This window comes from Ischnura elegans, chromosome 9, assembly GCF_921293095.1.
Source record: "Ischnura elegans chromosome 9, ioIscEleg1.1, whole genome shotgun sequence".
NCBI classification, from domain to species: Eukaryota; Metazoa; Arthropoda; class Insecta; order Odonata; family Coenagrionidae; genus Ischnura; species Ischnura elegans.
Window position 1 is genome coordinate 77,794,828 of NC_060254.1, and position 72,089 is coordinate 77,866,916.

The 72,089-nt window shown below is 38.7% G+C and overlaps 1 protein-coding gene across 1 annotated transcript; it reads left to right on the top strand.

The window, feature by feature from the left end:
* Positions 1-800: 800 nt before the first annotated feature.
* LOC124164967 lies at positions 801-28,660 on the top strand. The gene is made up of 2 exons (XM_046542205.1): positions 801-2,050; positions 28,603-28,660. The coding sequence occupies exons 1-2, from the start codon at positions 801-803 to the stop codon at positions 28,658-28,660; spliced, it is 1,308 nt and encodes a 435-aa protein (XP_046398161.1).
* The last annotated feature ends 43,429 nt before the right edge of the window (positions 28,661-72,089 follow it).

The window sequence follows — 72,089 nt, forward strand, 5'->3', positions numbered from 1 at the left end:
TAGTTGCTAGAGTGTTGGCTTCCCACCCGGCGGGCTCGGGTTCAAATCCCGGCAGTGGCAGAGAATTTTCAGAGACTGCCCGATCCCTGCTTGAATATTGTGTGGAGGACATTTCAAGCGCAACACTCCGTCCGTCGGATGGGACGTTAAGACGTTAAGCCTTTGCGCCTTTCGTTAAGAGCACACTAACGCCGACGCCGGTATCTCTCCACCCTTCCTTCCACACCCTTCCCTCATGGCGCAAATGACCTCAGCTAGCGCCAAATGGGATAGCGCCAAATTAATCTGCCGTTCCAACAACTTCTGGGACAGGCTCGCTAAGGAGGCCATTGAAATTAGGCTTAATAAAAATAATTTCAATAGGGACACTGGATACAAAATTAGCAATGCGTGGAATCCCATTTTAAAGAAAATTAAAAATCATAGAACCCCACCGTTTCATAAAAATTCAGATTTTTCCGGCCGATCAGGGGTAACTTAATTGTTGCAATTTGTTTATAGTTACTTATAAACATTCTTTAATCAGTAAAAATTTATTATTCACCCTGAGGACGATGAACGAGGCGTTCATTGAAACGTTGGTGCCTATAAATCAAATCAACCGGTGGAAATCCCGAGAGGACTTCACTCAATTAATACGCCGGGAAAGAATCTCATCATATTTTACATTCCTCTACGGGGAGGAAATACACCGCAACATACGCCTGTTGGAGAAACTGCGAAAGGAAAAGGGATGACTTCTTAGTTCTCTTGCTTTCCTTTTGAGATGTCGCGATGAAGAAACTATACCTAAATTCGCCATGGTTCGTGCGTCCACTAAGTCACCAGCAGTCAGCCGCATTCTAAGAAGAACCAGCTTGGCTTTGGTCCGTGAACGAATCCACGATAAGCGAAGACTTTTGGACTGCAACGCAAAGAAACTTATGGCACTACATCTTCGAATTGCATCGGTTCTCTCTCCTCTGGACTGGGAATTTATTGACCGAGTCACTACTGCCATGGGAGAAATTTTATTGGAAAAGGAGAAAATAAGACAGAAGAGTAAGTACGATCGCCTTCCAAAGTCTAAGCCTGTCGCTCCTCCATTGGACCCAAAACGTGTTGTTATTAATTTGACAAGTGAAAGTTTTAACGAGGCAACTTTTACGGCATTGTCCAAGGGACTTAACTTTGCTCCAGCACCCAAGACCATCCCATATTTAGATTATGTAGGTGGAATAGAAAATGCTGTTCGTAAACTTCCGGATGATTTGGCCGAAGAAGTGAGGGTCGAAGTTTCCTATGTTTTAAGTCGGGCAGTCCCACCAAAACCTAATATATCCAGAGAGGAACGATCTGCCATCAGAGCCCTTCGTGGGAACGAGGAGGTTACTATCTTGCCAGCAGACAAGGGGAACGCCACCGTAATCTTAAAAACCGAAGATTATCGTAATAAAATACGTGATATTCTAGAAGACCAGGCTTACCGGAAACTGCATAGAGACCCCACAGAAGCGGTAACAAGAAAGACGATTTCCCTCATCAAGAAGTCCAGTTTAGCACCTGAAGAAGCAAAGAATCTACAACCTGATGCTCCGGCTCCCCCTAGGCTTTATGGACTGCCCAAAATCCATAAAAAAGGAGTGCCGTTAAGACCGATAGTGAGTTCTATCGCTTCGCCCACCTATAATTTGGCTAAATATTTAACATGGCTCCTTTCTCCGTATGTTGGGCTTGGTGAACACCATGTCAAAAACTCGGCCGAGTTTGTGAATATCCTGGATGATATTAAAGTGAAAGATACGGACATTTTGGTCAGCTTGGATGTTGTGTCCCTTTTTACTCGAGTGCCACTCGTTGACACCATTGAGTTGCTGCAGAATATTTTTGATGAGAACACGGTGAAACTATTCCATCACGTACTGACGTCAACTTATTTCAAATATGACCAAGAATTTTTCGAGCAGACGGACGGAGTTCCTATGGGATCCCCTCTATCTCCAGCCATTGCAAATTTTTATATGGAACATTTTGAAGAAAAGGCGCTCTCCACAGCTCCGCTACGCCCAAGGTATTTTTTCCGATATGTGGATGATACCTTCCTAATTTGGCCTCATGTGTCTGAGGCTTTAATGAAGTTTTTAGAACATATGAATAACCAACATAAAAACATTCAGTTTACTATGGAAAAAGAAATAAACGGCAAGATTCCTTTCCTCGATATCTTGATCCACCGGAAGAGTAATGGTTGCCTGGGACATAGCGTGTATCGCAAGCCGACGCACACGGATCTGTATCTGAATGCTCGCAGCCATCACCACCCTTCTCACAGAGCGGCGGTACTTTCTACCTTAGTACATCGTGCCAAAGCCATCGCGGACACGGAAAGTCTTCCAGATGAGATGAGATATTTGAAGAGAACATTCCGGCAAAATGGATACAGTGACCGACAGATCACTTTGGCCATGAAAAGAACTTTTAACGAAAATTTGTCGGGTGGGAAAGAAGAGTCTAAGCCTGTAGCCAGGGCCGTTCTGCCATATATGTCGACAGTATCTACTAAGATCTCGAACATTCTCAAAAGATACAATATAGAGACAATACATAAACCTATTAGTAAACTGAGGGACCAATTAGTGAAGGCAAAAGACCCTGTTGGCCTAATGACACCTGGCGTCTACCAGATTTCCTGTGAATGTGGCCAAGTCTACGTGGGGGAGACTGGTAGAACGATAGCCACCAGGATTAAGGAGCATCGGAGGCATTTCAGACTTGGACAGCCTGATAAGTCTGCTGTGGCTGAACATAGCATGAATAGGGATCACCAAATTAAATGGGATAGCGCCAAATTAATCTGCCGTTCCAACAACTTCTGGGACAGGCTCGCTAAGGAGGCCATTGAAATTAGGCTTAATAAAAATAATTTCAATAGGGACACTGGATACAAAATTAGCAATGCGTGGAATCCCATTTTAAAGAAAATTAAAAATCATAGAACCCCACCGTTTCATAAAAATTCAGATTTTTCCGGCCGATCAGGGGTAACTTAATTGTTGCAATTTGTTTATAGTTACTTATAAACATTCTTTAATCAGTAAAAATTTATTATTCACCCTGAGGACGATGAACGAGGCGTTCATTGAAACGTTGGTGCCTATAAATCAAATCAACCGGTGGAAATCCCGAGAGGACTTCACTCGACCTCAGCTGTCGGTCGCCTCCTCCAAATACCATGCCAAACCAAGAAGAAGACCGTTTCGCCGTTCTCATAGTTTTTCGCGTATTCTTCGTCACTCTTTCGACCGTAGAAACTATACGCTTACGTTTAAGCAATGTTTAACGACTTATTGTTGCAGTCCAGTAAACAATGAGTAAAAATTTAAATTAAAAAGAAGAACTTTGTGCTTCCACATGAATATTTATTCACAAATTTACTACCATGGTTTTAACGTTTGACGTCATCATCAGGTTTTACATCACCGGATTTACCGTTTTAGTATTTTTACACCCTATACACCGTTCTCAGAGTTTATTATTTATACTTTATACTCTTTTTAACGTACTAATTTTAATTATTTTATCATCCCAACATTTTATGATTCTTTATTGATATTTTACACAAATTTGTTCAGTTATCAGTTTTTTATTTCTTCAAACCTCACATATTTCTTTTATTCATTTTTATCATGCCTTTTAAACCTTGTTTGAGTTAACTTCTAATGGCTTAAATTCAATCTATATTTTATTGCTACCATGTATCATACTTCCGGAGAACAATGAGTAAAACGATATATGACACGACTCTATGTAGCATCGGCAGAATTTCATACAAATGCTTAAATATCAGCGTTCTACCTTTTTGCGCCGATAGTTGACAGTAAATTTCCCCCATTCCAATTGTAAAATTCGTGATAAAATCCTTGATTTGTCTGGTCATTGTGAATAACTAAATTTTCACAATATATATTTGGCGATACAGACTATTATGGTGAGAAATTATTTATTCTGAACGTGGGTATTTTATTTGCGAATCACCCCTGTTTGGCTCCGCTATTCGACCTTCACCTTGACCTGAGAGACCCCCTTTTGAAACATTGCCGGAAGGCGTTCCTAGTTTCGCAGTAAATTATCGTTGGGATGGAGAGAACTTATCCCTGAAAATTCAACGACGCATTATATGGAAAGTCTTCTGCTTCAAAGGGATCTCCATTTTGCAATAGCATCGGCTCAACCGGCGTGCCTTTTCAACAGATATCCGGTTAGGCGGGAGGGAAAATCAAGGAGTTGGAATTGTGACCTCCGATGCGAACTACAGCAGCAGTGAACGCAATAATTCTCAGACGTCTCAGTCTTTGTCCGCTGAGCATCCGGCGCTGGTGTAGGTGTATGAGCCAAAGGGTATAAGGCGAATATTCGCGAATAGAGGGACCGGAAGCCTGTATTGCGAAAAGTTTTGTGGTCTTAATGACCGCGGTAAGGCAGGCGAGGATGGCACAAAGGAATTAAACCATACCCATCCACAGACCTTTCACTGCGACTTCTGAAGTCCTCCGCTTAAAGAGGTCCCCCTGTTTTCCCTTCGCGGTCGTATTTATTCCTTTGGCTGGGGAGGGCATTCTTAAAGGGAACAGAACCATTCTCAATGTACATGATAAACGTAAACACTTCTCGAGTTAGGTCCTCAGTCTCTATCTTTCCGACGTTTTGACGAGTGACTTATTCATCGTCATCAGAGCCGTTGAGGGCCGGGAGGCCGGATTGTGAAAAGTTTTGTGGTCTTAATAACCGTGTCGAGGCAGGCGAGGATGGAAATAGACGTGAAAGAAACAGAAAGTTATTTAATAATAACTACTGTCTGAAATTGTCCAGTTGTGCAATGTGAAGTAGGTTTAGACCTTCTAATGCCAATCTTTTCCTCGGCCTGTTCGAAGAAAACTCCCTGATAAATTACCCCCTAAAACGTCTTTTTTGGGTCAGATACATAAACGATATTTTTGTCTCCGGTCTATTGACATCAACTCCCTTAACATCTTTGTATCTTCAAACAACTCATATGCCTCTGTTTCTTTCACTTCTATTTCTAAAACTAACATCTCTTTCTTGGATGTGGACATACACCTTTCTAGCAATAACAAAGTCAAGACCTCGGTTCACTTCAAAGCCACAAACAAGCAGCAATGCCTCCACTGCAATATCTGCCATCTACCACACACCAAACGTTCCATTCCTTTTTCTCTCTCCATCCTTGGACGTAGGATTTGCTATAACCCTGAAGATCTGCAGAGGGTCCTCTCAAAACTGCACACCTCTCTTCTTCGCTGAGGGTACACCGAAAAATTTTTAAGCAGTAAAATTAGACAAAAACCATGCATCCCAAATAAACCTCGCGCTGATAAAAAATGTTCCCCCTCTCTTCTCACTGTCTACTTTCCCGGGTCTCATGCTCTACAGGATATCCTGAAGGATTTGTACAAAATTCTCTCCAGCCACAAATCCACTTCTAATATTACCCCTACTATGTAAAATTTTAGGTTTTCCCAGCGTATAGATTGATGAAAAATTTCTCGGGATTCCCACCGGGTGTGGTATTGGGTTAATTCTCCCAACGTTTCAATGGCTGAGTCTGCCATCGTCTTCAGGGGTTTATACTTCATGGTACTTTTAAAAAAAATACCTTTAAGAGTAAACCCCTGGAGACAATGGCAGACTCAGCCATTGATACGTTGGGATAATTAACCAAATACCACAGCCGGTGGGAATCCCGAGAAATTTTTCGTTATCCCTACTACTCCACGAATCACTAACAAAAGACCCTTTTTTCCCAAATTTAAATGCCTCCCGATATTTCCCTCCACCACCTGTACCTTCACTGCAACTTTACTTCCTTCATTGCAACTTCTGCCCAGCTTTCCATGCAGGCCAATCCACCACCCCCTCAATCTCAGAATAAATAATCACCGCGCCCCCTGTTGTCCGTCATCCCCCCACGCATCCGTCCCCGTACTCACTCATTCTTTGTTCCACGACTATCTCTTTTACGACTGTTTCAAAGATTCTGTTATATCATCCCTCCCCCCCATCGACTCCGCTCTCAACCTCCAAACCCTCAAATTTGAGTGCATTTTGCGATTACATGCATGTAACCCACCTGATCTGAATTTCGCCTGCTAACCCCCTACCCCCTGATGGCCCCTCTCCTCGTCCAAAATAGCACACGACATCGGCGGGAAGCAATTGCAGCGACTGTTCTTCAAATTTTTGTATGAAAAATCTTTGAAACGGCATTTATATGATGAATTGTGCTATACAATACGAGAAAAGACGATAATACTATTGCATCATTTCACTTTCGTCGATCCGTTAGTAAAAGTGCAATGTAATTATTGTGGTTATAATTATGATAATAATAAAAAATACGGCAGTCTTCCTTGTGATAAAATTGTTATGATCAATGTAAACTTCATATTGTTTTCTACACGGAAAAAAAGTTTAGCTAGAAAAATCGAATTCTGATGAAATTTATCAAACTTTTGGGTTCATATGGCACATTAAAAAATTCAGTAATTATTACCAAACCAGTTTGATAAATTCTATCAAACTGATTTGGTAATTGTTACCGAAATGGCTACAGCATTTCGATAAAAACTATCAAAATCGAAAGAGTAATAAAATCGACGTAGCGTGCACATGTGAAAGATTTTCAACCCAGAAAACACTATTATGATTGAAAATAATAAAATTAGGAGTTTGGCGTAAGTTTCTGCAAAAAAAATACAAAAAAAAAGTGGAAAAATTACAAGCCTGCATGAAGCATTGAACGTGGACCCTCCGCGTGGTAACAACGGACTCCAACAACTAGTCTAAATCGGTTGTCATAATAATTGCTAACTTAAACGCTATAATAATATATTATTATTGTTACTATTTAACCTTTGTTTTGAAATGTGAATAAGGTGTGACTACAGTTTCGCTTTGTATGCTTATGAGGAATACTTGATGCACACAATTGCATTACGTAGTTACTCCATATGAATATCTAGTGCAGATGCGCAAGAAAACTTTATTTGCAGGCTTATTACATCGATGTAGAGATAGCTTTAACGTGTTGGGTGATATCCTTAGCATGGATTGGGTCTAGTATCACGGCTTTTATCACATGTTATTAAACATGATCGCGAATGATTATACCTCAGGAATACCTCTAATTAAAGTTTTAATGTGTCGAAATACACAAACATCTCCTTACAGCTTTAATATCTATGATAATATGCGATTCAATCAATGTCTTTGATTCACCAGCTAACGGGTAGTATTGCAATTTAAAGCAGGAAAAAACAGAAAAATGAACGTAAACAAAATTAAAACGTTATCGCCATCACAAATAATGAAAACAAAATCATTTCTACCAACTTATCTTTTATGTAAGGCCTGTTTAAGGATCTTTCAACTGCAAATGTGCATTGGTATAAACATAAGAGGAACGATAGACCGTTCGATAGATTACGAAACACTTGGTAAATTCTATCAAACAAAATTTGCATAGCAATGTAGAGTTTGATAATTTTTACCAAACAAGCAATCACCTTCGTAAAATTAATCATAACTTCGATAAAAGTTATCAAACTCAGAATCGTATTGAATTAATTCGGTTATTTTTACGAAACTCTTCCGTACAATTGACCAAATTATGCAATACCAAAATGTTTGATGAAATATATCAAGAGCTCACGCTAGCGTTTGGTAAAATAAATCAAGTGCTTAATAATTTGCATCAAAGTTTAAGTATATTTAACAAAAATACTCCCTATCACGCCAGTTCGATAGTTTTAATCAAATCTTTTTTTTTCGTGTACTTTTATAGAAAGAATTGAAAACTTTATATTGTTTTTTTTTATTTTCCTTGACCCTGCCTCCCTTATAACCTACCAGTTTTCTCTTGAAGCAGCTGCTTCGAATGCTCCAGTAAATATTTTTCCGTTGGAGTGTTTGTTCCTCTTATTTTTTTCTGTTTTTAGTGATAGTGACACGCTAGTGAACTACTATTTTGTATACTACTCGCATCATTTCTGACTTTATTGTTCATATATACACTAGCTGACCCGGCAAACGTTGTTTAGCCATAAACATTATCTCTAGTGAATGTTTTGGAAGTCAAATAATAAATAACTGACTATTTGTTAGTGTGGGGATGTGGTATGCGATTCAAAGAGGAATGGAACGCTGTGAACGAAGAGGACATATAAAAATGACAAAATACCAAACAGTCATTTTCCTTAATTCATCGTAATTTCATTATCTTAATCAAGACACTTAAAATTGCGTTTCTTTAGGAAATTATGGCATTAAAAAAACGATATATTATCAGTCTCTTAGTGCAATGAAGTGTACGATATTTTTAGTGAGTCTATCTTTATCCAACACAAACAAACTGGATGGTTTATCCACGCAAGAGTGTGCCACGTACAATTGTCCGAGTGAAAAACACGGTGTGCCCAAATCTGAGCCACAAAAGAGACATCCTTTGGCCTTGAGACTTATTGAATGTCATTGTGAATGCAAATCTGATCGGTAATTAAACACCTTTGAATTCAATTGGCACATCTGCCGTGATAATAGGGATTCGTGGTAGTAATCTACATCTACATAATACCCCGCAAGGCGCCTAAAAGGCGTGTGGCAGGGGGTGTTAGCATACCAGTCGTTTACAGCTAATAAAAAAATGAAGTGCTCTAACGAAGTTGGGACTAGCGTTTATTAAAGTCCTTTATGGTTCGGGGGAAAAATGAATTCCCATATCCATCTGTTCGGCAAAACATCTCTCTTAATTTATCGCTTCTATCGGACCTGGAAATATAGTGTGGCTCTAATATTATGTTCTCTGTGTAGCTCTTAAAGATATCCATTCTCAATTGTTCGAGCAATCTAAGCCTAGCGCGCAGCCTCAGAGACTCCAGCGGCTCCCAGCCTAATTCGCTTAACATCTGGGTAACACTGTCTGTACGTCCAAATAGTAATACATGTTCTCCTTAAAACTTTCCGTTCAAAATGTTCCACGACGTTTTTCATAATTTTTTTAATAATTGAACCCACCATGGCGTGCCATTGCACAAACGAATCAAATTACGAACCATATTTAACTGTAGATGCAACCTTGTTGTAAACGGTGCGATGGCATGCCTTGCAAATACAATAAATTAAAAAAAAATGGTAGATAATTTACAGCTTTGCTGGTATAGCAAACTCTATCGATAGAAGAGATGTCGAACTACATAAACAATACTGACGGTCATCAAGGGGACAGTAAGCCAATAATGCTAAAATCACAGTATTTTTATGCATTTTTTTTTCAAATTTCCCCTTAAATCACTTGGAAAGCGAAAATTGATTGCAAGAATAAGAATGTGCATTTCTTTTTCTTTTCATACACACATAAATATCGTCATAATCGCAAGTAGAAAGTTTCCTCGGGGGAAATGGGCTAATGCATTTTTTATCTAGCGCATAACATTGTATTTGTTGCATGACAATGGTCGTCCTAAAGCTACCATTCATCGCAGAGGGAATATTATTCTTTTAGTCATGAGTTTGCGCTGGCTGAGCAGAGAATTTAATTGAATTTCTATCGACCTGGCAGCTTAGCATCCTGTCTCCATTTAAGGGTACAGTTGGCGCTTTTATGCATCGATGGTATGCAATATATTTCTCTCATCCATACTCCTTTGTGCCACCTAATCTCTTCGAGGCAGCCTTCCCTTCCTCGCATTAAGTAGCCAAGTCCGTGGATTGAAAAATGACTCCCTCTGAAGGGAATCCAACGGAGTGGAAATCTGATAGCATCCTAGGGGTGAATGCCAAGTTTGCCTTCGGGGTGGAATTTTCTCTTTTGTTAAAGAAAGAGCTATTGGTCATTTGGATCAGTTGCAAAGGTTTCACTCAGTTTATATTTTGGTTTCGCATTGAAATTTTCCATATTTATTCAGTGGATGCCGAACCATGCTAAGATTGATTTGGGCGTAAAGAGGTGAAAATATGCAATTTATCACTAATGGTAAAATTATGATTTGGAGGTGCGAAAATAGACAGCCGAGGTGATAACTCAATCATGTACCACACTCTGATGTATGGAACATTGTCATTCATAGAGGCAGAGAAACGATTTAGGGATTACTTTAGTGGTATTAATCTGAAATCTGATGGCAAGAGAATAATTGGTCACATGGCTGAGTTCTTACAGATCGCATGGTGTAAGATGGGCTCAAGCTGAAATGTTGTGATAATAGGGGATTGTTAACTTTATTTAATTTTTGAAGTGTATTGGTGCCAATCAATTACAATTTGATTAAATAAATTTCTTGCTTGGTCATTTATTTATCTCAATTCTTATTTATTTCAATAACCACCGAAATCACAATTTGGCCTTTACATCAGGAGTTTAAACAATTAACAACAGATAATCGCACACATCCATACTCTGGAAGGGGAAGAGAAAAGGAGAAAAAAAGGGGAAACATACCCCCAAACATTACAGAGGTTGACGATTAGTGGCCGTAATAATCATGATACGTTTCTAAAGTCATTCATATTAATTTTATTCCAGCAAGCTCTTTGATTTCAGTTCTCGCTGAACATTGCAAGTATTCCCACGTATTTCGTTCACTATTTTACGAGTGATAGTTTAGTGTATGGATGAGGTGTTGAGAAAATTATCTGCAAAGAAATTTAATGTTGGAAAATGTATGGTGAAATGAGTAATAGTGTCCGACATGTAAACCAAATTTTTCATAACAGGCATTGTCCAACCGGTATCGTAATCTGTATGAGAGAGAAAATATTGGTATCGAATTGAAAGCAAAAATAACATCGAGCCTGAGCAGGATAGTATTTAAATTTTATTTTAGCGGGTGACGCAACTTCATTTTGCCTTCATGAAAAATTCAGCCGTCGCAAGTGCTGATAATTTTATATCGTTGCATTCAGTTTCACGCCGCTTTTTCATCACGAATTTTCCGCCTCATTCACTCGAGTGCGATTGTGAGCCACTTTTCCCGATAAATGGTGATAAATACGCTCTACATTTTCACTTATCTGCGATTCCTGTTATTTGAAGGGGTCGCGTTAGAACCACAGTTGGAAAGTGAAACGAAACGAAAATGTTTCGTTTCTACCCGCAAGGAAACGAAAATACGAGGCCTAGGTTTTGTTTCGTTCCCGCACGAAATTATAATCACCAAGAAGTTAAGTTTCGACCCGGGACGAAACTCTACTCCCAGGAACGAAACGAAATTGATGGAAACTCCGCTGCTCATTGCTAAGTTTCGATCCCTGAATTTGAGTGGAGGGGGATAAGAGGGAATAGTTTCGACCCATTATGTTTGACGTAGGTACGTAAGAGAGGTTAAAAATTGAGCTTAAAAATCGAATGGCCAGTTTGTGTTCACCATTCTCCTGTTTGTGGCAAAAATATGAGTGCCCCATGCATCTAATGGCTGTAGGACCCCTTGTGAAAAAATTGTATAAACCTGTTTCAAATTTTTATACATTCTTATACATTACCATGGCAATGTATAAGATTGTATAAAAAATTGAAACAGGTTTATACAATTTTTTCATAGGGGACGAACCTCCATTTCATTCAACCGTACTTCATACTGGGTATTTGGGTCGAAACTAAAAGTTCAAAGGTGAAGCACGTGGTCCCTCCGGTGAGAAACGTAATCTACGTTTCGTTTCGTCCCAGAGTTTTAGTTTAGTTTCGACCCGAAGTAGTTTTGACTCCGATTTCGTTTCCACCCTGAGTTTAGCTCGCCGAGTTAAAATCCATTTTGTTTCGTTTCTACATTTCGCTCCCGGGAACGAAACTAATGAAATTTTGCGAAAAATCCACAGAGGAAAAATCATTCGCCTTGACCGGGATTCGAACCCGGATCCCTCGATTTCCGGCCGAGTGCTTTAGCCAGTTAAGCTACCGAGGCGTCATTATCCCCTGTGGAAATTTGTGGACTATACCGGACAAGGTGGTATGGACTGCTGAGCATATGATGCGACTAGCAGTCCAGGTCGTTCGCATGGCGCCACAGCCGGAGAGCAAAGCCCGAACTTTGAACGCTAGAGGTGTTCGCTCTGGACTTATGAAATGAAATTTTACTGGTTTTGACTTTCGTTTAGTTTCTATTGCCATCCCTGGTTAGAACTAGAAGCGCAGTCTTTTTACCACACCTGAAAGCGCCGGCAGTGGTCATTTTGATCGGTTCGTGTTTTCTCTGGGGAAGGCATTCGAAACTAAACGAAAGTCAAAACTAGTAAAATTTCAACAGCTTCGTTCCCGGGAGCGTAATGCAGAAACGAAACGAAAAAGCTTTAAACCCTGGGAGCTAAAATGAGGGTCGAAACGAAATCGGATTCAAAACTACTTCGGGTTGAAACTAGACTTAGAGTCTGGGACGAAACGGAATACAGATAATATTTCGCACCGGAGGGACCACGTGCTTCACTTTCGAACAGTTTAGTTTCAATCCATAAATCGAGTAAGAAGTATGGTTGAATGAAGTAGAGGTTCGGCCTACCGCCATTAGATGCATGAGGCACCCATTTTTTTAGTCTCTCCATTATTTCCTGTTTGGGGCCATTTTAGTCTCTAAATTTTCCCATCTCTAAATTGTCAATTAACTTCAGCCTTCCCCTCTGATCCCTTCCACCGTTCCCTCCAAGGCTACCTTCAGAATGACATAACCTCTCATCACATGCCCCATCCTTTGATTTATTTTAGCCATCAATGTTCTTTCCTCATCTATCCGATTCAACACTGGCTCATTCCTTACTCGATTCGTCCACCGTATTCCCTCCATCTTTCTCCAAACCCACATCTCGAACCTGATCCTGTCCCTGTCTTTCCTATCGACCAAGTCTGATGCACAGGTAAACGCACTCCAAGCATAACACTTCACCAATATCTTCCTCAATTGTAAGTCCAGTTCCTTAAAAAAACAACACTCTCTTCCCCTTAAGAACTCCTTACGTCATTCCTATCCTTCGTTTGATTTTTCCTATACTTTTCCAGTCCTTTGTCTAAGTTCCAAAGTAGCTCTAGGTTCCCACATTCTCACATTTTTAGTACAAATTGATTTTATTTTGGGATAAATTTTTAGGTGCTTAATTATGCTAGCAAATATGCTGGAAAATACCTGAAATTAATATCATAATGGTATTTGAAAATAACCTTTCTCATATTTACCACACACTTGAAATAAGTTTTTTATGTTGCAGGAATTCATTAAAATACCTAATTTCATTACAGAGGAATGTTGAGTTGATAATTAGTGGCCGTAATAATAATGATTCCTTTTCAAAAGTCATCCAAATTATTCAAAAGCCATTTTTATTCTGGGAGCTCTCGCATTGGTTCTTCGTTAAAATGACACAGCTGTTTCCAAATTCAAAGATGCCAGATGTTCCCGGCAGTCATCTTGGATCCTCTACCACAGCTATTAGAATCGAGTCGCGCAACCTCTGCCTAACTTAATTTTTAACCAAAACACATTCAGTTACCCAATATGCCGCCTCCTTCAAGGTTCCACAGTAGGTGCATTGATACAATCTAATATTTGAAGCCCGTAGTTTACCCGTTTGGCGAACATATTGCTCCTATATTTTGATGAAATGTTTTGACAATTGTTTGATCGGTAATATGATGTAAATATATTAATACCCATGCCCATTTGATTTTAGATTCCATTCTAATACAATGCACTTTCAACACATTGTAATCGTTTTTTTGTGTTAAGGTATAAAAAATACTCAATTTTGCATGATGTTTATGGAGGCAGCTAACTGTAATTTCAATAAAAAGTAAAATTCTGAAAAATTGTGTTCATCGTTGCTATAATAATGTGATAAAAGGACGTGAGAGCTATTTTATGATTATAAATACGTATGTATGTAAATAAAGAGTTAGGTGGACTAATGTTGTCTGTAAAATAAAAAAAATCCTAGCAGATGCTTGTTAATTTAAATATTACCATAACTTTCCAGTTTTTGGCTTAAAAAATTAGCCATTATTCAAGGAATTTATGAATTGAAAATGATTTGATTGATTGTCATCTCTAATTCATGAAAATGTCTATATCGGTTTTTACTCCTTAGATTTGTCATTTTTTTCCCAGTTTTTTTTTTATCAACTTTGAGGTGCGACCTTACTACTGATCATTTGAAATGCGATTCCGTTGCTAGTTTGTCAGAAAGTTCTATCCCAGTACCACCGTTTGGATGAAAGAGTTCCTTAAAACGGCGCAATTTCAAATAAATGATCCCTTTGTTCCAAAATTCAGTGTAGAACTGAAAATGATGAACTCTAAGTTAATATAAATTTGCTCTAAAAGCACTTAAATAAATTATATGGATTACTCACCTAAAGAAGTTATTTAACTAGTGACTATTCTCATTCCATATGAATTACTTGCGCTTTGATTTCCTTTAACTTGCTAAGATAACATCAATAGCATTTCAAGAACATTACTCACCTAAAGAAGTTATTTAACTAGTGACTATTCTCATTCCATATGAATTACTTGCGCTTTGATTTCTTTTAACTTGCTAAGACATCATCAATAGCATTTCAAGAACACGCATTTAAATGTGGCATTTTTACTATCCCCCCACTCCATGAAATGTGGCACCATAAAGGCAGTTTGGACGCGTGTAATAAACATTTTTTTCTACATGCCACATTAAAACAAGTGATTTTACCACGATTTTATTTTGAAGCCTGTTTGCTTGTCCGACCGGAAAAAAACATTTTCTGCGCAAATTTAACACACTTCACGATTGGCTATCAACTTGATATTATCAGCACAGATCAGAACCAAATGACTTCAATGTATTCTTACACCAATCGCCTTTCGCACGAAACACAATGCATTCTTGTACTCAAGGGGACTAAATGAAAGAGGCACCAGTCCATCCCATTGAAGCCTGATTCATTGCTGTGACTTTTGGCGCATTTCAATCGGTTTGTTAAAAATGTTCGCAGCGAGGCAACGAGGCTACAGTGATTAATTTTTCTCGACATTTTGTTTTTTTTGCAAAAAAAAGTGACCAAAAGCAGGGGAAAGTTAGGAAGAGTTTGATGTATCAAATTATCATCGGCATGCATTTCTGTGAAAAGTCATAATTTTAATTCAGATCACTTCTCCCGTCAGTGACACGAGTGGAGACTCTTGTAAACTCATTATATTCGCGCTGGGTAACATAACATTTAAAGGCCTGCCTAAGAACCTCCTATTGTACTCTTTGTGTTTGTACTATTCCTAGATATTTAGAGGTATGGTGAATCCCAAATTTTGGCAATTAACATTTGAAAAAATGGCTCTGCTACAGCGTTACCTTTAAGGATTTAATTCATCACTTTTGTTATAGTTTTTGGTGGCTTCTTAGGTAGGTATAAAAAATTGAGAAAATGATATGAAAAGTATTGAAAAATAAATCTAAAGAACCACATTGTTACGAAAGAGAAGAGAATATTCTAGTAAATAAAAAAAACTTTACATCAGAACTCACGTTTTTATTCGAGCTAAAACGGAGAAAATCAATTTCAACCATTTAAATCAAATTCCTTGGATGAATTATTTGTGCTCTGGGTGATCATTTGAGCTGTTTTTCGATAACATAATGCAAAAATAAAAGTTCGCATGTCCAAACTCCGCTCTGCTTAAGTTACCAAACTCTCCTTCAGCTTGCTGTGAATATTCTCCATCCAACGTTTCAGTTATAAAGCGTTTAGCTCCAACCATTATTGTGCATTATTCCCTCCATGAAATAAAGCGGTCGTCTCTTTGAAGGGGAGAATGGGTGGGAAAAATGAAATTCTACGACGGATATAGCAGCGGGGTTGGGGGCAAAGGTGAGGCGAAGGCCGAGATAAGGCAGTTTTTGATGCGCTCATTCCGTCCCCTCAGAGCGAGATTAGCACTTGGAAAATGAAAATTTCACGTGAAGGCAGGCGTACGGCAAGGATATCCCCTTCCCCACCCACGCTCCAAATTTGGTGTAACCCCCCCCCCCCCCGCTCCATCCCTCCTCTGGGTCCACCCGAATTTTTTCATTATCCTCCCGCTGTTCCCCTCCGCCCCTCCATCTCTTCTCATCCGCTTTCATCTTGCCGTTTCCTCGCCTTCGAATATCATGCCATCCATCCCAGCAGTCTCAAAGCGTACGCATCGCACGTCTGTTTTGCCCCGGGGTTTGGCCGTGCAAGATTATAGCTCGCCTACACGCCTACCTCCGGGAAGGCAAGAGACGGATCATTGCATCCAGCTTCGATGCATGGTTGATGCTATTATTAAAGTATTCTATAAATTTTGGTAGGTTTCCATAGATCATTTATAGAGTGCGCTGGCAGTCTGCCCTTCATAACCCCAACATGTTCTCAATGGACAATGTCGAAGAACAATAAACCATATTTTTATTTTTTAAACCATTATTCCTTCATGGGCGCCCGTCAACAATTCTTTATATGGCCTACTCCATTTCGTTCGAATTGCAATTCAATAAAAGGATTTGGTTAATGAAAGGGACGTATGAGGTAATTAATATTGAAGTATTTGGCCGCTTAAGGTATACTTGAAGTGTTTTGCGGATATCTCAGTCAGTCCAGATTTGAATCCATCTTCACTTCGCAACAAGGTGTACTCCCTTTAATTTCATCATCAAAACACCCTATTCTCCTCCTCCATCTCCCTCATATAACTAACTCAGTACCCTCTAACACTGTTTTCAACATCCCCTCCCCGCTCAGTATTCGCTCCAACGATACCTTCTGTCTCCTGCATATCTCATTTATAGACTGCTTCTCCTCATCCACCATCTCTAGCACTTCGTCGTTTCTTCTCCTCTTCTTCTACTTAAGCTTCTCCATTCTTCATGGGTGATGTAATGAAGCTCAATTTGATTTTTTACACAGTGACATTCCAGCTATACTTGAATTATATGACGGAATACTGTACGAGTTCAATAAAATTTTATTTTTACCTTGTTGCGCATTTGTAAAAATGCTGTAGGGCTTTGAAAAAATACAACCATTATAATGTTAGGTATCTTATCCTTTATATTTCATTTGCCTTCCATATTGAACGAATATATTGGCGCTTGAATTCATTAAGCGGGTAAATAGGAACATATTTGTGTCACGTGTATTCGAGTATTGTGTCCATAAGTGGTTTAAAAAGCGAGAAAAATAAATATAGTTTCAATGGATGAAATAGATGGAGAGAATGCTCTTTGGCCCTCAACAATATTTAAGGTCGTCTAGGTATCCAGGTTGATATAAACGTCGAGATATCGTTTTGAATTTATGATTTACGAAATGGAGAGAAATATAAAATTAATGACACATGAACTTGTGAAAAGCAGCCAATTTTTCGTATTTTAGCCCATGTTCTAGGATTCTACATCCTCTATTTTTGATTATGAGCGTTTGAACTGAAAAAACTTAAACGAAATAAAAACAGCATTTTTGGAAAATAAACGGACAGAAACTTATTAATTTGACTAGGTATCCGATTTAATATGCCTCGAATAATGAAGTTTTCGGATTTCACTGACGAAGTATGTCTCTCAATGTTTTGTCACCTTGTTATATCGAAGTAAAGTTTAAGACAACAAAACGAATTTGTTATAATAAAAAGATGAATACGGTTAAGGAACTTAAATTGGAGAAAGAACCGCCTACATCGTTAACAATGTTATAATATGAGTAGTTCATATTCTGAATAAACATTTGAAATTTTCCATGATAATTAAGTTATTTTGACCCAGGTTTCAATGTTACTACATCATCGTCAAGGTAGAGAATGGTTTTACAGTCATGAAAAATTGCAAGTTTTGAGGGGGTTGCTTAGGACCTAGGAGTTGCAGCAGGCGTATTTAAACCTGAAACGGCCGTACGAAGATGAATTGACGCGGAGGAAAACCCGGAAGCCAAGCTGTGCTAAAATTACAAGTATTTATATAAATATAGAAAAATTCCACTCCATCCACCCTGGGATCCTCGGATTTTATTTCACTCGCTTTTTTGTTGGATTTGGTTTCGGTAATATTAGCCCTTTCCAACCCAGAGCTGATTCTGGAAGATATCAAATTTCAAGATTTTTCATTCAATGATAACTATTCCGGCAGCTAAATATTTCGTCATTAAAATTTGCACTACAAAAATAATAGGTAGTTTAGATAACTCCTAATTAGAGCTTTTTAAGTTCAAACATTTTTGATGTTGCTTAGAAGCAACATTGGGTAATAAAGGGTTAACGATTGAGGGCGTTACCCATCATTCTGATGTGTTTTCCTTCCTTTTGCCCAACCTTCAATCATCTCTCGTCCGTTTTCACGTTCCACCATCAAAGAATATTCTGCCCATCCCTATAGAGCCTCTATCAGCAGCTCCTCCGTCTTCCCACTGGGTTCTACATCACTTTTTTTTAACTTTTTATGATGTTTCATGGAGTTAAGGTCAAATTGAAACCAAGTTATAGCCAACGTTTCTATTTATGTAAAATCATCCTCAGGGCTATGAAAGTGAAAACATGAACAATATAAAATACAAAGATGACAACGATATACAATAGTTTTACATAAAAATGTTACGATCGCGTTTTTTTACGGTATTATAATTTAAAGTATACACATATATATATAAGAACAGAATATAATACACAAAACATTTTGACTTACCTCTTAACTTTGTACATATTTATTGATGTTATGTGACTAAGGTATTGCAACACCTAATTACCGTTAATTTTGATTGAGCGATCGTAACATTTTTATGTAAAACTATTGTATATCGTTGTCATCTTTGTATTTTATATTGTTCATGTTTTCATTTCGTAGCCCTGAGGATGATTTTACATAAATCGAAACGTTGGCTCTAGCTTGGTTTCAATTTGACCTAAACTCCATGAAACATCATAAAAAGTTAATTGAACAAGGTCAAGAATAGAAGAGGAAAAGTAGTTCTACATCACGGCATTTTGGCTCGCCAACTCACCCGCATGGCAACAGAACTACGAGATGCATTCTGATATGCTTGAAGGTGGATTTTTGCAATTACTACCCTGTGTTACAGATATTTGATCAATTGGAACCGCGTACATCGTTAACAATGTTATAATATGAGTAGTCCATATTTTGAATAAAAATTTGTAATTTTCCACGATAATTAAGTTATTTTGACCCAGGTTCGAATTTTAATACATAATCGTCAAGGTAGAAAATGGTTTTACAGTCATGGGAAATTGCAAGTTTTGAGGGGGCTGCTTAAGAACTCGGCGTTACAGCAGGCGTATTTAAACCTGGCCTGGAACCGCCAGCGACTAGGAGGTTAGGCTTTCATTGTTTGATCAATGGACAATCTTTCTGAGATATACATAATGAGAACATAATATGAGTAGGTACTCTACTAACAACGTAATATGAGAACCCCACCGAAACGAATAATCAAAGCCGGGTAAAAGCTTATGAGTACAACCTTGATGAAAGGAAATGCAGTCAAACCTTGATGAGCAAGAACTGCATCAGTGAGAAGCCTCTGTAAGTGAGATTCATTACCTTGGGTCCCGTCATTTTTACCTTTGAAAGCCTCTATAAGTGAGAATCAAGGAACACCTCTAAGTGAAAGATTTTTTGGCCCACTTTAGGCGCGAAAATGAGTGCACGCTACCAGACTCAATAAGGAATGACGGTTGAAATTTATAAAATCGTTTTAGGCTTGATTTTGTGGAATATTGCTATATACATGATAGAAACACAAATGGTAATTTCCACACTATTTAATTTAACACTTAACGACCGACAATGGTTTTTAATAATAATATACTAATGAATAATTTTATTACTCTACACACAAATTACATGACAATAGCAAAATTGAGTAATTTTAGGTAGCCTGATTGAGGCTACCATCAAAAATAATAACGCATTATGCTTTATATATAGTGTAGCTCATTTTGTGGTACCTTGATAATCTATACAAACAAAGCTTAAGTTTTTTAATTAAGCTTAAGTTAAGTTAAGTTTAAATTCTTAAGCTAAGTTAAGCTTAAGCATTTCAACACTTTGTACCTGTATACCTTGAAAATGACACAAAGTGTTGAAACCATGGTCGGTCGTTAAATAATTCATGGTTAAATAATGTGGAAATTACCATTTGTGTTTTCATCATGGTTGAAATTTAGATTTGTATTTATTTTAGTTGACGTTGAGTTATGGGGAGCACGTAATTCACTAAATTAACTCGAATATTAATTCCTAATTCACACTTCGACGGACGTTATGAGGGAAAGGTAGACCGTGATATTTTTTCGAAGAACTGAACGAGTTGAAATTCTATTCAAATGGTGTTTTTTTTACGTGACACTATCACGTGGACTGCCTTTCGTTTTCCTCCCATCCTTCGATCTATCTGGCATGGTTGGCCTTACCGGTAGTAATTTAGAATTAAATCCGCCAGTGCTGCTCTAGGGGTCATAGAAACTCGCAAGCCTTTCCACCACGTCAATGTTGTAAGCCCAACGGAAAGGATAACGATATAAATGGTATTTCAGAAGTAATCTTCAATACTTCAGGAGGTGGCATGAGAGACAATTTTAAGCACTTTTATCTTATAAACATGGGGTTACAACTCCTTTGTCACAGAGCTATGACCACGAAAATGTTTTTGGATTCACTTTGCAGTTGCCATGAAAACGGTTTTTCTTGGGCATCCAGCCTTTTGGACATTTTATTTGAGACTTTTGATTTTTAAGGACATTGAATGATTAAGGTTGGATGAAAAATGTGCGATTATAGTTGTCCGAAGTAATTAACCTTTGAGCTTAATTAAACGAGATATTTTAGCGTGTTTCATCAAATACGATTGTTATTTTTTTTCCTTATCTTGACCTCGTTTAATTCACGTTAAAACATTTCTTTGAGTGTAGGTTAACGTATGTTATACAAAAAAGTATATTTATACAATATATATATCAATAAATATGTACAAAAGTTAAGCCGTGATGATGGTTTAAAATAAACAGAATCGTTGGCTATAACTTTTTTGTATAACATACGTTGACCTACACTCAAAGAAATGTTTTAACACAAATACGATTGCGCAATCTCACCCATTTTGAGGTTGTAAATCTGGGAAGTGCATCCAAAAAAAATGTTTGCGTTGCAGTAGCAAAAGATTTGCGACCCTATGTTTGTGGATGATAGGGGGAAGGGTAGGAAATAAATATCTACTTCCTCGCGCACACAATGAGCTTGAAATAATCGAGCGAAAGCGTGGACTATCGCCATGAGCAACTGAGCTTGCACGCACTCATACTTTGCCACACTAGTCAGTCGGGCCGTTCAATGTCTCCCTTCCTGCATTGGTGTTCGGGCGCATTCATTATTCCGACTAACTTCGTGAATCATTCAGCTGGGAGGCTTGAGGGGGGGGCGGGATGCGGAGGATGGGGGGCAGCAGTTTAAGCAACCGGAGGCTGTTCTGGCCCGGACCTCTGCGTTACGCATTTCGATTTCACATGCATAGCTAAGAGTATCACCACGGAATCGATGCTGGGGCAGTTTAATTCATCCAAAGGGTTGCTAATTAGGGTGTTCAGTTCAGATGATAAATGCTCGGAGAAGTCAAAGACTTATTCTTCTATATTGCGTTTATTTATTAAACACTGTGCTCAACTAGCAGTGGATCCACTCCGAAATATGAGAGGCGCCACTACATAACAGTAAGAAGATATCGCCAAAGTGGAAAGGAGACTTGCAGTGGTTTTTGTCGCTTCCGTCAAATAAATGGTGAAAAAAAAATGAGAGGGTAAAGGAGGCAGTGGACAAGAAACCCTAGGGCGGGCTCGCAGGTTACACTTCTGGGGGCAGGGTCTGGAAGCGTTAGCTTATCACCTCTGCGCCTCAGAAGGGGGAGGACTGGAAGGAAAAAGGAAGGAGGCGCCGCCGCGATAGGACCCCGACGACGCGTCCTGGGAGGGGATAGGGAAGGAAGGGAAGGGACGAGGAATCCCGCACCGTCACAAAGGCGGGCGGGTCCTACCATCAGCGAAACTAGGCAAAGCCATTAATGTGCCAGCGATTTTAGAGGATTTTCCTTCCTGAATGAGGAAGAAAAATCCATCGATCAAATCGCTGGATAGGTAAGAGAGGCAGTAATGCTTATCAACCCACACCAGGCTAAAGACTGTCTCGTTAAATTTACTTACTTTATTTATTTACTATCAAATTCCTTGTAAACAGCACATGATGGCCTTTTACAACGAGGATTTCCAACATTAAGAAATTACAACACAAACATCCATGCCCTGGATAGGGATCACCTACCCAGGCGGGATTCGAACCCACGACCTTCGGTTTGGCAGGCGAGAATTTTACCCCACCGCCACCGAGACCGGCGATGTGAGTTATTACTAAAGTATTTTACCGATCTTGGTAGATTTCCATGGAGTATTTAAAATGCATTCTCGCTGTCTCCCCTCCCTTCGTAGATTTCCCTCATCAATTCAGTATAAGGTCTACTCCCATCATTCTGTCTAAAAATCCTATTCTCTTCCTTCCTCTCCCTAGTTTACCCAACTTTCTGTCCTCTAATACTGTTCAAATTAAGGCTGGAAGGCGATACTTGGTGGAACTTGGTGACAGAAAACATAATAAAGATACAATTTTGTATGTTCCACAGAAGTTTTAATAACCGACCCAGGTTTCGACAGTACACTATGTCATTATCAAGCTTTGGTAATGACATAGTGAACTGTTGAAACCTGGGTCGGTTATTAAAACTTCTGTGGAACATACAAAATTGTATCTTTATCATGTTTCTCTAATGCTGTTTTCAACATCTCCTCCTCACTCAGCACCCGCAATATTGTGCAGTGACGAAAAAATGAGCTACTTAAAAAATACTTTAAACTTAAATACTTGAAAACTTCTTCTAATCATAACACTACAGTGCACCTTGATAACTTTGCACACGGCTTTACAGTGTACACCCTATAATTACTATATTTCTACCTGCTACCTGTATGTGCTCGTAGACACTTTGAAAAGAGGCTGCCTCTGCTTCCGGTCAGAGTGAAATTATCTTTTTATGCCTGCATTTTGAAACAGTTGACAGGATGTCTAGTGTCTGTAGGGCCGAAAGAAGTGGCGAGTTACTGTTGGCGCGGCCGAAAACCTTCTGAGGTTTGAGTGGCCTAATAACTAAGGTCAGGTATCCATGGGAGACGTAAAACATCTGATTAAGGACATGACATAGGTGCGCGCGACGATGTTCAGCGCACCGTCTATGGTGTCAGGACGAGAATGATGAAGGGGAATGGCCGAGGCTGGACTGTATGGGCACCCTTAATTTAGAAGCAGGGGGAAGAGGAAGGGAAATAAGATATATAGACGAAAAAAGAAGCGGGAGAAGACGACTTTAGACGTGATGGCCAGAGATAGTCTAGGCGCCCTGGAGAAAATTCGGAGCTGGTAGAATATGTGGAGGGAGAATTTAATAAGAAGCTAGGAGACGCCTAAAGGCAGTGATAGAATCAACGGCTGCCAAGTTGTGGAACGTGTAGACGAAAGAGAAATGAAGGCGCTTGCTGGATCAGATGACTGAGAGTAGAATAAGTGCGGGGCTGAAGGCAAGTGAAGAAAAGTGAGCAGCGTCGCCCGGTTTTCCTGAACCCGTGTCGCACCATGAGCCTGTCGGCCATTCACTCCATGCGTTTCTCTTATTGAAGAGAACGAGAGGACAGGCCATTCCTTATATTTTTATCCTCTAACAGATGATTATTTGAATGTGATTATACTTTGCTAAAATTTATTCCATTTGAAACTAGTCATAACTTTCTTTGTTCACTCTCAGATTCGGTTCTTAAACCTGAATATTGGTTTGGATAGGTATTAGTAGTTCTGAGTCAAGTATACGCCTCAGGCGTGAATTTTGCACATTCAGCGTGGGTCAATTACTGTATTCTGGTCATCTCGCATAGCTGCAATTTATTTTGTGGATGTTTCGGAAAATTTCGCCCGGTTCATGAAGCTGGGACTTTTAGGTCCTAATAGACGAGGCTGTCTACCCTCTCAACTACGAAGCTGCTAAGTCTGATTATTAAGCATGTAAATTTGGTCTTTTTCGGCGATATTTTGTATACTGAAAATTTTGAATTGATAACTTAAATTTTTTCCACAGAATTTTTTATTAAAACATGACCCGTTATTTCCTCGGTAAACCTCATACTTCTCATATTTATCCTGAATAATTGACAGTTTTAAAGAATATATGCATACTGGAAGATAAAGCACAGTCTTTACGAATAGCGCTTATTACTTTTTCATTCTCATCTATGGTGATTTCCACTGTTAAAGATTATTGTTCTCACTTTATGCTCTGGTTTCACCTTTAATAAATTACCTTGTTCGATCAAAGAGTTAAAGAGTATAAATTAATTTTTTTTAAAGGCCAAAGATTGGTTGCTATCCCATGACTATATAAAAGTTCTTTTTTGATGTGTTTGTTAATACTTACATATTATTATATATTATTTTATATATTATTTTTATATATTGTGAAAGGAGAAAAAAGAAATTTATTTTGTTTTGTCCATATATTATGCTTTGTTCTCGTTTATTTTAAGTTATGGTCACATATATGTTTCATAAGGATAATGTTTCAAAAAATTATATATACTTTCTTTTGTTTTCTGGCCTGCCTTGAATTAGATTTTTAAGATGGTAGATTCCATGCTGGTTTTTTATTTTTACGATTGAAGCAACCTAAACCTCCATTAATTTTGTGTTGTTAATAAAAGTGTAAATTCAAGGTTGGATTAATAAATTCATTCATTCACCTTAGCCCTAACAGTGCAAACACTCAAATTTATTTATTTTATTTAAGGATGTGCTCACTTGCAGCATTTCTGCCACTTTATAGTGACGCAGTAACAAACACGCATTTTTTGAGAGAGATAACCTTTTTTTCACCCACAACACTAAAATTAATAAACAGTTGACTGCTGAATCACCGTATGTCTCTCATCGGTTAAGCATTTCTAGAGATATATCACCAGAAGATGAGGTTAACCGTATAAACAATAAGTTATGTGGAGAAACAAAGCTCAAAACAAAAAAAATCGAATTTTTCATCGCGATCACTCTGAGTCATAACTGATGTATGTCACCCATCCTGGGCAAGGCACCTCGTGCAACACGGTGGCTCTATATCACTTCGCTGAGTCTGGAGTGTATCGGGGCATCGCGGTATCGGAAAGGTCTGTCCAGAAATCCATTTTCCCGCGAGGGTGAAAGGAGCGATTGTGCTCGCGGAGTGTTTTGTGGGGAACATAGAAACGCTATTCCGGCCACTGCTGTTGCCTCCGCCGCCGGAGGAGATAATTCGAGCGGAGGGCACGAGAATTTTGAATGAGGGTGCAAAAATGGGGGTGTTGTTGCGGAAAGAGAAGGCTCCGTGGAGGGCGGCTGCCGATTGTGCCGGCTCGGAGGGCGGAGGTGTCGCTAGTCAGGAGATGAAGTGTTCGCCTCATTGTTGCCATCGGCCATTGTTGTCGCTTGGTCCATCAAGGGGGGACCTGTGTACGGGCCTAACTATGATTTTCGGGCTATCATAATTTTGTCCGTTTGTCAGTAAAGGTGATCTCTCTCATCACTTTCGGCTGAGATAATTTCAAACTGCGGTAAGGATTTGATTCAAGGTAACTGGAGCGTTAAACTAGAGCTTTTAAACTAAACTAAAATAAAAAGTACAGTTTTCGGTGTAAATTTATGGAAATTGTTAATAGTAACTTAGTGGAAACCCTTAATCTTATCCCACACTCTTTTAATCTACCGAGCTAGGTTTCAGAACATTGTGCTATTTTGATGGTGCATTGCTTAGGTGACAGCCTATTTTTGCATTTCACCCACTGAAATGTATTAATAGGCTGTCGTCCGAAAATCATATAATTTGAAAATTACATGATGTCCGGAAACCTAAGTATGTCGAAAATAAAATTGTTTAAAGATACGACTTAATTATTTATTATGTTAAATATAGGCTAAAATTATGTCTTACAACCCATCCCTACCGAAAATAATTAACAAATGCCCTAATTTATGCCGGACCCTTACAGTTGCCAGCGTCACTTGATATTGTAGTAATAAATAAATATATACCGCTTATTCTTTTAATAGACTCAATCGACAGGCTTTTTTTGGTTGTGCCCTTTGGTCGCTAAGGAGCCATCCCATAATTATATAACCAGTTTTTAAACAGTTTTTCATTTGTTTTGTCTATAATTAAGCAAACAGCAAGATAAAAGAGCACAGTCTGACATCAGTGGGCTAAACTAGCATGTGTTTCTTTATAGGCATTCGTTTAACGTATAAATGGGGAAAACCATCTGAACAGGAAAATTTTACGTTATTCATCATCTTCAGGAAGTCAAGGTGATTATTAAAAATTCCTGCGGGAAATGTATTTAGTAGCTATTTGTTTTACACTTATTATTTTTTCATCCGTTTTGTAAATTAGCTCTTCCAAAATATAATTATCATGATTGAAATTGTACTACGAACAACCCCACCTATAGTTTCAGACTACGCTTCTGTCGTAATCAATTAACTACTTTACCGAAATAGTCATGTAATTTACCTAATTACGAAGATCCTTATGGTGTTTTAAAATAGCGACTTTGTCTTTTAGCAAAAAATTGTTCAATTTTTAAACTAAGTGGTTTTTCTATTCATCATTCATGGGATAGACAACACATGTTAATATTTTTAGCATTTACTATCGCTAGAGTATAGGGAACATATTTTTTCTCTGGTGGTGCAAAGGAAAATTTACCGCTGACTGAAGCTTCTACATTATTAAATGAGAAGAGAGGATTTATGAGGCGATAAAATTAATAATATGATCACCTAAGTGTGATCAAATGCAATTTTTGCCTCATATTATTTTAGAAAAGAGCGTGCGTCGCGCGTAAAAATTATAAGCCTAATACAGACTTTTTATTTGAATGGATAACCTTTATTTGTACGCATGCGACTAATTTGGCCCTTATATTTTTTCATAGCCTCTCTCGACATCTACGAAAGTCATTTTCGCTTCTGAAAAGGTTGAAAGCTGTGATTCGGTTTAAAAATGAATATAAAATTGATTCTTTAGAGTTTCCATTCAATGACCATACAATGATCATATATGTTATTTTCTCGGGCAGGAAATTATTTGTGCACTGAATTGATTTATTTCGTTGGTAATGCATTGTATTCCTGCTGGTTGTTTAATAATCAGATTCAAGAATTTAATTTTGTATTCATATCCTTTGATGTTTTTTTTCAAAGAGGTTCTTCAATCGAGAAAGCACATATGAAATTAGCCTTTTCCTGCATATTCATTTGGTAATGAAGAGTCAATGAGACTACTGTGTGTTTTCCCTGTTTATTATATTTTCCCACCGCAATTAATCAAAGAATCTCATTACCATGTATTAGCGGAGTTATTAATTTTATTTGAGGGCATTCTGCTATGAAGGAGAAATTCATTAGATTGTTATCGCTTTTGCCCCACAATGAATGTAATAGTAGGTACTTGAGAACCAACAGAATTTTGTTTATTACTTTTATAAACGAGAATTACATTTTTGTGGTCAGCATTAAAATTTTTGCTGCCTCATATGAAGTAGGTAATTTTTTCCGAAAATACTATAATTTTTATAATTATCTGAATTTAAAAAAAATCCTTAATCTTTATGGTTTCCCTATGGTTTTGTTTAACATTAATCATCAGTTACCTGAAAAATATAATAACCGATTGATAAACTGTACTAACAGTTTTGGAGTACAAAGTTTTAGTACAAACGATTAGAGCTGGTGACGATATCTTTCAATTTATTTTCAATAACTATGTACATTTATTATAAGTTTTCTAATTGCATTTGATTTCGTGGTTTATGATCCAGAATGGTAGTAGGTAATGACTTATTGTGTGATCATAATGAAACTTTTTGTGATGAATCTGAGAAAGTTCCAAAGTGTGCGCACATTAGCATTTGCTCCTAGTAATTTTTCAAACCAATTTGAACTGGAATTTATTGCATTTTTCTTCGCTATTAACACGTTAAATTTCAAAGTGATTTGAGACTTTTGTACGTTACATGTACCCATTTGTGTATATGCTTTTCTCGGCGAGGTAAATAACATAAAAATATCCCAGGTTGGGCAGAAACACAGGAAACAAAAAGATTAAAAAAACACTCACTGAGCTAAATTTTCGGTGGTATACATCCACCTTCCTCAGAGTTAGGTAGGAGACTCCCAACCTGGGATATTTTTATGTAATTTGTGTATATACATTTATGATTGTTTGAGTAAATGTATATACACAAGTTTCAAGTATAAAGTACTAGGCTGTGAGTCCTAGATATGTCATGGTCATTTGAGTATGTATGAAATTGTTCCTTATGTGAAATGATGTGAATTTCACCTCCGTTTACGTGGCAGGATTGAAATATTACAAATACCACTTTGCGCGGCTTCAGCGCAGTTTTGATTCTCTCACCCTGTTGCAGCTTCTTTGAAATCCTTTCTCCCTCGCAGTGACATCGTGAACCGCATTGCTGTGGACCCCAAGCGCCTCTACCACCTAGTACCATGAGCCTCGGTACAATTTTTACGATAATTATGAAACCGGTAAAGCATAGTGATCTGAAGAGGCGGAGAGCCAAAGGTCCTTGGTTCAACTCACGTTCTTGGGGAATTCATTGGAGTCATTAATTTGGAACGGATTTACTCAAACAATCATAAATGCATATACACAAATGACATAAAAATATTCCAGGTTGGGAGTCTCCTACCTAGCTCTGAGGAAGGTGGATGTGTGTCGGAAAGATGATGTAACAACAGTCAATGAGAAAATGTTCTTCGGGTGCATTAAATTGCGCTACTTTTTAGAACTTGTGCCTCTATCATTTTCCCTTCCGTTGAAGACCTGTGAGATCTAGATATGTCATCGTCATTTGGGTATGAATGAGATGAATTTCAGCTGGAGGGTACAAGTTGGGTCCTGAGTCGCTTGGGAGCAATTTTACCGCGGTCATTCATCCTTCAGCTGTGGACAACGAGATGTGGAAAAATTGTTCCACCTTGTCACGCTCCCCACCGCGAGCCTTGATGCATCGATGGCTTTGATCCTGAATGGAAAGTCGATTTATTTCCGGCTGTCTCCATGGCAATTGGCTTTTTCAATTCGCCTCCCTAAGCTTTGCCCTCCTTCTAAGCATCTCACTGAGGTGACACCATATAAAAGTGACTACAGACATATAACAGATACCTAGAACTTACTGACTAACGTATTTGGGATTTATTATCTATATTCTCTCATGATTACGCTTACCAGTATTCATGTTAAAATATTTCTTGGAGTGTAGGTCAACGTATGTTATGCAAAAAAGTTATAGCTAACGTTTCTGTTTATTTGAACCCTCATATGGATTTGCTGCGCCTTAGCGGCGCTCGTGGTTTTAAAAGTGGTGCAAATATTTTCCATTCTAATGGATCATTTTGAAATTTAGTCTATTTTTTCTGCTTTCTTCGTCTACGTACAAAATTTTGTTTGCATAGTGTCGATAGTTTATATTTTATTGGCCTCTAATGAAAAAAGTTACGTCGTTGGATTTACGGCGCCGCTGCGGCGCTCAGTATTTCCTCGTCGCTACGTCGGAGACAGCACTCTCAATGTTAATGTAAGAGTAATTATGTTTCGTATGAAATGCTATAATCTGTTTATAATCACAATATTTAATTTTCTCAACTTTATAAACAAAATGTAATTGTTAAACAAAAGGAAAATATTACTATACTAATTTTGCTTTCTATTTTCGCTAAGAATCATAATGTTTTCCTCGATATAATGTTCATTCACAAAACTTCATCTTTTTACAAGAATTATTCATACAAACTCATGGCTAAAGTTGTTTTTTCCTGGGCCTCCGACTTAGTTTTCCTAGGGCCGATTCCGAGGGTGATAATGGTTAGGGTCATAGCAAAGGTTATAAATATAATCATCATCATCATTGGTCAACAATCCTAAGATTATGTTGAAGCAGCTCTCCACTCCATTATCCCATCAGCTAATCTTTCCACATCTACTTAATTATACTCTTTCATATCCTTCTTTACTTGTCCATGTGTTTTTCTCTCAATCGAAGCGTCACGTTGGCAAAAATCCATCACTTCATTGATTAGAGTAGTTTCATACACATGTACGAAATGAAAAGACCTTGGACATGGGCACATATCCATGATTTGATATGAAAAATTTGAACTTCAATGAATGTAGTATGATTCAAATAACTTTTTCAGCAGGAGGATAAACGTTTCATCCAAAATTAAAAATGTTTAACGACCCTGTTTTTGAGTTTACATCGTTATTATCATTGTATGCATGTATTTTGTGATGTTTCGAATCTGTGGTAAACTAATTTTGAAGATCTTCATTTTTTAGCTACAGTTATTTTGGTATTCTAAAAGTATCTTACCTTATAAAAATATATATAAAAATAACTTCGGGATATAATATTCTGTAGCCGAATATTGATGACTAGCCCCGATTTTCCTACTGCCTTTCCTCATGTTTCTATATTGACCAGCCATACGATTTTTCATTGTGCTGACCCTCATTAATTATCTTTTGTATCAGCTAGTTTCTTCGATGATATTTCGCTTCGATGGAGGTCCTCTACTCTGTGTTGCTGACCGTATTTTAAAAGCATCGCTTTGAATATTTTCTGTTGCTTCACATTAACTTCAACAATATTCATTGGTTCTCTTATTCATCCCGATGCTAATGGAGTTTATGTTTTAATGGAAAATTATCATTCCATGTATTGTTCTCCTGGATACATGCATTGGATAGCTGATATTTTAGCGATAATGAAATCGTTGTGGAACGTAAATTGACACCCAACAGCTATTTGTAAGTGGTATAAATTTCCTCTACAAGGTTATTTCCTAAAGTAGATTTCTGCGTATGCCGGTGACTCCATGAATATTTACCGCAGGCTACTCGGCGTTTATTTCCTAATATAAAGAAACTCAATAAAAGCTTCCACAATGTTTCATTTTTAATTTCAAGTTGAAAGGTCAGATTTTGCTGTTTAATATATTCGGCATTTTTTTCTTCTTCGCTAAAACAGTACATCCTTTTTTTTAAATCATCACACTGGACACTTATGTCATGGCAACACATCAATTTAATAAAATTTAACTCAAAGTATTTTTGCGAACTCTGTCACCTCGTTATGATGGAAGCTTGTTCCTACCAGAAAGATTTTTTTCTCGCCGCGTTTTATTCTCCTAAAAATATATATTTATGCGGTGCAGCTGATGTTGTAGCGATAGTTATATCGTTATCAAAGGGGGGGGGGTGGAAATTGACGCCCAACATCTGTTTGTAACGTGTTTAAAACGACTCAGCAGGATGACCCCCCCCCCCCTACCCGAGCTTCGACGTGGGAGTCTTTGTGATAGGGATCGTCGATTTGAAGGGGCACACGGGCGTTTGAAGGGCGTACCGTCCAAAAAACCCATCGCAGTATCAATCCCGTTTGACGATCCGTAATGAAGGAAAAAAAAGAAGGAGGTGGAGCGGAGAGAAACAAAACACGCGCGCGGTCGCTTTAAAATGCGTCCTCTGTCGCGCGTTATCGGTGGCTTTAATCTCTTTCGTTCCGCCCAACCGGACGATCTGTCTCGCACGAAAAAGAGCGGATCTCGCTTTTCATTTTTTTTCCTCTCTCTCCGTTGGGAAAAAGAGGGCGCCGCGGGGTTGCACTCGCACCCCGTGTGGCGCGTGGCGTTTGACTGCAAAACCCCTTTTTGACCCCTTTTAATTTTGAAGTCCGCGCTTCGCTTTGAAGTCTTTTCCCTCGCATACCCACCCTGGGGGGTTTGGAACCCATGGGGTTTTCCCAACCGATATACCTTATCTTCTCGTGTCGCTCAGCGTTGCGGTTTCAATGGCGAGTTTTCTCCGTGCGTAAAAATTCCAGTCGGAGCTGCAATGATAGGCGTTTCGATTCGCTATGATGCACTAGTAGGCCTTCTCGTGTCCAATATAAAAAAATAGCTTAAACGTAAGTGATAGTGCTAGACTTACGGATTCACTGACGGAGAATGTCACGTCCTCCTTCTTTTATTTTGTAACCAATTTCCATCTCAGATCATTTTCATTAATAAATTGATTGCTGATTGGCTGGTGTCTCTCGTAAAACTTTGTAAACACACAAGGAACGATAATCATATTTGATGGCAAGGGAAAGTCCAACTTTCTAGGCCCGGCATGATTTTAGATTGCACTGCAGATTTTTCAACATGCCATGTAGTTGAATATGAATATGATTACTGTCACTGTAAGAAGCGTCTCAATTTTTGTTAAGTTCAGGCCACAGTATATTATTTGGTGGGTATTTCGGTAGCTCTGGGTAATTAACGATATCACTCAATCCGCGTGATAATGGCTACGGCCACAGTTAAGATGCACATCAATAAATATTTCTGGTATGGTGTGGTATTAAAGGAGGCGACCGACAGTTGGGGTCATTTGTTCCATGAGGGAAGGGTAGGTAAGGAAGGCTGGAGAGAAACCCGGCGTCGGCATTAGCCTGCTCTTAACGAAAGGCGCCAAAGGGACCGCGGCTTAACGTCCCATCCGACGGACGGAGTGTTGCTCTTTAAATGTCCTTCACACAACATTCAAGCAGGGATCGGGGCAGTCTCTGAAAATTCTCTGCCACCGCCGGGATTTGAACCCGAGCCCGCCGGGTGGGAAGCCAACACTCTAGCCACCACACCAACCCGATCCCCACTATAAATATTTCTCCCTCTACCATGATTGCAGTAGAACTATATGAAAAAATCTGTCTCATGTAACTTAATAAATCTATAAATTTGTAGTTACAGCAGAAAAATCATGATAGTCTTTATGTAATCGCATTCACTTGAAATGCCACGATTGTTCATGTACTGCTTTAAATACATAGGGTAGGGTAGTACAAGAAATTATTAAAAATCATACCTCATTTCTGAATGCGATGTTTGATGATTTTTCCTCGTTTCATAACTTAACCTTTTATTCGCTTAGCCAAGGAGTCACCAATTTAAGAGGCCACGAGAGCCACATTCCAAGTTCCGAATCGCCCCGCGGGCCAGATAGCAAATTTGCCGATGACTGAAGTATTCGATACCAACGTTTACTGAAGAATCCGGTGGCGTATTTCTTATTTACGAACAGTTGAAGGCGTCTTTGACGTGCAGCACAGCGCTGCAATGCTCCTAGCGGCGTCTCACAGAGTTAAACGAGCGAGAATCGCGCGCTACTTGAAACGAGTGCGCGGGCCGTATTTTGAAGACCCCTGGTTTAGCCCATTAACACTAGAACCGCTGAACTTTCCAACCCCACGAAAACCGCGGCATGGCACTTTTTTGTCCCATAGACAAAATACGTTGATCCTGCCATGTTTAAGTATAATTGACGGTTTTTTTGTGGTTTGTGTGAACATAACACTTGTTTATGTAATGTGTAAAACGTTTTATTGAGTATAACTAGAAATACAGTAAACTTATTTTGACGTGTTGGTTGCTAGCTCAGACCTGCAGACGCGCCGGGCAGAGGTGACGCGGGCGGCGCAGTGCACAGATTATTCCCTTCTGCGCTTCTAACTGGCAGAATAACGGTATCTGTGCATCGATCCCCTTCGTAATAAACTGTTATTATGCTAAATACAAAATAAGTGTACAAAAAAAAACTGAAATTGTATGTTTTCCCCAAATGGGACAAAAAAGTCCCATTCCGCGGTTCGAAGTAAATCGTCGTTTTTCTCGCGAACCAAACATCGTACAATATTTTCGGTATAAATATTCGAAAGAGCATAAAAAATGAGTAAAAGTTAGTACATTTCAAAGTGATCAAACCACTAGTACATGAATGGCAAGCATTTGCAAAGGGCGATGGGACAAAAAAGTCCCGTCCGCGGTTCTAGTTTTAAGAACCTGTCTACTTCAGGCTTCTTAGTGACTATAGCTCGAGAAACCGTGTTTGATTTTTTGTGGCAATGACTAAATGCCCTCGCGACGTCGTTTTATGAATTGTTTGGCAAATGTATCGTAACTATGTGTTGGGATCGCGTCTGCTGAGCTGTCGATTGGCTCTTTGAAGCTTTTGATTTTCTCCGTCATGAACGATTAAAAAGGTCGATGAAGTGAGAACCCTTTGTCTCAATACATTTGTGGCGAACGTTGGATCTCAACTAATGAGGTACATCTTGTCTGTCCTTTTGATATGCTGAGCGCTGCTTCCATTAGTGAAAGGATTTAGCTATTTTTAGTGTGTGAAAGGGTAATTAACGGTAACGATTGGTGTTCGGTAAACTTCCTTTTCGTATTTGCCGCCGAGTGGTGCATTTTGTTTTTATTTTGTTTTTTGTTGTATGTTCGCCGTAAGAGGGCAAAAGGTTCTCAATTGTTGAACTGAAGTCAATTGTTGGCAAGTAATAAGGAACGCGTGTGCTTCGGACATCGAGGAGAACTTGCTTCAGACACCACGTCCCAGGTCGCCATTGCATTAACGCCTCCGAATTTTCGTAAGTACCATTCGGCGGAAATGTAATCTAATACAGTACACTTTTCACCTTTTTGAATATAAACAATTGGCCTTGGAAAAGTTCAAGCTTTTGCAAAAGCTGGTGGAGAAGGTGCTTTAGGTCTCTCGATGTGCCCAGTGGAAAACCCTTAAACGTCAAATAGACTTAAGATGTCTCCCATTACCTTTTGGCATCATAGACACTTGGAGGAACTGATAATTGATTTTAAAAAGTAAAAGTCAGGGGAGGAGCCCATGACCGTACTGAAAGCTGTAGCATGAAGGATGAAAATTGCCTGGAAATAATCATTCGGCTCAGTCAGGATTCGAATCCGAATCTACTGATTGCTGGACAGGTATGCTACCAGTTAAACCACTAAGCCAATCTTATTCAAAGACGAGATTCAACACAAGAGATTCGCTTTGGAAGGAGATGGCTTCGCGGTGTAACAACCATCAACCATCATCACCCAACAACCATATTACCTCGTACTATTAAAGATGGCAACGGTACATCAATTAATAGAATAATTCTATTAATACAATCGGCAGAGATAATTATTGTACGTGAACATATGGAGTTGAAGGACACTACACTCTAAAATTGGTGACTTATATCTTACACCACTACATTTTAAAATATTTCTTGGAGTGTATGTCAACGTATGTTATGCAAAAAAGTTATAGCCAACGTTTTTGTTTATTTAAAACCATCATCAGGGCTTAACTTTGTATATATTTATTGATTTTTTTATTTATATATTTATTTTTTTACCTAAACTCCGAGAGATATTTTAACATGTATTAAACGAGGTCAAGATAAGGAGAAAAAAAATAATTATCTAATTACACCACTACAAAATTTTGTTCGTCAAATTAATACATCCCCTGTCCGTATATTATTCTCCTATATATGTTATTATAGCATTAAAAACACATTGCATAACATGGCCCTTATTTGTCCTTTTTGGTCTACAGAAGGATGTTGCGGTGAAAATTTAAGGCTTCAGTGAACTTGATGGCTGAAACGGCGTTTTATTAGTCGGCAGCACTCATAAACCCTTGTGTGAGAACTCTTGAAATAATTGCAGTTTCTTACCTCGGTAGGATATCAAAGTGATTGAAGTATTTTTGCGACCAAGTTTTCAGTTCATAAAAATGATTTTTTAACGATAATAGATGTCCCTATAACGAGAATGATTCGTGCGTAGGTTTCCGCGGCGTTGTTTACGATGACTGCTAATTTTCGGGTTCTCCAGCCGCGTCTGTCGTTCATGGTTGACAACAGTTTCGAAAGCCATCCTGCTTTCGTCTTCAGGTCGAAGGTGAGGAGTTTTGATTTTTTGCCGTCTTATATAGCACTGGCCGATCTCCCCCTGTGCGCCGATTGGTCAGTACTCTCTTCCACACGTTGCTGATTGGGTAGCCGTTGTCCCTGTTAACATTTTGTTATTTGTGAATTTCAATTGCTTCTCTGATTTGCCTTTGGTAGCAGCGACTCTCTTTTGCCACTATCTTCGCTTTTTCGAAATCAATTTTTATCGACAGACGCGGCTGGAGAACCCGAAAATTAGCAGTCATAATGAGAATAGATAAGTAATATGGACTCTTTGTTTTTCCACGGTGCATTATCAAGAAACATGATGGCTGGTTTTACATCATTTCGTCGCTTGAGTTTATCGTTTTTCGTTCGTCAACGTTTACAGCGCCCTCTCGCGAGCGATGACCTCAGCTACGCCACCTAGCCCTCCTTTGTCCGCAGGTCTCTCCCTCTCCATGCGATTATACTTCTGGCTTTCGGCAACGGTGGAGTTAATGCCTTATTCACGTGGAGCACTCAATTAGATCATCGACCTTGTCGCTGTAGCGTTGTACAAGTCCTCAAGCTGTAAGCGGTGTCAAATTCAAATCCCGCTTTATATTTTCTCGTTTTCGGCGAGTTGGAAACCCCCGTCACTAATCGCCGTAGTCATCCCTCTGGCAGCGATAGCCATGAATAGAATTAATCAATTGACAATCATCTAAATTCATCTTTTTCCTTCGTCGGATAACCACAGATATTTTCCGTCAGTATTTTCCAAAACTGTCGAAATTATTTATCACGGAGAAACAAGAACTTTGTTGGATTTCCTAGTGAATTATCTTCATAAACATCTACTTTAACTTTCGCTGTACAAATTTTATAACGACAGCATTGGAGTGTATGCGTTTAAGTGTATAAGAAAAAAATATATTACTGCCGGTTTGTCATTGAAAAACATTCTCTCAGGCAGGTTTTAATCATCACATTCATAAACAGGCGGTGTAAATCCGCAGCTTTACCACTATGCCAACTCGCTCATAGATTTTATTGGTGCATTGTTACGTGTTTTCTTAACTTATGCATGGGAACGAACCAGTCTTCGAGAATCACCAAATCAAACGGAACTTTGGTATAGTTATCCTAGATTTGTGTGGTATTATTTTCAATGGCATTGCGGCAGATCTTTTATATATCTTACGTTCGTAAACTCTCAACATGTGGCTATTACGTTAATTGAATGTAAATATACTTCGATGGATCGGTATATTTACGAGAGAAAATTAATTGAAGTTCTGGAGGGAGACATATTTATTTTCTAGCATGAGCTCCACAATTCATGTGGCATTAAACATCCACTCTTTTCCAATATTTCGCAGTTAAGTGTATTTGTGTGTAGTAGCATTGAAAATGTATGAATTTGATATATCACAATCATTTTGGATGTATATTTCGGTTGATACCCCTAATTATACCGTATTTCCTCGTAAAACTCGAATCAACTCCGTCAGCGACACTAATGATGACTTTTGTAATCCCATTTAAATGCGTGGTGTGTGGCGACACATTTAGAAGACGAGTTGAGGATCCTCTTTTGTAGTTAGGCCAACAAATAAAGGGATTGGTTTACGAAGTTCCGCCTAGCATTTATTAAAATACTTTATTGTTCGGGGGAAACGAAATTCCAATCTATCCGTTTGTCAAAAAAGGTCTCTTAATTTATCGTTTCCGTCGGGCCTGGGTGTATAATGTGATGTTCTCCGAGGCGATATAAAAGATATCTATTCCCAATCGCTCTAGCAGTAAAATCCAAGCGCGCATCCTCCCTTTCTCCAGCGGTTCCTAGCCTATTTCGTTTAACATCTTTGTAACACTTTCTGTACGCCCGTAGCAGTTTTTGACGTATCTCGCAGCTTTCCTTTGCATTTTATTAAGCTTACGGATTAAGTGTGTAAGGATTGGTCGGGCATGCTTGTGTTAAGGCATCCACCAACAGATTAAACTCGCAGTCAATCGGAGCGCTTGGCATAAATTTCCTCTTTTAAAAAGGTGCGTTTTTAATCTAAAATAAAATTGAGAATTTTACTATCCGTAATGACACAATTTTCCTCCACCCTGTATATATCTCTATTATGGCTTGAGGGATGAATTGAGGCTCTATCAACTTTGGCTTTTGAAATTTTTCACCATAAACCCACCCATAATCATTTACGGGCGGGGTAACGTCCTCGCCTACCAAAGAAGAGGTCGCGGGTTCGAGTCCCGCCTGGGTAGATTTCCCCTGTCCAGGGCATGGTTGTTTGTGCACGTTTAGTGGTCAAATTTGTTGAAAACCCCGGTGTAAAATGACCAATAAGAGCCGTATTCGGTACTTGAGAATAAAATAAAAGAAATAAAATAACGTACGAACTGGGAGTCAAAATCGCAGAGCTTCTGTAATTTTAGACGCCGTTGTGACATCAATTTTGATACACCTCCAGGAAGGTGCATCGAGGTGGAGTAGAATGTGAGTGGTCTCCGCTCTCCTAGATATTGTAAGCGTAGCTGGGTTAGCTATTGATTTTCGGTCCCGTGAAATGGGTATAGCCGCAGCACATTGCATCACGGCCGTTTTATTGCGAGGTCTTCGGGATTAAATGCTGATGGAATTAGGTGAGGTAATTAATGTATTAATCTAGGGCCTGTCAGCGTTGAACGCCGACTGCGACTTTGCAGGCAAATTAGGTAGGGAGCAGTCATGCGCTCAGACCGTGTTTCGTTTTTTTTTTTTTTGTCTTCCTCTGTTAAATTTTCACGCATTAAGGCCAGATGTGAACGGCAGTGCATTTCGATGCGGATTTCAACCCAGATTTGCATCCGCCTTTTCAAAATCCTGCCATCAAGACCAGATGGTACATTTCTCTTTAAATTAGCATGGCTCGCGAATCATTGTAATTGAGCTAAGCGAAAAATTTTGTCCGAGAGTGTCCGAGCCTTCTGATTAAAACCGAATCCAATTTTTGGGTTTTATTTTCAGTGCGGATTTATAGATTTATGATTGAATGAGATTATTCCAGAAGGAATTATTTTTGAAGCATGTATATTCATTAATAATTTAGTCCGAATAAAGATAAAATTATTAATAACTATTGCTTCATTCGACCATTTAATTTTCCGGATAAAAAATCCACAGATACTTATAATGACGAAATAATTGTTTTCTGTGGTTCATAACGGTAGAAATAATTTGATGACGATATTATTCGCATTCCTTGCTTTCTAGACGAATAGAATGGACTTCCACATTAAGGTCCACAAAAATGGCAGACACAATTTGTTTATAAAAGTACATTTTTTCCATGCTTAAAAAAAGTGGTTTAAATTCGGGGATATAGATCATACGCCATGATTAATGACAAATTTTATGGAACTCCACAATTAGAATCATAAAAACCAGCAAGAAATTAAAAAAAATGGAAGTGAGGAAACAATTGATTAGAAATTACATTTGGAGGATGCTTCTCTACGGAAGTGAGGTATGGACATTGACAGCAGCGGAGAAAGCAAGGATAGAAGCCTTCGAAATGTGGTGCTACAGGAGAATGATGAGGAAGAGATAAAAGAGTAGGAATGGAACCTCATGAAAACCTTTATAAGAATACGGAAAAACCTTTAAGGTCATATCTTGAGATAAGATTGCCTGTTGGAGGCAATCGACGAGGAGCAAGTAGATGAAAAGAACGGAAAAGGAAGACCTCGAACAAAATATATGGAATATATGGCAAAGAAAGATGTGAAAGAGAAGAAATGGCTATGTGTGAAAAGATAAGCTTATGTGAAATTGAGTGCTAAGCTGTGTCAAACCAAATTTAGGATTGTTTACCTGTGAAGGTGAACTACGAAATGGGAGATAAAAGATCTTAAGCGAAGAAATTAAGAGTATATTTACTTTGTGGTGTTTCCTCAAAAATTCCATTGCTCACCGAAATATTGTGTCTCTATATTTTCACATAATATACGCCATTATATATGTCATTTTAGAGTTCCTCTTAATCTATCAATACCATTTTTTCTCTGCTTAATAAATCTGTGCAAATTTTTCATCGAAATTCGGCAAGTGGTGTATCCCATGTTGAGTTTTGGGTTTTTGCATCAGAGTCGAAATGGACTTTCGATTTATGACTAACTAAGTTTAACATTTAAAAAATGTTATAAAATAATCCTTTGGCTATTTATATTGTAATATTTGATCAAGGTTTCTATCATTTTATTTAAATATGCTTCTTTGGAGTACAGTGTTTCCGATGGACGATCTCATTTAAAAATCCTCTTATTCGTATGGGCTACGTGACTGCGCAAATATAGGAAATGCTAGCCGTATAATAAATATGCAAACTCGTTGTTATCAATCATTTGAATAATGCATCGGAATGAATTCATTGAAATAGCACCATGAGCATTTTTTTAAACACAATGCTAAGAATTTCTCATCGTATATTGGTAATCCAATTGCATATTCTCTACTTAATAATGAATTCTTTTCCGTTTTCAGGTGAGTAGTTTGCTGTTCATCAGAACCTGGCCTTTATAACACCTCCATCTCCGTGGTATTTCCCGACGGTGAGCTATTTTTTATCCTCACCCACTCAGTGGTAATCAGCGAATGAGGACCCAGCGTGGACCCTTAGAAAGGTATAGCACATGAGGGTCAGTAACTGAGAGCCAAGTACTCTGTATTAAATATGTATCAATTAAATATATAGGTAGCTTATATTCAGTCTTCTGCCCACACAAGGTGAAGTTATTACTATTTCATCTCGACGCGTTTATGGCTTGCCAATGATTGCATTCGAACAAATAATCCGTGCGAAAATAATTACCTCAGGTGTACCCCAAGGAAGTGTTATGAGACCTCTTTTCTTCCTTCTTTACATTAATAACATTACCAACGCATTCACGAACAAAATATGTCTCTTCGCAGCTGATGACGTATTTTAAAGAAGTGGTTTCGATTAATTGAAGAGTATTTACAGTTTGATTTAAGGTTCATAACCTAGCAGTTTGTGGGTAAACATATTTGACGAGAAAAAACTAGCGGTGGCGTGTAACAATTTCTTATTCTTGGCGTCGACGTGAGGAGAGCGAGATTGAAACGTTTTAATTGATTCCCCAAGGTAATTTACATTCCACCACTCTCCTACTGTGCTACTGCTGGAGTAGTACACACGAGCTCGCGTTTCCATATAAGCTAATTACGTAGGCGATTAGGGATAATCTATGGCTTTGCTCCTAATTCCCTAGTCGCAAGTTACGCAATTTCTGAAATCAGGGCAAGGGTCACTTAAAGAAGAACGAATGGAAGAACATGCTTAACCCTAAAGATTCTCATTAATGGTTGGAAAAAGGTACTTCGCCGTTTTCCAGTAACATTATAATTAGGCATACAACAAGGCTACTTTTTGTAAATCCATACTTACATTCCGTATTGATGAGCTGTAGAACTTTTTAAGCATATCCGAGTTATCAAGGAATTCGCTTGTCATCATCTCCTCATGTTCAAAGGAGAATAAGTTGTCATATTCTCTTTTCATTATACGATGGCAAAAACCATAAATTTTCTTTCACCTACTCGTTGCCATATTTTGTTGATTTATATCATTGCATAATTTGTTATAATGAATTCCCCAAGGTCTCGAATAGATGCGATCAGTTCCATCAAATTCTTATCATTTTTTCTAAATAATCATAATGATAATTGAACTGCAATGTACGTAAAACTTGAGAAACTCAGAGCATTGATTAATTCGTTCAAAAAAGAAACTCATATTGCAGCTACTTTATTGATTATATTTGAACGTGTGCTATACATTCATTCTTAACAATTTACTGCTGTATTGATAGTAATAAAGTGTAAACGTGTGAATAGCAATGATTTTTTGCTGCACATAAGTTTTTTCATGTTCTCGGTGCTTCATGTTAAACACGTGCATTACCGAACTCATAATTACATCTGCCCTAGCTAGTTTTAAAACTGTTATTCGATGAGTTCATTAGTTGTTTGCAAATGTTCAATAATTATTTGGAGTAACGCACGAAAATTAAGTATCCGGATATTTTCTTTGTGGATTTTCGCACAATTTGTGCATTGCCAGTGACTTCCGTAAAAGTTATTACCGTGACTAGTCCCAAATTCGTATTTTAGCATTTTTTGTTCTTGTGAAAAAGCACATATAATTGGTATACTTTCATTGATTCAATAGTGTTGATTGTGAAACGTATGAGAAATTGTTTAAATGATAGAGGGGTGTTGGAAAATAAATATTCATATGTTTGCTATTTGAGGTGCTAGCTGTAATTATGTTAAAGGATGAAGAGATTTTTGGAGTTAGTTCAATTAATTTTGGTTATGGAAATTGGAAAATTAAGACTATGAATTTGTAAGGGTCACTGAAAATATTTCAGTTGGCTCGACCCGTGTTTCTCACCGAACCCCACCCTCTCTCTGTCAGCACCTGATCTTGTTATACACCTGTGCGTAAGTATGATCAGTCACCTGACGATGTAACTTAGATTATGAAACCCGCATCGTGCCAACTAAAATAATTTCAGTGCATTTTAAAAATTTTCATTCTTCTAAATTCCACAATGGAAAGGCTTCAAACATAAACCTGAAGTAATTAGTCGGATAAATTTTTATATTATTGCATTAATGTCGTTTTTTTATTGCTCTTAACTTCACTGATCCAAAGTGTCAGTATGGTTTTCGTGTCCTTTCCTTCAACCACCTTGCATTAATTTACGTCGAATAACGTACAACTTGAGCGATATATCATTCCTGCACAAAATCACTGCTAAATATTATTCTGAATCTTTTTTTTTCAATTTTTGCAATGAAAACATTAAAGCCATTACTGAATTTTACCTCATGAATTCATTTTTTTTATTTAATACTTAAACATCACTGAGGCCTTTACATGGAGCCTTTCGTGGATACCCTGTAGAAAATGGTCTTGCGTTGTGCGCAGCCGCATCTCGAGAACATTTACCAACGAAGTGGGCTGCTTGAAGCTCAAGTCATTCAGCGCGTGAGGGGATCATGGGGAAACGGCAGGTCGTTGCGAGAATGCCTCCTCTGCTTCTGAGGTTACGAGCCTCGGTCGCCGCGGAATGCGGTGTCGGGGATTACATTAAATCGCCGTTTTATCACGGGAACGGCAGCAGGAAATTTACAAGTTGTTATCGCAACCCTCACAGCCACCTCGGAAGGCTGTCTGAAGTCACATTGAGAGTTCATTTCACAGCAGGAGAGGGGGGGGGTAAGCGAGCACCCGCCATCCGATTTGGTTACTGCTGTTCGACTTGAAGGAGAGGAGCATGAATAAAATATGAAAAGCATAGAGAATGAATGGGCGACCTTTTCATACACTCGGGCATCACGTAAACTGGGAATTGCTAAAAGAATTCTCGATAAATACCTTAGGAGGGCGAAATATATTAGCTACCTGACTCATTATACCTTTGTTCATGATATCATAGCTGCTGGCGACAGGCATATTCAAGTAAATGCTATTATTTTATACTTCAGTAAGGTATTCTATAAGGTTCCACATTCAAAGCTGATTCAAAAGTTAGAAGCACGTAATATGATGCATCAAGGATCTGTTTAACAATCGTGAACATAGAGTTGTTTTGGATGATGTTAGTTCGGATACTCTACAAGGTGCCTCAGAACTGCTCCAAGGTAGTGTTATAGGACCTCTTTTCTTCCTTCAATACGTTAATGACATTACCACCGCAGTCACGAGCTAAATTCAGTCACTTCTTTCAACAGCCAACGACCATATTTTTTTTTGGCCAACGGCAAATGCTGAAAATACCAGCCCCTTATCTTTACTTAAGCAAAATACTATGAATTATCGTTGAGAATTGACTTCTTCCAAATGGAAACCATATGTTATAAAGAGTTTCAAATGAGCGCTCTATTGAGCTTTAACTAATAGAAACTCAGCTGCTCCTCCTTGGCCCGTTACTACTACATATTATATAATACCCTTGATGGTGAGAAATTAATAAATTAAATTTTACTGACAATTTTACGCATAAGTTAATTTCACTGCAGTTTCAATACATTTCGTATTATCTATGAATTTTAGCTGATCAAGCCTTGAATAAGTCTCTGTTTCCTGAAGAAGGCTTAAATTCCTGCTACTACGTTTTTTCCCTATCCGTGAATCAGCATCATTATGAGAGCCAATGCAAAACTTTTAACGTTAAAAGTGAATTTCCAGAAAATACAAAATCGAAAGCCCATGTTTCTTATAACGGTTGATAAATTAGTATATACATTTAAACCTCCGTTAACGGACACCTCCCATTTATGGACATTTCTTAATAATGTACGCAGACATCAGAATATGCACATTTTTACCCCAACGAGCTCCAGTAGCGCACAAAATTCTTTCTATCCTTTGAAAGTTTCCATTCCTTTAAGTTACAAACACCATTTTTGCAGAGGTCATTGCCTACAAAGAGCTTATCCATGAAAAAAAAAACATCGACGATATTGGGAAAACACCTTGTTTTCCTACTTATTATTGGACCTTCCTTCTGTTGCCACGCATTCCTCACTGTTGGTGTTTCTGGAATTAAAAGATTGTCTTCTGCTCTGAATGCCAAGGAACGACGGATGAGGATGAAGAGATGGAGTCAAAGTGAATTTTTATATTTATTCTGGCTCTTATAATGGAAATGTAAATTTCTCAATGCGCAGGCAACAATAAGCAGTACTTTTATTCCGAATATTTATGCTTAAATTGTGTTATTTAAATGATTAGAAAATGAAGAAGTAACTTTGGAAATAATTCAAACGATTAAATTTTTTTATCAAACGACGCAGTTACATCTCGTAAAACTAACTTAGCATACGCTTATTGAGGCAGCTTGCGGGGAAGTATATAGATGTTGATACTAGAGTGGCTACAGTGCATAATCAGCTGAAAGCTTTGGGAATCGGCGTGAGTCTCATTGGATTTTTTTTCTCCGGTCTTCTTCGTTTCCGTTCGATAGGAGAAAGCTTTCGTGATTGGCGCGCTGCATGCGTGGCGCTGGGACACCAATTACGTGGTCGCACAGGAGGGGAGACTGAGCCTGGCGACAGACATCGCGTGCGCCGCTGTCGTCACGATCCACGAGGATCCATTTCCTTAATCCGCGCGGAAGTTCCCCCGACTGCTCATTCCATCACCACCCCTGTTCCTGCCGGGCTATTTCGGGAAGTTGTGAAATAAAGGAAGAAATAGTTCTCTCCGTGAAGGGACGTTAGTGATTTGATTTCATTCTGAAGGGGAAGGACAAAGACCTCTGCATCTACGTCTACGAAGCACCCCCTCGAAAAAACTTGATACGGTTTCCATGAGAATAAACTAAATTAGTAAACTTTCGAACAATTTTATTTATTTAAGTACCGACTCGGTTTTGTACTTAAAGTACCGACACTGCGTGTCAAAACCGGGTCGGTACTTAAATAAATAAAATTGTGTGGCAGCTAAGTTTTCCTGGATATCACACAATTACTTATACCACTCCATTTTTACAGAGCGCGACCTGGATTTCAATAAATAACAAACTGATTTAAAAAAAACAGAGAAGATTGGCTATCGAGCAAATGTTTTCGGCGGACGAGGATAAAAAGAAGCAGTGGTGCACAGTGACGTCCCTCGATGCACTTTCTCTGAAAATGGCTCATTATTTACCAAAGGACAAATTCCGCATGGCTTTTAAATCTCATGCCACTCTGACCAGACTGATTGTTAAATGTAAGGATCTGATAGACCAATTGGATAAATGAGGAGTGTATTCATTGAAATGCAGCGATTGCAACGGTGTATGCGTTGGTACAGATGGGAAGAAGTTTTGAAATCAGGAAGAAGGAACATTTAAGTGCTTACAAAAATAACAAAGATGAGAAAAGTAATTTTGCTAAACACTTAATATAACACTACCATAGGAGCGATTTTAAAATGAATATTTTAAAATTTTGCAATGACCGCCGTGAATTGGACTCTAGAGAGCAGTTAGAAATTTTAAAAATTATCGAAAGTCAGAACAGTAGTCATATAAATGAATATCTTTACCCATCCTTTTCCCCTATTCTGGCGTTCATTTTAAAATTCATCAAGTAACTAGGTTATTATAAGAAGATAAAAAAAATCATAATTTGCGCCTGAAGATGATGATGATTCATTGAAACCCGGGTCGCGCTCTGTAAAAAAGAAGTGGTATAAGTAATTGTGTGATATCCAGAGAGAATGAGGGCTCAGGGGAGCCCTTCGAGGATACAACACACCGGGGCCGGGAACCAAGCCCGTGGCTTATACGCCCGATCACCCGGGGAGGGGCTAGAGAGGAGGGAAAAAAGAAAAGAGGCACCGCCGCGATAGGAGCCCGTCGATGCCTCTGGGAAGGGAAAGGGACGGGAGGAGGGAAAAACACTCCAACGCTATAGAAGCAAAGAGGGCCCTACTATTAGCGAAACCAAGCATACGCAATTAATGTGCCAGCGATTTTACTGGGTTTTCCTATAAGGAAGAAAAATCCATCGATCAAATCACTAGATTGTGTGATATCCAGTAAAACTTAGCTGTAACGACTCCGCATTTCTTAAATCCGCGCATTATCATCTTATACGTCACGCTTATCGTCTTGAAGGGTGGCCTCGAGGGACGAGGTCAGTGAAGTAATTGAAAAGTGAACTCAATTAAAATTATTACCGAAAGACATCGAGTGCCAGATGGCGGCGGTCCGACTTTTGACTTAAAAAAAAACATGGCACCACTTAAAATTATTTTTATTCGTACGCTCGGAGTGCTTGATAAGTTTAATTCGACGGTTGACGGGAGGAGGAGGAAGGGAGAAGAGAGCTTTTGCATTTTGACGAGTGACTCTTCTAGAATCCATTTCTCTCTTCCGTATTTCCTCGTTCCAAGAATCATGCGTGTCACCTCTTCCATCGCGACTCTGTGTCTGTGTTTGATCCTGTCTCATTCATTCCACTCCACGTAGTCGTGTGGTTTTCCTCATTTATATATTCATTACTCATGCATGATAGACGTCGTCGGGTGGAGAGGATGAGCTTAAGCAAGCGTCGTATATCGCCCTCGAAAAGTTATTATTCCCCTCGCAGATGCCGGAAAAAATATGATCCAACGGAGGAGGACGATCTTGGCAGATTTGAGCTCACCCTTATGCCTTTCATTTTCGCGATTTCAAGGCACTTCAAATTAATTTAGCTGGGGGCATGATGCTTGTTCTGAGTTAGGTCGTAAACTGCAATGTAAGTCAACAACTACCGCTGTGTGAACATTTTTACATTAGGATAGGTGGGATGAGCACAATTTTCCGGGGCAGAAAATGAATCTTTATCTAACATACAATCTTGTATATAATACTGCGGGCCGCCTCTATAATTTTTTGTAAGGGATGACCAATAACCAGGGTAGTTTACTATCACCATATTTACCGTACAGTTTTTCTTGATAAGCTTTGTCATTTATATAGATTTGGAATAGTGATCCTTATGGTCCTCAAAATTTCCTTGCAATTCTTTGTGAATAAATGATCGAATTTCAAAGGATTTAAGGTGAGAGAGTATTGCTTGAATTCCGCAAAATAATGATTATTTTTAAACTGCTATCTCATAGACTTACTTCATGGAGATCGTCGCTGAAAAATGTCGTTATGTTCATTTTCGCTGTTATTCATTGGTAATAGGACACTTAAATTTTTCGACTCGTTTGTTTATAACTTTGGATGTTAAGAGACATTACCCGAATTAATTGATTTTAGAGCTGATTTAGTTTAGACTAGAACTTCTAGGCGTCATTATCATGATTTTTCAATTTCCTCTCGTTTAGTTTAAAACCGAAAGCTAAGATGTAATCCAATATTTACATTGAAGGATTTTCTCTATATTTTGGCAAGTTAAAAATTAAATAACCTATTGCATTAGTAAGAATTTTGCTAAACTATGAAATAATATTTTCGCATCGTTCGAGTTTTGCCTCTAATTGTCGCTCAAAGTTAGCGATAATATTATATTGTATTTGTAGATTAATATTCATGGATATAGTGTTTCATGCTATTTTCGTCCATTATTAAGGACGATTCACTTTTTTATGAAAAGAGTTTCTTTTTAGGTAACTAAGGTTGGGAAAACAATTTTATCATAGGATTTGCGTTTAACAGAGCCATTCCAATTAAAAAATGCATCCAAAAAGCATAAAAAGGTTGCCTGGCCCTGTTGCAAACAAATTCGAAAATTGAAGCAACAATTCACGCATTTTTCCGCAAAAATTAAATCAATTGATGAGAGGTCTCCTATCTCTTAACTTGACAACTTTTCAAGAATATCTCTGTCGGTTTTTAGTCCCCTGTGATCACCGCTTCGCGAAATGTCCAAAAGAGGCTGCTTTTTCCTGAACCGCCTCAAGGGTAGATTTGACTTGCGCCTTTGATCCTCTGCAACTCTGGAAACTCGAATCGCTTTCTTATTTATTTCTGGTAAAGGGAGAGCTAAAAGATCTTAGAAGTCTTCAGCTCGCAGGCACGCTGTTGTAGGTTAGATGCGGGCGGTTTTAGGCTTACGAGCAAAGAAGTCCCTCGAGCAAATGTTTACCTGCCAGCCACGAAAGCATGCGGGCTGAATGGAAAACTCTTGTTTCATAGCCAGCCGAACAGGAAGTTCTCTAGCCTTTCCCCCAAAGATTTCTCTGTGGAACCGAATTTAGTTTAGCAACCGGAGTTTGGGACATTTTAAGGCATCAGGTGTTTTTTTGTTTCCTTACGGAGGCTATTTCCTTGGCATGGCTGAGTTTAACACAAATCCTGGTGATGTAATGTCTTCGCTACTTTAGCTACTTCAGAGGAAACCCTTAAGATAAAACTGAATAGCAGTCAATGATCCTTAAGGGTAAAATGGACAAAAATAGCATAAAATTCTCCATCAGTGAAAATTAATCTATTAATACAATATAAGAACGAGTTTCTCCATTATTTTCCGTCGCAGCGGCACAATTCAACATAAAACATTGCATTCCAAATTTCCGTAAATGCAGTTGCTTAACTTATGATGCCTCATGCCTTTCTCATAATTTATCCTCTCATTATTCAATTTTTTTCATTATTCCCCTGTAGATTCCCATCTCTTCTCAAATCCCCTCCTCCCCGACGTTTTCGCTGTTTAAGCTTGCATCAGGTATAAAAACTCCCATGAGGAGTAGCCAAAGATGACGAAAGAATAAGTCGAAACAAATTGTACCTATCAAAATTAAAGTGAATATGTATTTTGGATGACTGCTAATTTTCGGGTTCTCCAGCCGCGTCTGTCGTTTATAGTTGACAACAGTTTCGGCAGCTATCCTGCTTTCGTCTTCAGGTCGAAGGTGAGGAGTTTTGATTTTTTGCCGTCTTATATAGCACTGGCCGATCTCCCCCTGTGCGCTGATTGGTCAGTACTGTCTTCCACACGTTGCTGATTGGGTAGCCATTGTCCCTGTTAACAGCGCACAGGGGGAGATCGGCCAGTGCTATACAAGACGGCAAAAAATCAAAACTTCTTTCAAAAGCAAGATGGCTTTCGAAACTGTTGTCAACCATAAACGACAGACGCGGCTGGAGAAACCGAATATTAGCAGTCATCGTGAACAACGCCGCAGAAACCTACGCACGAATTTCATGTATTTTGGATAGCTCAATTATTTGCTTTCACACAGTTCCGCCGAACTTCTAGGAATTTGCTTTTGAAGTGGGAGAGGAAAAAGAGGCCGTGACACATCGCTCATGGAGCTCATTGTTAGGATTACCGGAGCGGGGCTGGACGACGCGAAAAAGGTCGCCAAATTCACTATACAGTCAATTGCCCCAGATTCAATATAAGGTAGGAGTTGAATTTCAACAAATAAATAGTTTATTAAGTTTTCAATATTCAAAGCGACATCCTCTGAACTTCATGCGAGGTATTGCAAAGTTTTATAGATCAGAAAAATGTCCACATTGTGGGTGCAGCACCCATTATCCGTCAAAAAAATTTAATCGGAAGAATTTTTACTCCGTTGCGTGATACTTTACCAACTGCAATGCCGGAACGATTATGCCCTTGTGTTAACAGATATCCCGACGAGATTAAAATCCATTTTACACGTGGGTGAAAGCATATTTCGGAAAGTATGAGGAAGAATTCGTAGTTGGGTTGTTAATGTAAAGTCTCACTGCGACGTGTGTGGTTGAATTTATCCGAAACAAGGGACACGTAATTTTTAAATTCTTGATCTGATGAAAATATTAAGCGGGCAAAATGCTTAAAGACTGACGTGTTCAAGTAGTTCCTGAGTTGGCTGCGTTATGATTCCAATAAGCTTTGCGTTATTTTTTCCGCCGCGGCACTACATCCTTTGCGGACTTAATCAAAGCGTTGGTTTTAAGGTAGTATTGCGTCAGGGAGTCACATCAGTTGAGAGGGAGAAATGTATATTAGAAGAAACGCGATCCAAACAAAATGTACGCTAATTTATTGTTAAGGTGGGTCGTCGTAAAATTATGAGGTCTCTTTCCTTTCAGACTATTTCTTCTCTTATTATTCAATTTGTAATGGTTATTTCCCGATAGAATTTCCCTCTTACCTTAAATTCCTTCCTCTCCGACCTTTCCTCTGTTTATGCTTACACCAGAAAAAATAAAAACTCCCACACCCTGAAACCTTTAGGAGTAGCCGAAGAAGACGCATGAATGAGTGGAAACTAGCTTTACGAGTCAATATTAAAGGGGACATGTACTAAATCCTTTGCGTATTTCATCATAGCATTAGTTTAAAGGTAGTTATACGTATGGAGTCTCATCGCTCAACGGGAGAGATTCATGCTCAAAGAATTCGTACTCGCAGTCCACACGAAGTAAATTAAATGCATGCCAATTTATTCCGAAGTTCGGCCACAGCGAATGTTTTCCCCGGCGCAGTTTGAACGCCTTCGTAAGGTCCGTGTGGTTTGGTGAGTCTAACTGGGTCACCTACAGTCACGGGGAAGGAAACACAGTCCGCGCACTTTGCTATTCAGGACACGCGCCTCGAGAGCCTCCATCATCATTATCGTCGTCTCGGATTGACCGGCAACAGCTGTGTGGTCGGGAAGATTGGCCGAGGGTAGTGGTCGGGGGGGAGGGGACGTTCTAGCGCGTTGCGACCGAGAGGTTGCGCTCGACTGCCGTCTCTTCTGTGAACTCGTCCGCCAAACAAATTCGCACAATGGCCCAAGGACCCCGAATGCAAGGCATACGCCCAACAACGAACTTCTCTTTCCAGCAATTTACAGCTAGTTTGAAAATGAAAGACTACAACATGTTACTTTCTGATCATTAAATGCAGTTATTATTTAGCACATTGTGTTGCTTGCTTTTATTAGTTGTGCTCGCATAATTTATGATATTATTTAGTGCAGAAATTCTATATATTTTCTGTTCTCCTTATTCCAAAAACAGTCTCCTGCATACCTGTACGAATTATTCCTCCCCTGCAAAAAAGTTACTGGAATTTCCACCCGCCGTGTTTCTGACCTTCAAATTCCTCAAGCCCGCACCAATATATATTTCAAATATTTTCATCCAACTGCGTCTAGATTCTGGAACTCTCTTCCACCTAATATAAAGACGTCACAATCACTTCAGTCGTTTAAAATAAGGCTGTACTCCTATTTGAAGTCTGGGGCTTAATTCAGTCTCCTCAACTCATTAGAGTTATCATCTTAAAGCTGTGATGCTATCAAAACTCTCTACATAAATGTGTATATTTATGTGTGCGTTCATTACTGACTAAGTTAAAACTTATATTTTTGTGTTATTAGAATTGAATTTTTTACATTTTTTGTATAAATATCTACTACTTGTTAGCCTAGCAATAATCTCCATAATGCCTTATTTTTGTCAAAATGCCTTTTATTAAGAGTAGAACTTTTTCTGCATTTTCTATTTTTTGCTCTCATAGGTTTTACCTAGAGCATAATAAAAATATTCTATTCTATTCTATATGAATTGTTTGGATGCTTATCAAAATATTTTAAATAATAATATATTCAGCTCTTGAATTCTTAAAGTTCTTATTAATTTTTATTTACTTTTTCACTTTGTTAGTTCAAAACTGTTAATATTTTATATATGTTAGTATTCTATTTACGTTACTCAAAAATTTATATTTTATTGTTCTTAAGGGGTATAGCCCCAGGACAATTGACAAATTTCATTCGTTCATTCAGCAATTTGAAATGGATGGGTGTCCACAAAATCTCTTCTTCCGCTAATAGTTATTGCATCCTTGGTCTACAAATAAACTAGTGGGTAACAAGATCCTCATGCCCTTAACATGAAAGAACGCGAAATACGAATTTGTAAATGCGATGGAAAAGTAAACGAAAGATGTCATTCTTCTCTCGTTGCACCTCATTTGGAGTGCGGCGCTGATGCTCGAAAAAGTTTCAAATTTCGAAAAATAAAATTTGAATGTATGTAGAAAGCGGAAGCAAGCAGTAAGATTTGTTCAAAAAAGTTGTTACGATAAAAAAAGTAGTGTAACTGAATTCATAAGAAATTTAAAATGGGAAAGTCTAACCGATCGAAGGGAAAAATTTAGGTTAAATCTTATGTGGACATTTTTATAATCTCAAAAAGTACGCAGAACCTAGCCTAAGTTTCAATGGATGTCGTGTGACTGTTGAAATCTTAAGCGTTTATTATTTTGTTGAAATTAAACCCCTACATTTTATAATAATTTTGACAGTTGACTGCACAGTGAATCTTGACCGCCTTTCCCACATCGTCCAGCCCTGCTTTAGTACCCTTAACCATTAGCCACATGTGCTATGCATCGCGCAAATGATTTAGGAAACATAAATTGAGCTTACACTTAAATGCATGGACAGACAGAGAGAATGAGGGCTCAGGGGAGCCCTTCGAGGATACAACACACCGGGGCCGGTAACCAAGCCCGTGTCTTACACGCCCGATCACCCGGGGAGGGGCTGGAGAGGAAGGAAAAAGGAAAGAGGCGCCGCCGCGATAGGAGCCCGTCGACGCCTCTGGGGTAGGATAGGAGCGGAAGGTATGGGACGGGGAAAAACACCTCAACGCTATAGAAGCGGAGAGGGCCCAACTAAATAGCAAGACAATGCATAGCTATTAATTTTCTACCGATTTTGGAGGATCATTCTATGAGGGAGAATAATCCAACGATAAAATCGTTAGATTGTTTGGACAGACATTTCGTAGATTTTAAATGTCCACTTGTCATCAAGGGATTAACGTTATTTCAAAGTATAATAAATACTGTTTATTTAGTTCAGATTGAAATTTTTCCGAGCAATCGAGTTAAATATGCGTGGGAATCTTTGCGTCAAACATGCCGTAAAGTTTCAATTACTTTAATTTGCATTCCACTTTTCATCTCATGCAGACTATGGTGATGTTAAGTTATAAATATTTTTGGTTATGAATCAAAGTCTTGCAAATAAAACTGGGTCACGTCTTGACTTTGCAGACTAGTTTAAAGACTTAATTCGGCGATTCGAGAATGACTTTTCTTTGCGACTATTTCTCTCTTTTTTAAACCGACTTTCCAGTGTTCTTTATCCAAGGAAGGTACGCGATTGGTATGAAATCGTTTCAAGCTTGACTTTGACCTTGAGAATGACACAAAGCGTAGAAACCGTGGTCGGTCTTTGAGTGGCGGATTAAATAGTGAGGAAATGACCATTTGTGTTTTTATCATGTACGCGATAGGGTTTCTTGACTAGCTAATGAATAGTGATTGGTTGAATCCAAAAAAATCTATCCACTAAGCCACCGAATGTATAAATCAGAATTTGAAACATATATAGTGAAATATTTCTCCTTCACTCCATGTTAGGCATTTACTGACGTGATTGGTTCTTAACTTAAAAGTACATTGCAGATGAACTGGTGGATTAGGCTACGCAGAAAGAAAATGAAAGTGAATGAATTTAACTGCTGATAATGAATGATTCACAGGAAACCATTTTGGCACAAAAAAGAACAAGACGGTATGTGACAGTATGGAAAAGCATATATACCGGGTTTTAAGAAGGAAATAAACATCAAAGATCGGATTTGATCTGGAAAGAATCCGCTCGTATAAGACGACATTGATCCAAGAATATACGGATAATGGCTAAACGTTTTTGGAAAATGTATCAGTTCATGAGTTGTAACAAACTTTAAATATAAATCATTCTTCGATAAAAAGGGAAGATATATTTTAGAAATTAATAATAAATTAACCCTATACTATTCACTCAATCATTGAGTCAATTTCCATCAAGTTTCTTTTCAAGAAATTAAATTTCGGTAATCTTTGAAGCCATTAATAGAAAAAAATCGTAGTCAATACTTTTACTAATTCTTACTTAATGTCATACTATAGAATGTATGATACATTTGAAAGTTATATCAGATAGACGTCTTATGTTCAATCTCCAGTTTTTTTATAATACTCTTATTCAAATATAGAGTTGTAGCACTGCATTAGAATACTAAATTGAATACAGAAAACAGATTTCTACGAGACTTCAAGAGTAAAATATATGCTTTCATTCTGCTGCGACGAACGAAAGAGATTTCCCAGAAATGGGGGAGGAAGCAGAGGCCATGATTCATCACTAATGCAGCTAATGGTTAGGTGTGATGGAAGAAGGGCTGGGCGACGCATGAAGTGGGTCAAATTTCACTCGGCAGTCAACTGCCTCCATTTAAATACAGGTTGGAGATCTATTTCAACAAATAAAAAAGTGCTTAACCCTTTATAACCCAATGTTTCTTCTAAGCAACATCAAAAATTTTTAAACTTTCACCTCTATTAAGGAGATATCTACACTACCTATTATTTTGTAGTGTAAATTTTAATGACGAAAAATTTAACTACCACGATGATTATCATTGAGTGTAAAATGTTCAAGTTTTCAAACTGAAAAATCTTCAAAATTGATTTCTCCCGGAATCAGCTCTGGGTTAGATAGGGTTAAGGATGTTACAGTCATGCGATATCATCTGAAGCTCACACGAGGTTAGGCAAAGTTTCAAAGAACATAAAACTATCCACATTGTTCGTGCGGAACCCTGTCATCAGTCACCAATTTTTTTTCAGTGGAACATATGTTCCGTAGCATCATAATACACCCTCTACACTCCTCCCGGGACGATTGAGCTCCTATGCGGTTTCAACGCCCAAATTGTTGGTTATGTTCGCAGACATCCCAACGAGAATAAATCCCATTTTAGCTAATATGTGGGCGAAAGCATAGTACTGATATTTTGAGGAAGGATTATCAGTTGAGTCTTTTCCGTGCTATCTTATTACGATGCACAAGATTGAATTCCTACGGTACGAGGAGCACGTAAAATTTCGCGGCTGTATGCGATCATTGAGTGGACAAAATCTCCAACCTATATAGTAATTTATTAACCGTACTTTCAGAGCCTATTTTAACTAGAAATATGGTTGATATTTATGCGTTATTACTGCTGTAGCTACCCGCCATCTACTCTTATGCTTACTCTTAATAATAGGGTAGTTTCCTTCATCAAGGAAAACGAAAGGCATTGATTGCGATTCGTTACCCACCATTAGTGTATTCATAATATACAAATTATTTGGTTTTAGAAATCCCAGTTTAGACGAATGGCAATGGTGAATTTTATCCTCATTTGAAAAAGGCCAGATTGGCGCCCATGTGATGCCACTCCACGTGACGTCGCAGGGACCTAGTTTCTGTACGAGTAGATAGGAGTTTTACATTATCTGAGATTACTAATGAATGCATGAGGCACAGAGCTTAGGGAAATATCTCTTAATAAGCACACGTTAAAATTACCTTAGTTCGGAAAGTTGCCTTCGTTTGATAGGGGAATAATAACCCTTATTTAAGCCAAGCGCTACCTGCTAGCAGGGTACTCTGATACCTGCTAGCATCCTGCGTCGTACCAGCGCTCAAAGCCTCGCCCCAAGGTCACCTCACTTGCGGCAGCGGGAACCAGAACGACGTCTCACGGGGTTTACCCAGTATTCATACAGAGCTGTCGCGTTTTCGTGCGCTTGAAAACTTTCACTTTTCATTTAATCGCGAAAAATAGATATCGTCATTTTAAAATCTAAAAGCGTGAAATACGTACTCCAGGGGTAATAATCTTTCGATTTAGGCAATAAAAAATAATAGGAAACCACCCTATTCAACTCCTGGTCTATTGCCGATTATCGATCGTGTGTATTAGAGAGTAGCCTTTGTTTTACTGCCTGGTGGCTCAGTGCATATCATTTGGCGGTGGAAGTGGTGGGGGTGGTAATTGAGAACAGGAAGAGCATGCTCGAAGCGGAGAGGGCTCCTTTAGGCAAATGCAAGTTCGCGAGAGGGAGAGGAAGTGATGAATTGTGGGAAGGGTTAGGCGGGGGAGAGGGCTCAAGATAAAATAAATGCGGCCCTGAATACTTCGGGAGGGGAGAAGGCTTTGAGGGCCACTCATTGGGATAGGGGAAATACTTGGAGCCTAGAGTGGGGACTGGAACTTAATCTGGAATAGAATGTACGGCGGAACAATTATTGCGTAGTCGATCTTAGAATAAGAGCCAAAAGGGAGATAGGAGTGGGGGATGGAGGGAGAAATGTGTTGGGGGATGAGGGATTAGGAAAGGCAAAAGGCATTTAGATAGGGGGAAGTCGAGAAGGGGTTGCTGCTTCATGAAATAATAGATCCAGAAGGGATCACCCTCGCTCCACTGCCATCTCAAATTTCCCGAGACAGTTCCAGCCTCGACGTCCTCACGTGGGGTCCTAGGGCAAAGCACTCACGTGCATCATACTCCAGCGAACTGAGGAATATGAGGCCAAGAGAATATGCCGAGCGAAAAAGGATGGGAATTTTACAGAAGGGTAGAGTAAAGTATAGGCTAAATTTCCGTCGTAAATTCGGGAGGATTATATATCAGATGACGTGAAACATATCCATCGTTTACCGTCATACTATATTAGACGTATTTCAAAGCACTGCAGGAACAAGTGACTTTGTACGCAGTCACGCGCACGGGTGCAGATTTTAAATACACCGAAGGATTAAGTTTGCCATGAAAAAATATTTGACTTAGCCGGGATTCGAACCCGGATCTCCCGATTGCCGGCCAGGCGTGCTACCAATTATACCACCAAGCCATTTTCTCAGAGCGAACTTCGGGATGGGTTTTACCGAACAAGATATTGACGTCACAAGTCCACACTGTGGCACATGTGGCGAGGGCCGTGCTTACTAAGCCACTGTCTAGTTAAGTTAGTAAGAGCGACCCTCGCCACATGTGCCGCAGTGTGGACTTGTGACGTCAACATCTTGTTCGGTAAAACCCATCCCGAAGTTCGCTCTGATAAAATGGCTTGGTGGTGTAGCTGGTATAACACCTCGGGAGAACCGGGTTCGAATCCCGGCTAAGTCAAATATTTTTTCATGGTAAACTTCATCCTTAAGTGAATTTATATTAGATGTGATAACGAGGAGAAAATAAAAGAAATAAGACTTCAAGGCAGAGATAGAAAAATTTTCACTTTTTCCTCGTACTACCGGTATTGTCCAAATATATACACGGGGAAGAATGGCGCCTCGGTAATTTAACTGGCTAAAGCACTCGACCGGAAATCGGGGGATCCGGGTTCGAATCTCCGTCAACGCGGATGATTTTTTTCTCTGTGGATCTTTCGCACGATCGTGCATTGCGGGTGACTCCCGTTTAAGTTATCACCGTGGCTAGTTCCGGTATACTTTAAACTAGTAATATTCGTGGTTAGCAATGTAATTTTCTATATAATAGTTATCATAGTCAATTGCAAATCTCTACGGATGGCTCACGATGCGTTCCAAATAATTTTATCCAATATGTTAGCACGTACAGAAGTTGATGGTTTCTTAGATTGCTTCCTTCTGCCATCAGACGTTCAGCTTCCAAAAAAGTGTCACTAAAAACAACAAAAGCGCATAAATCTTGGTGGGGGTGGTTTTTGGATATCCATCACTTTTCCCTCACCCTTCTTTCACGCACGTGTTCCCATATTTTTTTTATCTCACCCCCCCCCCCAGACGTTCCCCCACCCCCTGTCCCCATCGAGTCACACCCTCTTCCGTGCTCACCGATTGGGAAGGAGGCTGGCATTAGACGCGTCTCCACACGCCGGGCGCGAGTTTCAACGGCCAGCGACGACCCCCGCGCGCCTTCACAACACTCCGTCCGCCACTGCTCGGTTAGTCACGCGTCAAGTCTGAAGCAGTCGACATGCGGTGCGGAGGCGACGCCCGCGAAACAGGGCCTCCGATGGCGGAAAAAAAGGATTCCTGCGATAAGTTTCCCCACCTGAGGGTGATCTACACCACTCTAGTGATCTTGTTCGTGTCCGAGGTTTCGCTTTCGATCGCACTCTACTCGTACGTTTCCCGTGTCGAGATCGCGTGTTTGGAGCGATCGGGGAAGGTGTTGGTGAGCGACGGATTGCGCCCTGTTCCCAGCATCGAGGAAGAGAGGTTGGGCGCTAAGAAAGCGCCCAGTGATGAGGGAGTTGGTGGTCGGAGGGGTAAGAGGGCGCTCCCCGAGGACAACAACGCGGTGCCGTCGACTCAGGATGCCACGGTGGAGTTCTTCCATCCGAAACTCAAGTCGGAATTGGAGGAGAAGGACAGAGCTAGACCCAAAGGAGAGCTGGCCAACAATCCGTGGGTGTGGTTGACGTCGTACTCTAGGATACCGGTGAGTCGCAACTTCTCTGATTAAGCCTGGATCACACGGTCTTGTTTTTCCCCCTCCCTTCCGGCGATAGCTCTAATGAGCTCTTTGAAATGGGAAATGACCGCTTAAACGCTATCATTTTACGCGATGACAAAATCAAAGAGAATATATTCAAAACTTTGCAGTTTAGTATGCATGGAACAAGGGGAGAAATTTGATGCTGAAGGCCTAGCTACACAATACATTAACAGTTACGGGTTAATGTCTAAATGTATGAACGCGAGAATTAACGCCAAAATGCACCGTGTAACCATCCAACTTGTGCGAATGCATGCACAGAAAATAAAACCTGTTCTAATTTGGTTCATGCATTTGTACATGTTCCGTTCCGGTCCACCGAAATCATTCACACAAACGTGCATTAACTTGTACGTGTTAATGTACCGTGTAAACAGGCCTTAATAAGGTATAGGCCCTCAAGGTATACACACGGATAATTTTGGTATTCCGGTGCTACATGTTACAAAATTAGAGACACAACATTATGTAATCAGGATATGCATTTGCGACTCGTCTTAGCAGCAGAAAGGAATGGTAACCATCATGACGAATTGAAGTTCGCATGCATTGCCTGAATATAATTGCCTTAATGTTACACTTGAATCACAAGATATTTTTTTCCATCCGAAATGACGGAAAAATGACCGTTTCACCTAATCATTTTCCGCGATTGTTCCAGGGATGGACCTCATTCCTTTTACAACCACTCGGCAGGGCACTTTTATCCGACATTGAAACCATCGCTGGAACCGAATTTCATACAATCACACCTCACATATCTATTTTTTGCGATTAAACGAAAAGTGATAATTTTCAAGCGCGCGAAAACGTGACGGCTAAGTATGAATGCCGGGAAAACTCCGAGTGACGTCGTTCTGGTTCCCGCTGCCGCAAGTGAGATGACCTTGGGGCAAGGGTTTGAGCGCTGATATGACGCAGGATGCTAGCAGGTAACAGAGTACCCTTCAAATAACAATTTTCTCAAAAAATTGCTTCGTATTGGGAAATTGTAAGTTTTATAATAGTTGAGAAGTCAAAGAAACATTAAAAGAAGCAATAAAAATGACCTTGCAACGTTTTATGAATTTTTGTTTTATTGCGGTCTCCCAGACCGCACGTCACTGGTAGTGTAATTAGAATTGCACGTCACTGGTTAAGGGTAAATACCTTATCAAACGAAGGAAACTTTCCGACCTTAGCCATTTAAAATAGGTGATTATTAATACATGTTTCCCTGAACTCTGTGCCTCATGTTTGCATTGGTAATATCAGACGATGTAAAACTGCTATCTACTCGTATAGAAACTAGGTCCAGTGACGTCACGTGGAGTGGCATCGCACGGGCGCCAATCTGGCCATTTTCAAATGAGAATAAAATTGACCATTGCCATTCGTCTAAACCGGTATTTCTAAAACTAAATAATTTGTATATTATGAATACACTAATGGTGGGTAACGAATCGCAACCAATGCCTTTCGTTTTCTTTGTTGAAGGAAAGTACCCTATTCTTGCTTCGCTTAGACCCTCGGCACCAAGCAGGTGATATAATATATGCTCGCCTTCACCGAAAGCTGTGCGATCTGTCTGCAATGAATTGAATTACAACCTTTCGGATGAAAAACAGTTACATGATCGTGTTCCGCCAAAAAATGACCAAGGGATATTTTTGTTTGTCGACATGCTGTAGTATGTTGCTGCACGTTTAGCACGATCTGAGTAATTTTACACGTATCCATTGATCGCGAGAAGTACTTCTCTAGCCAACCCAGAGGGCTATACTATTTAATGTAGTGTACTTGTTTGTCCTTTCAAGCATTTATGCTCATGATTAGATCACCTTGAGCCTCGGCACAAAGCAGAAAAATTGATGATACGCTCGTCTGACTTGTTCGCATTGAATTGCATTATAAGTTGCTCTTGTTAATTACCGGCATGTGGGAATCGGAGTTAGCTGTCTCTAAGTGATCCTAAAGTGAAACGAGATACATCCCCCATTTGTCTTTCTGTGGCATCTCTTCAAAGGCGACAGTAATTGTGTGCTTGTGCGAATACCTTCATCATTTTCCCATTTCTCATATCTTTCATCTTTTTATTCCCATTCGCGTGGCTGATCATTTATGATGTTCAAAGGCGGGTTACTTAATTGTCATTTCGCCGAGTATTTGGAGCAATCTTTATTATTCATCCCACTATCCCTCGTTTTGGTTTCTACTACCAAATATGTGATCCTGTGGATATGTGGTTACATTCAAGGAGTTTAAACTGCACTTCACTATGCCTTGACTGCACTCTCACGCAATTTGCTTAGAAATGAATCACCCTCACCGTTTGTAACTGTTTTTTTTGTCAAGTAGACAAAGGCGTGATGTGTATACTCCCTGTTAATCCCTTATTATAGAATTATAAAAAATGCAGTCATGTTCTTACGATCATAATGAATGTAATTTTCTTCATAGGATAGCTTATTTTTATGATAATATGGGCTTTAGTCCCATGAACACTTTCACATTAGAATGTTGGATTTTTATAAGGAAATGGGCATTAATTGTGTGAGAGATATTTTTTCTGCAGGAATGATTTTTGTTTCCGCGTTAAATTTTGTACGATATCGTCTGGAGTTTTCATAGGGGGATTCAATTAGCGGATTCATCCATAGGTGAACTTTTTGGATCCAGTTACATGGATAACTTTCGCTTACATGGATGTAAATGGCTTGTTTTGTGGAATATTTCCAATTTAAAAATTTTTCTTACCACTGAAAATGGCATCTGATCTTTAAACCGATGGCTCCATTAAATATTTATGCATACTCCTTTATTACGTTTGCCTTACTCGTAAGAAATCTGAGTTCATCGATAATGTGCTGAGAAAAGGTATCGAAGTTTGTCATCTACTTCACTCGTTTAGTTTCTCGTTACTTATTCCTTTCGTATAAAATGGTATCTTCAGGTTTATTTCGTTATCTCCCTACACTTGTTAATTTTTCACTTATTTGTTTTACTTTCTCATATCAAGAGCATATGCGAGTTCTGATATTTAAACCGATGGCTTCAATAAATATTTGTACTCCTGTATTACGCGTATTGTATTTAATGAAATTTATCGGTATGTTTGCTCCGATCACGCCATTTAAATGCTGTCATGTTTTTGTTTTACCAAGCCAATTTTGCTTAAATTAGCTTCGTCCGATTAAATTACTGGTGCTTGTGGAGTCTGATGGGGGTAACTCACTGCTAGACTTAGCCACCTTAGACCCTCTTTCTTACATTCTCCTGTGGCCATGTGATCCCAAGATGGTTTTTGGCCTCCTTAGAAGTCCGTATCTACTATTTTGTCTTCCATCATTTCCTTTTCTGCCCAAGTCTTCTTACATCCTTCAATTCTTGGTATCTTCAATGCAATATTGGTCTAATTATGGGTTCTCTACCATTGGGTCTACCATTAAAAACCTGATTTATCGTGCCGGTGTGTCTTTTATCAATATGTGGCCCACCTATCTGAAACGTTTGCAATTCATTGTTGCCATTATATCCGGCTCAATATAAATCTCATTCAGTTCTCTATCTTTTAATTATTCTCCAACCTCCTGCTTCATATAGGTCCAAATATTTTCATTGGTACTTACATTTAAAAAAGGTTATGAACTTATTTTCTAAAAACTTTACCAGTGACCAAACTTCGCAGCAGTAAGGTATTAAAGGTTGTAGTATGGTCTTACAAGTCTTCTCAGTCACTGAATATTCAAATAAGAAACTAGTTTTTTTATTAGATGCAAGTACACATTCCTAACCTTGCTCTTCCATAGTCAATGAGCCTGCTAAAAGTTTTAGTATATTCTCTAACGAATTTTTTCTCTGAATTTTGACTCGTTCTCCACTGAGAATTTTTGCAGTGTCAACGCTGAGTTGATTCATATTTTTGCATAATGTTCGAGCTATATTTGCACTCAGGTTATCTACTTTACCTTGGATTTTTAGCCGTTTTTGATTTTCATAGGTGCAAATACTACATGATCTTGTCTGTAGTGTCGTATTTATTGATGAAATAATACACATTTAGCGAGATTTCCACTCGTTTGACATTTATAAGTATTATTGTTAAAGATGTGATATTTTTATGATATGTTAGAATGATGTGGTGAATATAGTCTAAGATGTTGAAGGCGAAGTGTACCCTTGCTATGGTATTCATGCTTTGAAAGATATTTGTTCGTTTTTCTTTAAAACGGAAGTACGATTATCTGATTTTATGATCGCAAAACAATTCACATTAACTTATGCTTATAGCCTTCATTAAGAATGGGGTGTCATTTTACTATATTTTCTCTTTTATGTATCTTTGTTGCGTGTTTGAAGCTGGAATGCGTTTCTGCGTCTTCAAATGATCCAATTTATTTGCATCGTTTGGTCCAATTGGGGTTGCGTCTTGAAGCGATGACGTCACTTTGAATGCCCCATTGAGGAAGGCCACTTTTCGAGTCTTGATGTCACGAGCACGATTGATACAGATACTCATGTCTATTGATCTCTTCGTGTTGTGATTTGACGACGGGCTATTGCAATGGTATTCCACCTCGTCAACTGAAAATAAGCACAAAGAAACCCAAGATCTTAGTATGCAGCAGACGAGAAGAAGTCAAGACTAACATTAAAATAGGGAAGCACAAACTGATAGAGGTGGATGAATTCGGTTATTTGGGAAGCAAGATAACATGCGGTGACGGGAGTAGTAAGAAAGAAATTATCAGCAGAATAGCCCAGGCAAAGAGAGCATTCCACCAAAAGAGAGACCTGCTTACAGCGGGAAACTTAAATATGGAGGTAAAGAAACAATTTATAAGAACCTACATTTGGAGTATGCTCCTATACGGAAGTGAGGCATGGACAATGACCGCAGCGGAGAAAGCAAGGATAGAGGCCTTCGAAATGTGGTGCTACAGAAGAATGATGAAAATCAAATGGATCGACCGAGTTAGTAACGAGGAAGTCCTAAGAAGAGTAGGAGAGAAGAGAAGCATCATGAAAACCTTAATAAGAAGACGGAACAACCTTATAGACCACATTTTGAGACATGATGGCCTGATGAAGACAATCGTCGAGGGACAAGTGGAAGGCAAGAATGGAAAAGGAAGACCTCGAACAAAATATATAGAACAAGTGAAGAAGGATGTGAAAGATAAGAAATACGTAGATGTGAAAAGATTAGCTGATAGGAGAACTGAGTGGAGAGCTGCATTAAACCAATCCTAGGATTGTTGACCAGTGATGATGATGATGATTCCACCTCGCCCACAACTTCAGCTTTTCGGTGTATCTAGCAAAGTTAATTAAAGGATTTTATCCGCTACGTCATCTTAACATACCACAAAACTATCTTGTCTTTCGCAATGAGGCGGAATGGATATTTATCTATTCAATAATTTTGTATTTTTTGAGTATCAATTTTATTTGAACATAAAAAATATTTACGTTAATTTTTTATTCTCATCCGGACTTCTGTAGAACTTATTTCAGCACACTGGCTGATATTATTATGTGCCGTATTTTTCTGAAAATCGAGAACTCGCTGTAGTTGATGAACAAGCTCTTTAAGTTACGTTTGTATTTATAATATTTTACATTCTATCTTCATTAGATGCTGATATTATAATCTTACCTATCGCTACGCAAGGAATTGTACTCAGCCGAGCAATATATGAAAAACCTACGTTTTGGCGCCCAATTCTGCGATTCCAGTCGGACATTTTTCCTTCCCGCGATGCAGCACACATTTGTAGAGGAAGAAATGTGAGATTAGGTAGATTAACTTAAGAGAACCCATCGTTTTTTTTAGATCGTTCTTATTTTGCCTTATTTGGCGACTTATTTCTCAATCATTACTGACATCATATAAATTTTCTGGGTAAAAAGTGTAAACATTTTTTTTAACTTTCCCCAGTATAAAAAAATATCTTTTTTGTTGTCATCAAATAAGTATACATCTGAGAATGTGCTCTGATGAAACATTCTATCCACATATACAGGCAGTTGCTGACAAAAATCTATATGGCGAGAAATTTTCAAGGTAGTAGCTTTAGTTTTAAGTGATAAATTGCACAGTTCTTTGATATAAATTTAGAGCAGATCATTTATACATTAAATATACTGACTCTAGTGCGAGACAGGTTAATCGTGAAGAGTTACCGTCGGCTACCCACAGCGTAAAGAGTTTGGAATTAAAAAAATAACTTCGAATACTCACCTGGAAATACACTCATTGAAGTTGCAATATTATTGAAAATGTTGAGATAATTTCCTGGACTTGTCAAAATGTTTTTTAGTCAAACTTGGACCAGTGGACGCCCAAGTTTTCAAAGAGATTTTCGTCGTCGGGGAAATCCAAAATCTCGAGAAAATTGGATGAATGTAAGAGGATAACGTGGAGCGGATATTCAAAATAACCAAACCTAAGTTTCTGATTAAACTTTTTCGAACTACTATTGGTGACTCCGACAATTCACTGCATATGACTGGTCTTTGAAAGAAGTGCCACGAAGCTTAACATAATTAAATTATCGCAGAAATAGCCGCGGTAGTGAAATCTAGCGGTGGAAAAACTTCTTCCGAAGTTAAACTTTCTCGGCGTCCCAAGAGATCCCAAGTACCAGAATTCGATCTTCATGGAAATCACTTCATTCGACGGTGAAAAGCACATTCTCTTGAAAAATTTCAAGGAAGTAAGTGCACAGTACGGTTCTTCTATATTTGGTTTATACGAAGATTCTCGTGAGGCTTTATTTGAAGTATGCTGCTAGCATGTGGAACCACTTATGAAGTCAGGGGCGTAGGTCATGGAAAAAAACAGCAAAAAATGGCCAAAATCACATATTTTAATCTTTTTCGCGGTGTTCCACCACCTAAATGTTCCTTTTTCATTAAATTAGCCGAAAGGTATTAAAATACTCCTTCGAAACACTTTTTTTCTTTGTGGCCCTCTCAAAAATTCTTTATGAAAACTACCGTTTGAAATTTTCAAATCGACACCATTTCTCCTTATGCCACTGAAAAATTGTGAAAAAATTGGGCGTCTGCTCCGATAAAAAAGCCATCAAATAGCGCAAATTGCATTGAAAAATGTGCTTTCTATCCCAAGATAAAAAAAAAGGGGAAATCGAAATTTCGAGCTAGCCGGCCCTGGAGGGCCTCTAGCGGGCTGGAAGTGTGGGGAGGTCAGTCCTTTCTGATCCCAGATCATATGCTCCAAGTCCTAGAAAAATCTCGGAGGGGGGACTTTTCAACCTCTTATTCGGCTATGCCCTTTACTTAGTAATTTAGGAGGGGATCTGTCTCCTACGGCGTGAAAAATTTACTTCGCTTGGCGTAGTACAGTAATAGACATTGACTACGAGAAGAAATTAAAGGATTTTGACGGCAGAACCGTCAGATTTAAAATGCCATTCTTTACCCGTACTATTAAGGATAGGAACGGTATCTCGATTAATAGAATTATTGGAGTTACTCGCGACGACGTTTTATTGCATGTTTTTATTTTTTTTTGTCCCTACCATTCAAGAATTTAAAAGAGGAATTACTAACGGTTGGAAATTTTTGTTTTCCATGAATTTTCACGTGTTTCTTAATTCTATGGGTAATGTGTTCATGACCGCGTAGTGAGCATTTGAAGATCCTCTTGCGTGCTGGTGATTGGTCACCCCCTGCCAGACACCCTAGAAGTTGCTCTCAGGACATTATGTAGAAGTAGATACAGTAACACATATGATTCGAATGCAGCATTCGCCACATTTGTGCGTATTCCATAATATCACCTCTCTCCCATTCTTTCTCATTTCCTCCTTGTCTTGCCTGTACTAGTGCTTATCTCATGGCCTTGCTTGAACTTGACTTCGTTTTAAGTTGTTCCACGATAATAGCCGTAATGTTGTCTTCGATGACTAGAAAGAGGCGGAAAATCTTTTCAATATTTAAACGACAGAAAAAAATGTCAGAGTTTTAGATACAGTATTTTATAACGGTCGCCAGAGCTTTTCATAATACTTCTTGCTCGGCATTTTAAGATTGATTTTTATTTTAGGCAATTGGGTGCCCATGATTTTTTTCAGCCCTGGTCGTGTGATTATTTTGGATAAATATATGTTGCCTTTGCCTATGGTTTGAGTTAATAGGTTCTATTGGTTGTAAGCTCACTTTTCCCTTTGATACGTTTAGTCTCAGCATCACGTGGATGTAATTACATTGTTGTCCTACTGCATGAGCTAAATACCTCAATTGTGAAGTACCCATATCTTTGTCGCGAGGCACAAAATCGGGATGGATCTGTGTCACTGTCACTCGCCCAGTTTCTGACAAACGCCACGTAGAGAATCCGCGTACTGTGTGGTTCATTAAAAATTTTCGCCTCGACAACCTACTTGGCAGGGACGTGGAGTAATTGCGCGTTAATAACCCCAGTAAGTTTCAAGTAAAATCTAAAAGACGCAAACGTTCGGAGGCATTATGTATTCCATAATTTGTCGCCGGTCTTTTAGTAGGAGAGTCCTAAATTGACGTCGAACCAAGTGTATGCTGGTGGAAACATTGTAGTTCGGTTGAAAAACAAAGTGTCTATTGCTCTTGTTTCCGTGAGGCACGTTTTTTCCATCATCTCGGTATTCAGACCTTTTTATATCCACGGATAAGTGAGGGAGATGTGCTTTTTTTCGGGCAAAGTTTATTTCGCCCGCGTGAGATTTCGGAGAAACGTGTGCAATCGAATCTAACGTTGAGCGGGAATATGTGTCACACCCAGCTGTGCCGAAATAAAAACAAGTTATCATTTTTTTGAAGTGAGTCGTGGGGAATGAAAAGGTATTTTATTGCAGAGTTCACGTTTTAGAGTTCATTGCTCAGTTTTATCCATTCTCCGTCTTTTTCGTGGATGTATTTTCAAGTGCTACTGTCGTCTTAAGTCGTCGTCTACTGTTGTCAAGCCTGCGATGATTGTGGATAAAATGACTGTTGCCATTAAAGAGGATAAGACAGTTTGATACTGAAGGAAGTATCATTGCGAATGTTAATTTAGCCATGAAAGAGCATACAATTTTTATTGTCTATGCGGAACTGATAATTATCTGCCTGATTATTATCGTGTTGTTGAATTGATGCTCAAAAATACATTTTTGAGTGAATTGTTTTGCGAGCTTAGAGTGATAAAGTCTTGGATTTTTGTATATTTACTTATTTCGTATTATTCAAATCATCACAGGTCAGGAAACATTGAATTTTTCATAGCCTTATCATTTTTCTAGATCATAAGGCCGATAAAAATTTAGCCAAATAGTGAAGTTCTTAGATGCTGGTTGCGTGAAGGAAGGTGATACACTGGTTACTATTGTAATATAGTATGACAAGTACTGATTACTGTTGGTAAATCACAATTTGATGAAATGTTAGATAAATTTTTCTGTTTTTAATATTCTTGTTGCTCGCGATTCCTGGGGAGTCAATGACGTACAACCACCTTTGGCAGCCTTTTCACCAGTCATACTACCTGTACGTTTGTGATACAGAGATTTTCCCATCAATTTATGATGAAGGCCAATAATGGAATTGTAGTCATTTGAAGTTTGAGAAATTTTCTGAACCCCTGCAGAAATCCTCCCCAAGTTTTCTTGTTAATTAACGTCAAATACTAGATTTACTAAATCCTCCCTGAGTGTGCAAGAATGCGTGCATCTATCAGTTAGGCTTAGGAAAAGAAAGACTGTTTTATGGGAGAAATTTCGATCTCTTCTTTCTTTTATGTGGCCTTCAGTCAGTAATTAAAGGGTATTAAATATTTTCGGTATATTTTCTGTTTGCTTTTAATACATAATAATATAATACATAACTTTATTTCATAGATTTACATTTTTCATAGAATACAATAAGCACCAGCCATAATGAAATTCAATTAGGCACCGTAGAAGAGCACTACTTTCTGTTTGCTTTTAATACATAATAATATAATACATAACTTTATTTCATAGATTTACATTTTTCATAGAATACAATAAGCACCAGCCAAAATGAAATTCAATTAGGCACCGTAGAAGAGCACTGCTTCGGTGGGGATTACCATCCAATGATACATATGAAAACTCAGACAAAAAATAATACCTAATCGTTCGCATCAAGGTAAGTTTACGGACAGAAAAGTGTTCACTATCGTGAAATATCAAAATCAATGCACAAAAGCAGCAAAATAATAATCATTTCCGCAATATTTTATGCGTATTTAAAATGCTCCACGTAAAATTACCACAATCAGTGTAATACTTACATAATAATACCCGGGAACATTAGTTTCCATGGTAGCAAAACACATATGGATGTTATTGGCAAGCTGTATTGTGAATATCACGTCTGGTAAAGAAGAGTGAACCACAATATGCAGTTATTTATACACAAACCGTGGATGTTGTGATGCGTGAGAAAATTAATGAGTTTCGTCAATTTGTCATTGAAATCAAAGGTGAATTTTAGACACTCAAAGTCAGCGTGGTAGAATTGTTTGGCTCCACAGTCAAGAGATTCCCTCTCCTCAGCGAATGACTGACGTTGAGTACATTGAAATACTAGCGTATCCAGGAGAGCGCGAGAAATGCATTCATCATCGCCGCCTCGCGGCAAAGCTTTTTGGAGAGGCTGTCTCAACAGCAGCCCGTCATAAACCCCCCTTTCCAATCCACGTCTACATCCCCCATCCCCCTTGTTCGGCATATCCCGAGAGTCGCTTAAACGAACGAAATACATGTCGCCTACATCATGAAGGTCTTTGCCTCTGCCCCGACGAGGTGAGGGCGAGAAGAGGTTAGTACAAAGGCGTTTATTCAATTATCGAAGGCGGCTGGAGAAAGGCTTCGCTCCGATTCAGACAACACTACTTTTGAAGGGCTCCTCTCTCTCGCAAGTCGCTCTTAGTTGCAAATTGCATTACCAAGTCCAATTCAGGAGTCTTCTCCTTTCCTTTTCATCTGTCCACTGTTTACACTTAACGAGAGACGAAAACATGAAGGGTTCTCCTCCTCACTCGCAGTCTTTAACGCATTCGTTAGCTTCAAAGACAGTCTGCCAACGAATGAAGTCACTCAAAGAATAAACTCGTTCCTTTCTGCATCTTTGTTTTTGTGATATTCCATTGAAGGGTCCTCATTTGGCGTAATTGACGTTTCCGACCCTTTAATGTTTTGCTTTTGGAAGATAAATTCTCGTTTCTTGGCAAATTTTTAGCATAATTGGACTTTTAATTGATTTGATTTTTTTTTAAATCTCCAACTTCCCCGTAAATAACTTGATGGTCTTTAAAAGGGGGTTTCCAGCACTAATAATACACAATAAAAGGACCCATACCCTGGATAGGGACTACATACCCGGGCGGGACTCAAACCAGCGATCTTCAGTTTGGAAAGGTTATGAAATTACCCCACCGCCACTGACAATGCTCCCTATTCCAATAATCAAATAATTATTCAAATTCTTTGATGTTAGTGTGAGTGGAAAATTCAAATTTTCAAATGTCATTAATTTTTGCTTTCATATTAAATTATTTTGAGCATCATTTAACTTCTTTCACTTGCTTATTCTCTTTGATTTATAGCTCCTGTTAACTTTTCGATGTTGAAGCAATAGCGGTGATTTTTTTTCTTGGAATAGTTAGGAAGCTTTTGACAAAATTTGAATATGATAAAGAATAAAGTGGATATTGTTGACACAGCTACATTATCAATATGTTATATCCTGTTACACATGTGTCTATTAACTTAAGTACGTATTAATAATGGGTTCCAAAGTCAGCCAGAGCAAAAGCCTCTATAGATAGGTAATGAGAGCTACTAATATCTTCTCAAAATCAAACCGACGAACAATGAAATGCGTTTCTAACGGCACATCGCTACAATTTCTGTAACAGGGAATATATTGATAGTGAACGAAATTCTGTGGGCAAAAGAAAACAAAGATAATAACTGTTGAAATATTTCGTAGGCTGTAATAGAGTCACGCTAACTAGGACGATTAAGAAGGATTCGCTTAAAGTCAAAACGATCTTCAAGTTTATGGCCGACAGTGCTAAAATTTCATACCAGCCGTCGACCATTCTGTGACTTGTTAATCGTCTTAATCAGTTGCTCGCAATGAAAACACGACGTGAGGATGACAGAGAATGAGAGATGATGTTCGTGGCGCCAGGAGTTTCTCATATCACACGACCGATTCATGTCTGGATGCTATTTTATAATATTCAACTACATACTTGCTCCAAAGTCATCTCAAAAGGCGTGTTGCGGTGGTGTTAGGACACACATTAACGAGAAAGGGAAACTCGTGTACGAAATCACGCCAAACATTTATTTAAGTTCTTAACTGTTCGGGAAAAAATAATTCCCATAACTATCCGTTCGACAAAATATCTCCCTTAATTTATCGTTTCTGTCGTTCATGGTAATATTGAGGGGTTTTTATTCAATGTTCTCCATGTCGCTCTCAAAGATATCCATTCTCAATTTCTTCAAGCAAACTAAGCCTAGAGTGCATAATCACAAGGCTCTGTAAGGCCTATTGGCATTTACTGGAATAGGACAAGGGAAACGCCCTCGACATCGGTCTAGATCTAGTGATAAACTTCATGTCTTACTGAGAAACAAAAGACTTTGTAGTGATGGTTCATACCATAAGGGAATAAAATTATATAACCATCTACCTTAGAATATTAGGAATATTACACTGCTTGGGCAATTTTAAAGGAAACTAAAAACCTTACTACTTAGTGAAATTTTTATACTGTAGATGAGTTTTCCATTTTTATAAGAACCAAAATGGACTATAATTTATGTGTTATTGGAAAATTATACTTGTAAATATTGTCACTCCAAAAACCTGCCTTAAAAATTTATACTATTGCACCTTGTTTTCAATTTTAAATGCTTAAATTTGCCAATGTGAAATTAAATCCTATGGAATGTGAATTTTGAATTGTTGTACTGCAAAGAAATAGTTCATGATGATAAAGCCTATGTTAATCTTAGGTATTACTATACCGGTGAATAAAATATTATTACTATCGGAAAAAGCGAAGTAGGTTACGCTTTCAATGACTTTATTACGTAAGGAGCAGTTTCGTTTCCAGTGCAATTATATTAGCCCCAAATTCGAACATTTGCTGATAGCAAGTCATGAGGAGCTGATTGTTGAACACTGGCTTCATGCTCCTCATGATTTGTGCTGCGCATGCTTGCTACCCTTACTCAACTAGGTCAAAACTGATTGAAATTCTCTTCGGTAGGAAT

Bases quoted from the DNA above. Each gene is read 5' to 3' on its own strand.
- LOC124164967 (XM_046542205.1), top strand. From the start codon at position 801: ATGGTTCGTGCGTCCACTAAGTCACCAGCAGTCAGCCGCATTCTAAGA. The intron at 2,051-28,602 runs GTATTTTTTCCG...TCTCCCTCGCAG, and splicing joins ACAGCTCCGCTACGCCCAAG to TGACATCGTGAACCGCATTG.